The sequence below is a fragment of the Felis catus genome (genome assembly GCF_018350175.1).
Source record: "Felis catus isolate Fca126 chromosome X unlocalized genomic scaffold, F.catus_Fca126_mat1.0 chrX_random_Un_scaffold_80, whole genome shotgun sequence".
Lineage (NCBI taxonomy): Eukaryota > Metazoa > Chordata > Mammalia > Carnivora > Felidae > Felis > Felis catus.
The window spans coordinates 5,641-77,729 of NW_025408530.1; the positions used below are offsets into that span (position 1 = coordinate 5,641).

General features: G+C 40.2%; 2 protein-coding genes and 2 pseudogenes across 2 annotated transcripts in view; 2 read left to right on the plus strand and 2 right to left on the minus strand.

Moving 5' to 3' along the window:
• The first annotated feature begins 11,427 nt into the window (after nucleotides 1–11,427).
• On the plus strand, nucleotides 11,428–21,920 carry LOC105260238 (synaptonemal complex protein 3-like). The gene is made up of 9 exons (XM_023249731.2): nucleotides 11,428–11,582; nucleotides 14,069–14,237; nucleotides 14,723–14,792; nucleotides 14,946–14,980; nucleotides 16,633–16,750; nucleotides 17,653–17,752; nucleotides 19,251–19,349; nucleotides 21,214–21,318; nucleotides 21,452–21,920. Exons 2-9 carry the CDS (start codon nucleotides 14,108–14,110, stop codon nucleotides 21,503–21,505), a joined length of 711 nt encoding a protein of 236 aa, XP_023105499.1. The 5' UTR covers nucleotides 11,428–11,582; nucleotides 14,069–14,107; the 3' UTR covers nucleotides 21,506–21,920.
• A 16,026-nt stretch (nucleotides 21,921–37,946) lies between these two features.
• Nucleotides 37,947–38,313, minus strand: LOC123383685 (annotated as a pseudogene).
• A 16,494-nt stretch (nucleotides 38,314–54,807) lies between these two features.
• On the plus strand, nucleotides 54,808–55,174 carry LOC109497112 (annotated as a pseudogene).
• A 16,026-nt stretch (nucleotides 55,175–71,200) lies between these two features.
• LOC123383684 overlaps nucleotides 71,201–72,089 on the minus strand; it is a 9,231-nt gene continuing 8,342 nt past the window's right edge. Inside the window, exons 9-10 of the mRNA XM_045051678.1 lie at nucleotides 71,803–71,907; nucleotides 71,201–71,669 (exon numbers count right to left, since the gene is read on the minus strand). Coding sequence (XP_044907613.1) covers nucleotides 71,616–71,669; nucleotides 71,803–71,907 — 159 coding nt within the window. The 3' untranslated portion in view covers nucleotides 71,201–71,615. The remainder of the gene's footprint in view (nucleotides 71,670–71,802; nucleotides 71,908–72,089) is intronic.

Below are 72,089 nucleotides of genomic sequence, written 5' to 3' on the forward strand. Positions count from 1 at the left end.
ACACTTGGACAAATGTGTATTGACAGGGTTTTCAGGACACCAGTGGTTCCTGAGAAGAGAGACAACTTCCACAAATGTCCTTGATCTAGGACATTAGGGAGGTGGAGATGAACCTCTTACATTTGGAATCTGTGCTCAGCAGGTACTGCTGCAACCACACTGCCAAAGAATACTATGCTCAGAGATAGGGCTCCTGTCATCAGGGCACACAGCACATACTTCTTCTCTCATAGTCATTTATTTTAGGGGACAGAGCTGCCCTGTGGTGCAGCTTTTCCTCCTATTAATGAATTCTAGGTGATTCTTCTGTGGCCAGTCTTGGGCAGTGATGTGCTGGAAACAGGTCTTTGGGAAGGGAGACTGCAGTTCCGATTTCCAGGGTTTTCCTATTTCCATGATGCAAATACTCCCACTATGGCCGACTTTAAGCCACCAACATGATGTCACTGAATGCTGATTTGGCGAGTGATGCCCCAAATCAGCCCTCATGAGGTGATGGATCCAGACACAGACACAGATGGCCCAGCACAGCCCTGGACCCCAGATTCTGAAGCAAGACAAAGCCCTCCCATCCCGCATGCAATCCACAAGAGAAGGGCAAGCTGGACTTTTATATAACAGTGTGCCAACTAAATAAAGGCTTTCAACATGTTCTTAGTGTAGAGGAGTGGGAGAGAGATATCAAGACACCCCCCCCCAGTGTAGCCTATGTAGTTTTGGGGGAGGGAAAATAGTGGGGTGCATTCATGGTCGATCTTCTCAAATCAGAGATACTTTCTGAAAGACGGATGTGGGTTTGAGTCTCAGCTCTGCCTCTCCTCAGCTGTGTGACTTTCACATTGTGCCCTAAGGTCTCTGTTCCCTAGTGTCCATTTTTGTCAAATCAGCTCATAGTGTCTCTGCTCTCAAAGGGTTGGTTAAGCTTTATGAAAGAACACTGGACGTCAGCAGTGCCCGGTGGTCATTCTGGAACCCTGGTAGGGAGGGGGGTCCCTGAGAACCTGCTGGAGGGCCAGTGAGGTCTTCCTCTCCCTACTCAGTATCAGTGAATCTGGATTTCTTGGTTGCCTTCCACTGAAACAACAGACTGTAAGAGGTGAAGAGGCAGGTAAGAAAATCGAGGCCTTTCCTATTCAGGTAGGTATTGAATAGACTTGCAAAGATGTAAAACAATGCCATACTTTTAGTACTTTTGTTTGTTTGTTTTCAAAAATATAGTAATTTTTTCAAAAACCATATTTACATGTAAGCAATAATGAGCTGAATATTATTTTTAAATGAATGCATTAAAATAGACTGCTAAGGGGCGCCTGGGTGGCTCAGTCGGTTAAGCATCCAATTTCGGCTCAGGTCATGATCTCACAGTTGGTGAGTTTGAGCCCCATGTCGGGCTCTGTGCGGACAGCTCAGAGCCTGGAGCCTGCTTCAGATTCTGTGTCTCCCTCTCTCTCTGCCCTCCCCTGTGTCTCTCTCCCACTCAAAAATAAAGAAACGCTTAAAAAATTTTAAAGAAGGGAAAAAAAAAGACTGCTTAGTCTTTTTCAAAATACTTGAATATTTTATTAAAGTGGCCTCAAGAGCATTATTTTTGAAAAATTAAATCAAGTTAGTTAACATACACTGTAGCATTGGTTTTAAAAAGCATTATTTTTTCATTAAAAATTTAAAATATTTTATTGAATTGAAATTCATATATTTATTTATTTATTTATTATTTTTTAGTTTTATTTTTAGTTTAGTTTTTTTTATATATATTTTAGTTAGTTAATATACAGGGCAATGTTTGTTTCAGAAGTAGAATTCAGTGATTCATCACTTCCATACAACACCCGGTGCTCATCGTAACAAGTGCCCTCCCTAATATCCATCACCCATCCAGCCCATCTCCCACCCACCTCTCTCCATCAACCCTCAGTTTGTTCTCTATCGTTCAGAGTCTCTTGTGGTTTGTTTCCCTTTCTTCTCTTCTGCCTCCCTTCCCATATGTTCATCTGTTTTGTTTTGTAAATTCCACATATTAGTGGAAAAATCATATGGTATTTATCTTTCTCTAACTTATTTCGCTTAGCATAATACATTCTAACTCCAACCACGGCACTGCAAATGTCAAGGTGTCATCTTTTTTTTTTTTTTTAATTTTTTTTCAACGTTTATTTATTTTTGGGACAGAGAGAGACAGAGCATGAACGGGGGAGGGGCAGAGAGAGAGGGAGACACAGAATCGGAAACAGGCTCCAGGCTCTGAGCCATCAGCCCAGAGCCTGACGCGGGGCTCGAACTCACGGACCGCGAGATCGTGACCTGGCTGAAGTCGGACGCTTAACCGACTACGCCACCCAGGCGCCCCTTCATCTTTTTTTTGATGGCCAGTTAATATTCCATTGTCACATTTTAAAGTATACTATTCGATGGCATTAGGTAAATTTTCAATGTTGTGAAATCATGACCTCTATCTTCTTAACAAAACATTTTCAGAAGTTCTAAAGGAAATCTTATACCCACCTTATACCCAGCCACACCTCATTCCCACCTGCCCCTACCTCCTGGCAACCACAACTCTACTTTCTGTCTTTATGGGTTGTCTTATTTTGAATATTTCATATGAGTTGAACCACACATAGTGTGGTCTAGCTTACTTCATGTAGAATGATGATTTTAAGGCTCATCTACATTGCAACGTTCCTTTTAATGTCTGCATAATATTCTGCTTTATGGATATTCCACCTTATGTTTACCCATTCATCTGTTGATAGAGGATTGAGTTGCTTCCACTTTTGGCTGTTTTGAATAGTGCTACTATGAACATACATGTTCATGCGTTTTTGGAATGCCTGTTTTAAATGGAGGGTGGTATATACCTCTAGGAGCAGAATTGCTGAGTCATATGCTAATTATATGTTTAAGCTTTTGAGGAACCACCAAGCTGTTTTCAACAGTGGCTGTGCCACTTTAAATTCCCACCAGCAGTGTGTGTATAAGGCTTCCAATTTCTCCACATTCTCAACAGCAATTTTGTTATTTTTCCCTTTCCCCTGAACCTTAGTTTTAGACACCCTAGTGGGTGTTAACAGCTATTGTTAGGTTTTGATTTCCAATTCCTAATGACTAATTATGTTGAGCATATTATCATGTGACTGATGGCCATTTGTATATCTTCCTTGGAGAAATATGTATTCAGATCCCTTTCCCATTTTTGCTGTTTGTTTGGTCATTTGGTTGGAGTTGTAAGGGTTCTTTATATACTCTGGTTACTAGACTCCCACTAGACATATAATTTGCCAATGTTCCCTCCCATCTTGTAGGATATCATTTCTGTCGATAGTGTCTTTTAATGCAAAAACATTTTAATTTTGATGAAGGCCAGCCTACCTATTTTTTGTTTGTTTGTTGCTTTTGGTCTAATATTTAAGAAATCCAAGGTCATGAAGGTTTACTCCTCTGTTTTATTCTAAGAATTTAAAAATTTTAGCTGTTATATTTAGGCTTTTTGTGTATGGTGTGACTATAGTGTCCAACTTCATTCATTTGTACATGGATGCACCATTGTCCCAGAGGCACTTGTTAAAGAGACTATCCTTACCCCATTGAATGGTCATCATCAGTCATCCCTCACCCAACACACTGGTGTGCTTACAAGCGCCAGTGAAATGCTGAGCATTATAGGGAAGAGAATTGCAAGTAAAACATAAATCATTGGCTTAGCATTAACCTGTTACTTGAAGTAGGCAGTATGAAAGTGTGATCAGACTGAATAAAATATTGAAGCTTTGCTTCCAAATCTTAGATGAAAGAAGTAAAATGTGTGATTAAAAACAGAAAAAAAATACAGAGCTTGTAGAAAGTAAGGCAGGTACAAAAAAGCGAAATGTCAAATGGAAAGAGTATAGGGGAAGAGAGAGAGGGAGAGAGGGGAAGGGAGAAGGACAAAAGCAAAGAGTATCCCCCAATTTCGAATTGTACGGTATATCGGAGTGGTGGAATAAAGTATGAATTTCATTTCCTTCATAAATTTTATATTTTCTAAAAATTATTTTACCACGAATGTTTATTGCTTTTATAATTAGAAGAAAGACTTAACAGTAGAACTGAATTTAACTAAGAGTGCCCCATATTAAATTATTTTTGGAAAGTGGCATGTTCCTTATTAGCTAAGCTCTAGAAGGATAACTTGATAATTCATGAAATCCTCTTGGCATCACTGTATGAAACCAAAACGTGGTGTAGTGATCTATAGATAGCAGCCATCCAATACCTGTGTTTTCATGTAGTCGGATGACAATTGAAATGCATCAATTTGACTTCCCCTTAAAAGTTTAATACAGATAAGTTCAAGTTTGGTGTTGGAAAAGTCAAAAGATGTTATAACTCAATCTTGGTTATTCGTGGAGCAGATACTCCACTAATGTCCTTTGTTCCTATTTCTTTTCTGTTTTTCAGATTTTTAATAGTTTCCTAACATCCATGGACTGCATTTGCAAAACAATGACAGTGGTGTTAGGAAGCCACAAGATGGAGATGTTGAGCTGCCATTGTTAATGACAGTCAGGTCCTCCTTGACAAATAACAGTGGTTCCAACTTCAGTGGGGTTGAGAGCAACCTGGAGAATTTATTTAAAATGCAGATTCCCAGGGGCGCCTGGGTGGCTCAGTCAGTTTAAGCGTCTGACTTTGGCTCAGGTCATGATCTCACAGTTCGTGGGTTCGAGCCCCGCGTCAGGCTCTGTGCTGACAGCTCAGGGCCTGGAACCTGCCTCAGATTCTGTGTCTCCTTCTCTCTCTCTGCCTCTCCCCCACTCACTCTCTCTCTCTCTCAAAAGTAAATAAACATAAAAAAATAAAAATAAAATAAAATGCAGATTCCCAGTGCCCACCCACATATTTGATTGGGCAGGCCTTGGATAGACCCAAGGAATCTGGACTCTAACACTCTCCTTTCTGTGATTTTGACATAGGTGATCCCACGCACCACACTTTGAGAAACTATGATGTAAATGGTAATCAAAACCATGGACCTATATGGAAACATTTAGGGAAAGGGTATAAATTGAGAAAAGAACCGAGTAAAATCAAGTCTTGAGAAACGCCATCATGTGAGGGCTCATTTGAAAAGAAGGAACTTGCAATGGTAATAAGAAGTTGCGAGAGGGGCACCTGGGTGGCTCAGTCAGTTAAGCGTCGGACTCTTGATTTTGGCTCAGATGATGATCTCACAGTTCGTGAGTTTGAGCACAGCATCGGGCTCATGCTGACAGTGCAGAGCCTGCTTGGGTTTCCCTCCTTCAATCTCTCTCTCGCTCTCTCTGTCTCTCTGCCCCTCCCCTGCTCGTGCTCTGTCTCTCAAAATAAATAAATAAACTTTTATAAAAAGAATAAAAATGCCCTGTGACATTTGACACACCCTAAATAATTCATATACTTGAAATATATTATATTTCCCATCCCAAATTTTTTAATGTTATATTTAATCTTGATGATCAAAACATTCATTTTTTAGGCTCTGAAATATATAGCAGGCACTAGTTTGCAGTCAATGTTTGATGTTCAGGAAATTGTATACCAGTGGCTAAAAATGTGGCCATAATAATGACAATATAAAAATTATTATAATATAATCACAATTGTGGTATAACTAATTATAAACATTAATATTATTGTGCTGTTATCAATATTTGAGTGCTTGCTTTATATTATTGAGTGCCCATAAGATTTTTTATGCATTATTTCACTTAATTTCATCCAAAATACTATGAGAACAATACTGCTGTTATGCCTTTAAGATAGTAAGAAAGTCACTGAGGCTTAGGGAGGTCAAGAAATTGGTTCAAAGTCTCACAGTCTGTAAGTGGGAAGGCTTCGTTTAATTTCATGCTGGACTTTGTCTCACAGTCTGTAAGTGGGAAGGCCTCGTTTAATTTCATGCTGGACTTTCAGTTCATGCTTCTAGGATTTTTGTGAGTTTCCCTTTAAGAAAACCCAATGCAGTCAAGTTTTACATTAATTTTAGAAAGGCATAGATTGCGGGGGCTTCCAGCTCCCCACCTAAGTCCTGGCTCTCCTTGTCTTCCTGGGCCCCTGTGTAGGCATCATTTCCCAGCTTTCCTTGCTGTTAGATGTGACCGTGTGACTGAGATGTAGGCAATGAGGTGTCAGTGGAAATGGTGTGTGCCACTGCCAGGCCTAACTCATAAAAAAAAAAAAAAAATCCCCGTACCTGGCACACCTCCGTGCCCTTTTCCCCTTCTAGCAAACTGCAAAGGAGGCCACGTCCAGGGCACCCGTGGAAGTCACATGTTGGATGTGGCAGACTTTCTGACAGCCTGGGTCCCTGTAGAAGTGCATGGATAATGCCCACCATGAGGACATACTGACTTTCCCGGTAACGTTACAGGAGAAATAAACGAACTAGTTTGGAGTTATACATGTTTGGGTTTAAATGTCACAGTAATAGTGTACCACACCTGATGCAAGTTGGGTAAAAATAAATTTCAGGTATGCACTGTTCTATCATTATGAATTGCAATTGACTGCATTTCAAATGGTGGCTTAGACACATAGGAGGTTCACTTATTCCGGTTAACATGCAGTAGGAATACACTGTTCAGGGCTGGTGCTACACAAGGAGCCAGGATCTTCTCTTTTCTTGCCCCTCTGTCCTTAAATGTGGCTTTTGTCTCCAAGGTCACAAGCATTGTATCTATATCGCTGGCAGGACAAAGGGTAAAGATCAAAGGGGGAAGCCAGCTGCATCTTTCCAGTTCATGAAGCTTTCCTAGGAATGCCACCAGTGTCATCTGGGACACGTATCATGGCCAGCCCAGGGGCTGGACTGGGCCACGTGCTCACCTCTACACATAACGGGGTCAAGGTTCTGTTAGCAAGGATGAAAAGGATGAAGGGTAGAATGCTTAGGTAGATGCACGGCCTGCCATAGCACTTATGTTACACTGTATTTATTAATTATCCAAATCCCTTGTGGTAGCTTCTTACAAATCCAGATTCCTGTCCTCGTGCTAGCCATAAAGAATCAGAATGTCCCTGAAAATTTGGATGCACACTACTTTCAGGTTGCTGAACTGCTGATCTTTGCTCTATCGAGGATAGCCCCTTTGTCTTTTCACCTGGTCTGGTGTCCATGAACTCTTCAATGGGTTTATCATTTCATGACGTTTAGGTGCATTCCAAAACGTTAAAGACAGTACCTTCCTCAAGTAACTTGTTTTGAAATTTACATTGAAACCTACAACTTTTTAAAGGACTCCCACATCTGCCGTCACACTGTTCAAACACACAAACACTGCTAGAGATCATGATTTACAGCTGAAGATGAGGTTTATTTCCAGAGCAACAAAGTAACCCAAAACGGTCACAGGTGCGGGCCAGGGGAGAGCAGTGGGGCAAAATACCAAAGGTCTGGTCCTAGCTCTACTGTGAAGCTCTACAAACTTGGGTAAACATTTGTGCTCTTTGATCCTCATCCTCTTAAATTATAAACTGGCCTTACACTAATTCATCTTCCAGAGGGTTATTAAGATGATTAAATGAGCTATGGGTATGTATACTTTCGAAGGGCAGTAAAGCTTGCAGAAATGTTGTTTTTATTTGCGGGCAAACAGTAACCAATTTGAATTGTAAGTTTCAAATCTGCTCGGTCGAATCGTACAGGTTTCCAGCATGATCAAGGTGAGGCACAATAGTACAGTCTCATTAGCACACAGATGATTGGATTACAGTGTAGTGAGAGGAGAGAGGCAGCACAAATCACAGTATCAGGCAAAGGAAGGAGTGCCAACCAAGACTTGACAGAGAAGTCGACTGAGCTTGTTCAAAGGCCCAGTGGTGAAACAGCAATGGTGTGCTTGAGGAAACTGCAAGAAGCTCAGGATGGAGTGGATAAAAGGGAAGTTAAACGAGTCCAGATGCTAAGGGTTCTCATACATAGGGTAGACCCTCTTGTGGAGGCTCTGAGGAATTCACCGAAGGATCTTAGGCATCCTAGTATCAGCTAATATTTGAGGATTCAGAGTTAGACAGTTCTGGCTTAGAGTCTTCATTCTACTCCAAGCTGTGGTTTTTGGCACAGGATAAATGAAATGACTGGTGGACCAGGATAGGGAAGCGGAATCAGGGACAGAGTGAAACTTGGCATATGATAGACATGGCATAGCTGATAGTGGGGAAGTGTGTGCCATTCAATAAATGAGGGTGGTACAATTATTTTTTCATGGGAGGAAAAAAGAAATTAGATCACTACCTGAGAGCAAGCACAAAGATCAATTCAACATGATCAAAGACTAAAAAAATGCAAGATCACACCTTAAAACATCTATAAGAAAACATAGGAGAAAACTTTTATGACCTTAGGGTTCAGACAATTTTATCTGCAAAGGCCCAGGAGGCAAGGAAACAAATAGATGAATTGGACAACATCAAAATTTAAAACATTTGGGCATCAAAGGACATTCTCAACAAAGTGTTCAGGCAATCCATGGAATTGATAACAACGATTGCAAACAATCTCTCTGATAAGAGATTAAAATGCTGAACATATAAAGAGGTCCCGCAAATCAACCACAACCACCACCACAACTACAGCAAAGGTCATCTGATTAAAAAATTGTCAAAGGACTGGAATGGACATTTCTCCAAAGAAAGTATACAAATGGCGATAAGCGCATGAAAAGAGGCTCAACATAACTAATAATTACTGAAATGCAAATCAAAACCACAAGGAGACAGCACTTCACACTCATTTGGATGCCCATTATCAAGCAAACAAAATACAAAAACAAAACAAAGACCAAAAAACCCGGAATAACAAGTGTTGGCATGGATGTGGAGAAACAGGAACAATTCCCCATTGTTGGTAGGATTGGAAACTGGTACAGTTACTATGGAAAACAGTATGGAAGAACCTCAAAAACTAAGCAATAGAGCTACCACACAATCCATCAATTCCATGGCTAGGTATATACCCAAAAGACGTGAAAGAAGAGAATCAAACAGATACAGAGTGTCAGAAAGATATTTGTGTACCTGTGCTCATACAGCACTTTCACAATAGATAAACGTGGAAACAAAGTGTCCATCCACAGATGACTGGAACCCCCCCCCCCCAAAAAAAAAAGTGGACTACATGGGGAAATCATCTCAGAGGTCAGCCCAGCCGCCGCCACCGCATGCTGCCCTTGGGGGCCTCGATCTGTCCTGTCCTGTCCTGTCCTGTCCTGACGGAGCCCGGGAGGACTCTGGGCGGGACATCACCTCATAGGTCAGCCCAGCCGCCCCCATCCCATGAGCCCTCGGGGGCCTCGTCCTGTCCTGTCTTCTGTCCTGTTGGAGCCCCCAAGGACTCCGTGGGGCCATCACCTCAGATATCAGCTCAGTTGCCACAACCCCACACTGCCCACAGGGTCTTGTCCTGTCCTGTCCTGTCCTGCCGGAGCCCCGGCGGATGCCTCAGAGACGTCACCTCAGAAGTCAGCCCAGCCGCCGCCACCCCACATTGCCCTCGGGGGCCTCGTCCTCGTCCTGTCCTGTCACAGTCCTCAAGGACTCCATGGGATCACCTCAGAGGTCAGCCAAGCAACTGCCGCCCCACACCCTGGTCCCCTCGTGGCTGAGTAGACGCCCCCGCCCACCTCCCATGGCCAGACAGAGTCACCAGACCCGCCTCCCCACCCGCCTGGCCTCCCTAAGGGTCCCTATGCCCCACCCTCATCTTCTGTCTCTCTGTCCCTCCCTCCATCCCTCTACCTGCACGACGACCTCCACACCGAGTCCTCTGCGAAGCTCCTCTGAGAGCCTCGGGAGGGCAACGAACTGCCCAGCGGTTCCTGGGCAGGAGCGTCGCTGATTGGTTGGCTAGGTGCACGTGACGGGGGCGGGACCTTCGCCGAGACACGCCCCCTGAAGGGACTGCCCAGGACCTTGGCGTCTGGGCCAAGGGTGGAGGCCAGGGCTCGGGGTTTCCCGTTCTACCGCCGAGGACGTTTCGCAGGCCATCTTCCTGGGAAATCACAAAAGGACACGGGAGTGGGCGACAGGTGCACCTTTCCGATGTGGGGGAATTTAACAATTCCTACTCCGTCTCCTCCCGGGGCCCTTTCCACCCACTGCTTCCGCTTGCAGAGGAATGGCCATCCTCCTGAGTGTTCTGTGTAAACCACCCCCCTCCCTTTTCTACCGCTTTTGGTTTTGTTTGGTTTTGTGGAAGACCCGTGTGTGTATCCTTGAATATCCTTGCTTCCTGGTGCGTTGCCTGGGTATTACAATAAACTGTATCGCGTTGTGCGTAGTATTCCGCCACATTCTTTCTCACCCAACATGGTGTCCTAACAGTGACTATACTATTCTGTGGAGCCACAGTGCTTTCATTTTGCCTGTGGTAGCACACACCGTTGTGGAACCACTCCTCGGTTCGTTCATCCATTTTCCTGTCCATGGACACGTGGATACTTTCCACTTTAGAGCCCTAAAAAGCAGTGATACTAGAAATATTCCAATGCCTGGCATCCGTGCAATATGCTTTGCAGCGTCGGAAGGAGCCAAAGAGGTTAAAGCAGTTAGTGACCTATTCCTAGGTCATAGGCTAGCTGAGTATTCAGTAGAGCAAAATTATTTCCAACGTATGTGACTCCACCAGCAGGTTGGGTTCTGATTGTTCCATATACGCACCAATACTGGGTATAATCAGATTACAATTGGCTGGGGAAGGGTGGTGGGGGGGGGAGGATGGGGATGGTGTCCGTGCTGGTGGCGGTGGCGGTGGTGGTGGCGGTGGTAATCCTCTTCAGCATTTCTCCCACGCTAAGAAGAATGAGCTCTTTTTTATGCTCATTGGCCAATGCAATTTCCTTTCCCACCACATTTATCTATGTGGGTGTTATGACCTTTCTTCCACTGGGTAGGATGACTTGCTTACAGTTTTGTAGAGCTAGACATCAGTCTTTACAGCAGCGTTTCCCTCTGCCTTTTTATCGCAATAAAGTAGAAACAATGCAAATTGTACCTGTTCAGCCATTTGTAGGTGTACAGCTCAGTGGCATTAAGTACATTCCCATTGTACAACCATTACTGCCATCCATCTCTCAACCTTTCTCATCTTTGCGGACTGAAACTCTGAACCCATGAAACACCTATTGCCCATTCCCTCCTCCTCCCACCCCCTGGCAACCACCACTTTACTCCCTTTCTCTATGAATTTGGGTACCTCATACGTACACCGTTTGTCCTTCTGTGACTAGCATATTTCACTGAGCATAATGTCTTAATTCCCCCACATCGGGAAGGTGGAGGCTTGTGCACCTGTCGCCCACTCTGGTGTCCTTTTGTGATTTCCCAGGAAGATGGCCTGCGAAACGTCCTCGGCAGTAGAACGGGAAACCCCGAGCCCTGGCCTCCACCCTTGGCGCAGACGCCAAGGTCCTGGGCAGTCCCTTCAGGGGGCGTGTCTCGGCGAAGGTCCCGCCCCCGTCACGTGCACCTAGCCAACCAATCAGCGACGCTCCTGCCCAGGCGCCGCTGGGCCGTTCGTCGCCATCGCGAGGCCCTCAGAGGAGCTTCGCAGAGGACTCCGTGTGGAGGTCTCTGTGCCTGTGGAGGGGTGGAGGGAGGGACAGAGAGACAGAGGATGAGGGTGGGGCATAGGGAAGACCCTCAGGGAGGCCAGGCGGGTGGGGAGGCGGGCCCGGTAGTCCTGCCTTGCCATGGGAGGTGGCGGGGGGGTGCCTTCTCAGCCATGAGGGGACCAGGGTGTGGGGCGGCAGCGGCTTGGCTGACCTCTGTGGTGATGTCCCCATGGCGTCCACTGGAGCTGTGACAGGACAGGACAGGACAGTAGAAGACAGGACGAGGCCCCCAAGGGTCCTGCGGGGTGCCAGCAGCTGGGCTGACCTCTGGGGTGATGTCCCTACGGAGACCTCTGGGCTGTGACAGGCCACGACAGGACAGAACAGGTCGAGGCCACCGAGGGCAATGTGGGATGGTGGCGGCTGGACTGACCTCTGAGGTGATGTCTCCGTGGACTCCTCTGTGGCTCTGACAGGACAGGAGAGGACAGGACAGGAGAGGACAGGGTAGGATGAGACCCCAAGGAGAGTGGGGTGGTGGTAGCTGGGCTGACCTCTGAGGTGGTGTCCCCACGGAGTCCTCTGGGGCTCCACAGGACATGATAGGACAGGAGGGGAAGGCATGAGAACGAGGCCCCTGAGGTCAGTGTGGGGTGGCAGGGGCTGGGCTGACCTCTCAGGTGATGTCCCCACGGAGTCCTCTGGCATTCCAACAAGACAGGACAGGACAAGATGAGTACAAGGCCCCACAGGGCACTGTGGGATGGCTGTGTCTGGGCTGACCTCTGAGTTGGTTTCCCCACGGAGTCCTCCGGTCTCTGACAGGACATGACAGGACAGGAAGAGGACGAGGCCCCTGAGGGCAGGGTGGGGTGGCGGTGGCTGGGCTGACCTCTGAGGTGATGTCTCCAGGGAGTCCTCTGGTCTCTGACAGGACATGACAGGATAGGGGGAGGATGAGGCCCCCGAGGGCGGTGTGGCACGGTGGTGGTGCCTGGGCTGACCTCTGAGTTGGTGTCCCCACGGAGTCCTCGGGGCTCCAAGAGAACAGCACAGGGCAGGACGAGACCCTGAGGGCAGTGGGGTGGCAGTGGCTGGGCTGACCTCTGAAGTGATGTCCCCATGGAGTCCTCTGGGGTTCCCAGAGAACAGGACAGGGTAGGACAGGTTGAGACCCCGACGTCAGTGGGTGGTGATGGCTGGGCTGACCTCTGAGGTGATGTCCACGGAGTCCTCCAGGGGGCCAAGAGAACAGGGCAGGGCAGGGCGAGACCCCGAAGGCATGTGGCATGGTGGTGCCTGGGCTGAATTCTGAGGGGTGTCCCCATGGAGTCCTCCAGGGCTCCAAGAGAACAGGACAGGACAGGTTGAGAACCCGAGGGCAGTGGGGTGGCGGTGGCTGGGCCGACCTCTGAGGTGATGTCCCCACGGAGTCCTTCAGGGCTCCAATAGGACAGAACAGGACAGGTCAAGGTCCCTGAGAGCAGTGTATAGAGGTGGCAGCTCTATGGACCTCTGCATGATATCCCCACAGATATCCCACCGGGACTCCCACTGGACAGGACAGGACAGGACAGGACATGGCCCGCGAGGCAGTGAGTGGAGGCGGCAGCTGAGCTGACCTCTGCGGTGATGTTCCCATGGAGTCCTTCAGGTCTCCGATAGGACAGGACAGGACAAGACAAGGCCCCCGAGGGCAGTGCATGGTGGCAGCGGCTGTCCTGACCTCTATGTTGATGTCCCCACGGAGTCCTACGGGAATCCGACAGGACAATACAGGACGAGAACAGGTTAGGATAGGACGAGGACAAGGCCCCCAAGGACAGTGGGGGGTGGCGGCAGCTGAGCTGACCTCTGAAGTGATGTCCCCACGGATTCCTCCGGGGCTCCGACAGGACACGACAGGATAGGACAAGGACAGGACAGGATGAGGCTCTCGAGGGCAGGGCTGGCAGGGTCTGCAGGATGGGAAGCGAGCCCGACGTTCCCCTCTTCAGGACAGGGCCACACCTGGTGAGGAGGCAGCATCTGCGTCTGTCCCTCCTGCCCAGCTGGTTGCCCTGCAGGACTGCTTGGTTGTCCTGGGGTCCAGATGGCATGTCGAGGAGACCCCTGACCTGACTGTCCCCGGACAGGTGCAGAACGGTTTCTTCCCCACCCATTTGGAGGGGACACTTCTTTTGGTCACGGTCAAGTTTAGGCCTCCAGACCAGCACGTTGTCCCTTGGGGACCGAGAGCAGGGGACAGCCGCTGTGCCAACATAGGGGCAAGAATCTGGCAGAGGGTCCTGACACTCAGGTGTCCTGGGGCAGGTCGCAGCCAGGGAGAGGGGGTCACAGCCACGGGGGGCAGGGGTCTGCTGTCACCATTGTCTTTGTCCCCTCCTGGCCCAACGAGAGACAACGAGGGCGCTCATGCTCTGATCTGCGCAGAGGACCCTTGCCTGGCATCGCTCATTGACCATGTCCCCATTTCTTTCACGCGTGTTTGCACTCACAAGGTGCAGGAGAGCTGTCTGTACCTGGGAAGACACCTTGGGATGGCGCCACCTCGGAGGAAGCGCCTGAGGAGAGCTGCGAAGGCCCCGGTGGAGGCTCCGGCTATGGCAGCCAATGACTTTTGGGGACAAGAGAGAAGAGACCTGAGTGGGCCGGAGGCTGTTCCTGAAGGTACACTCTATCTGACACCTTTGCAGATGCAGCACCTGTAGATACCACCCGCGGGGCAGGTCGCTGCTTCTGAGTCCTTGGCATTGTAAGCAGTAAAACACGTGCGTGTGTGTAAAGCGGTTTCATGTACCGGACGTTGCCCACTCGATCCTCCCATCCCAGACCAGGATTACAGAAGCTTAGATAGCAGCACTTCTGCTCGCCCACAGTTGCTCTTTCCAGAATGTCTCACACGTGCCGGGTGGTGTAGTCTGACCTTAACCCTGAAAGGTTTGCAACACCGTCTCCAGAGCATGGTCCTCGTCCCCCATCCAGTTTCATCTGACCTTGTGCATACGTGGTTCCTTCCTTTCATATGTCTGCCGTAAAGACTTTTGCTTGCAAGAGGCCTAAAAAACTCCACACGGCGAGGCTACCGCCCCCTGAAAACTGATCAGAATACCATACTTCCTTTTAAAATGCTTTCCACTTTTATTTCAATGCAGGAAACAATCCAGTACCGGATAAGCCCGGGGAGAACAGTCCTTCTGCAGGAACATTTGAGGACGATGTGGGGTAATGTCTTCATAGTGTTATCACCTGCCAGCTCTAGGCAACATGGCTCATACAATTATTCTCCATAAAATCCTAGAATGACACATTTCCTCCAAAGCAAATATGATCTTTGCTTATCCTTACTCAATAATGTTCCATGTAACTTCTTCACAGGAATGAAGTACAGAAGATGCAGGAAAGGCTTGGAGGTATGCTTAAGTGATATTTGCAGTCAAAACAATTGTTTAATCCATACAACTTTTATAAATGGGAATGTTAGTGAGTGGATTCCAAGACTGGTTTTAATGCCTTGTTCTAGTATAGAGCACTTTATACCAGTATTTATAGTGTGATTCAACTTTGTAAGTTTCTTTACTGACCTTTTGAACTGTTGATGTGGAAAACTGAAAACGGTACTAACAGTCATGAGGTAAGAATGATGCCATTATTTTATGCACGTGTACACTTAATGTACTGTGTAAGACTGTGTGAGAAAAGTTTATACTGCCTTTTCTGTGCACAGCTTAGGTGGTGTATCAACGTGTATTGCCAATTTTAAATTTTCTTAATTTCGCTACCTTTCATAACTTTCCAGTGTGCTTTGGAGTAGCAGCACAAATCGAATCCTCTAATATAACTCTTTATTTTTATTTTTCATTAACAAACTGTGTAGTTGCAAAGTAAATAACTCTGCTAGCTAGTGAGAAGTGTCTAATCATATCCACACTCCTAAATTTTATGTTGTTCTGTCAGATGTCACTTACACCATCTGCGCTATAGGACAGTACACTTAGCAGAGTGTGAGTCAATATATGGCTCTCCATAGAGATCATCCTTACAAGCAAGTATCTTTTGAAGGCTTTGCTCTATTTGGTGGCGACAAAGTGCTTGCTTTGTGAGCTGTCTAATAAACTTCTTATTATAGATGGATTCTGGGTGTATAAAATATTTTTATTGTAGTGCAGATCCTTCATGACTACTGAAAAATAACTATGGACTGTAGATCCATAAAGTCAAATCATATGCTCTGCAAAGCGTTATTTGAAGTATTCAGATTCTGTGAAATGCGGCACTTATGGATGAAAGTGTTATATAAAAAGCTCCATGAAAATATTTTTTTAAATGTTTTTGAATTCATTTATTTAAACTAGAATTTTACACCCACGACCTTTGTCTCTGTTAGTAAAATGCAGTTAAAAGCATCACTCACTAGATTGCTTGAAAAATAATTTTTTAATGTGCGATATAATTATTTTTATCCTTTTTGAGGGTCATTTTTAAGAAAATACTTTTGTGCTTTTTATAAAATGCATTCTAATGGTAACCCATCTAAATGTATCCCTTGAGTTGGAGGACATTTACCCATGTAAACGTGTCCCTTGAGTTGGAGGATATTTTATAAGTTTAGAAAAATGTGCCTGTTAGCAAATTTTCAGAAGGAAATTAAAGTCTGTCTTTGAGATTCTTTATACACATTTTGATAATGAAAAATATATTGATTATTAAGCCCTTCTCATTATCTCTAAACTAAAAGGTGACCTGCAGTTAGAAAAATTAGAATTGGGATACTAGCACTGGAAAGATTTTACAGAAAATAGTGAGCAAATCTTGCTTTTTGAAATGATGCCTGAATTATAAATTTTATTTTACTTACTTTGCTTTTTGAAGTGTAATTGACATACGACATTATATTAGTTCCAGGTATACAACATAGTGATTGCACATTTATGATGTCTGTATTATAAATTGTAAATGTACTTTGCACATCGCCAAGGCAACATTTACCCGTACTGATTTGAATATATGAAAACGAAATAACTTTCAACATTTAAATTTCAGTGAATATCTATTTTCCATACAGTTGACATTAAACAGCCTCTTCTCACAAAGAGAAAAATGTTCGAAATGGGTACAAAAGCTTCTATCAAAACCACTAACGAAACAAGTGAGCATGTTTGGAAACTACAACAAGAACAAAGGTGAAGTTGTTGGAGTGTTTTTGTTTTTGAGTCACGATGACATTTGTATCATTTCTTTGTATTCATTGGCACAAATAACCTAAGACAAATTCTATTATATTGAATTTTCCAGCGAAAAACATATTTTGCTTGTTTTTTTTTTTCTAAGCAGATAAATTCCTTAGTTCTGTAACCTCACTCCTTAACAGATTCTGAGATGTATTTCCTAGAAGCCAATAGAGATGACCTTTCTTCCCTTTCAAATAACAATTGAGTTTTCTTCCTATAACATTAATTTATATTCATTCTAGACCTACACTAGCTGAACTTCAGGTAAATGTCTTAAACCATTATTCTTGTGATAGTTAACTGTATTCAGTTATGTAGAAAAGGTTAATCTTATATTGTAAGTAATTTGCATATTTTAGGTAAATTGTGTTCACCGTTCTTTAAAAAAAACAAAAAAACAAAAAAAACATTGTTCGGGGGATATATTTAAGTGAAATATTCCTGTTTGGAAATCTTCTATGATAAATGGATATAATATCCTCATTGAATGAATCTACTTATCATATCAGAACATATATGCTATTCAGTAAGAAGAAATGAAAAGTAAACTGCTTTTAGATAAAATGAATTTTTCTGGAAAACTGATAGTAGAGTAAATCCTCATTAGCTTTTAAGAGGTAAGGCATGTGAGATAGCTTTTATGTTGGTCAGTTAGGAACAATACTTTTGGAATAAGAGTAAATTGTTCATGTCACCTTTCTGCTTCCCATGAGACTGCTATTTCAGCTGCTGTTATGCTATTACTGCCTTCTCCTTTTGTAGCGTAAATTGTGTCAAATCAATTTTGTTTTGAATACGGTTAATTCTTTCATGTCTTTATGAATTATGACAGTGCTCATTATTATGTTTTACAGGCAGAATCTTCATCTCAAATATTCTCAGCAGTTTCTGACTTTGTTTTGGGAGTGGAATGTAGACATGCAGAAAGCCCAGAAACAACAAGAAAAACTAGCCGTTGGTATCAGCTTTGGCTTTAAAATTGATTTATTTATTGTATCAAAGTCTCAAGTAGCAATAGGTCATGCAAAAACACAGGAGAGAATGTAGGGACCATGAGCCCAGATGGGTAAAGGTGGGTAGAAGATGTAGCGGTGGGAGACTGAATGTCCTCTCTGAATTGCTTCTGTCTATTTAGGGATACAGGAAGGTCACCAGTTAAGAGTTAGAGTGGTGGAGGAGGTGTTGCCTCTCGGGAGCAGAGAAGAAGTCCTGGAATTGTTTCCTGAGAGCAGGCCAGTGAATGGACTAGGGAAATGCCATTGCCAAGCAGCATTGTGGGTCTAACTTAGGTTGGTGTCATAGTGACCATGAATTTAAAGTGAGACCACATTGCATGGTTGTGGCAGAGCAGCTGGAGAGTTGGATTTTCCAGGGTTGGGGTTTAGCCACGCAAATTGGCGGAGTGAAAAGGGGGTAAGGTACATGTGCGAGGGCATAGGTATAATGATTGACCATGGCATTTAGGCCAGGAAGGAGGAAAAGGGAGAATATGAGGGTGGGGATCAGGGGCAATGAAAAGTCATAGGATCCATGGGATGTTAATCCTGAAAGAGTGTTGGACTATAGTAAGAAAGGGAGAGAACTACAAACAGGGAGGTAGAGGTTGAATATTGGGGGAAAAAATGGAGAACCAGTATAGTACAGTGGTCCAGAGCCTGGACTCTGGAACCAGTTTTTGGGATCCAATCCTGGTTGACCGGTACTAGCTGTGAAATCAGCGGCAAATTGTTTATCCCTGTGCCTCACCCAGGTTCCTCACCTATTATGGAAGGAGACATAACAAAAGCACCTGCCTCGTAGAGTTGTTTTGAGGATTAAATGAGATCATATATAATGTTTATTTAAAATGGTTCGGAACAGTACCTGGCACACAGCTCCTATATAAGTTTTTGCTCTTATTAATATAATGTAGATGTTGCAGTTATTGGGAATGACAGAATCCAGGGTGTGACTATGTAAGTGAGTGACTGAAGTAGGGAAGAGGACAAAATTGTTGTTGGAGATCAGGTCAAGGAGCGGAAAGGCTGGGATCATCTGTGTACATACTGAAATGACCAAGAATTAATACATGTTTTGAACGTTGTGAAGAAAAGAATATCCCCTCTGTAACTACTGTTAGGAAGGATCAGTGTATAGATTTTTGACTACTTGTAGTAAACACATTCTTGGAAGGGTCATTTGTGGGTTTTGAAATCAAGAGCTAAAACCTGTTTTCCATATTGGCAAGAAAAAAAATTTCCTACTTAATGACTACTAGGTAGGATCATCGTATTGTTTTTGTGTATTAGTGGTGAACACAGTTATCTAAACTCGGTCATAAAGGTTGTTACAACAGGAAATGTTAACAAGTATTGATTTAAAGAATATTCCTTTTAGACATGATGTATAATTATGTTTCTCTAAATATTAAATGTCACCCACATTTTATCATCCTTTTCTTTTATATTTGTAGAGTATGTTTCAAGAGCAACGAAAGGTTCTTCAACAAGCTAGAGCTGTTCAGAATCAGAGACTGCAAAAAATTAAAAATTTATATGTGCAATTCTTAGAGGTATTTGGCAACATAATACATTCTTATAAAACATAACATGTGTACAAAAGTAGGAGATAGTTTGTTTCTTTCTGAATCTATGTGGGGGAAAAAACCCAGTTAGGTTGTACATCTGAACCGTTAACCATTTTCCATTTGGAGTTCATTGCTCTGTATTTAACATAATTGGTAAATGTGTTTTGATTTTGGGGATTAATTAATACTTTTGTGGGAGTCATTTAAAACAGGGAACTGTAAGCTGGGGATTTTACCTAGAAATACATGTATCGTGTAGAAAAGTGGTACTTTATCAACACTTTAATCATAATTTTTTGTGCAACAATCAGTTCGGAGGAGATCAGCAATAAATATATAGTGGAAACTAAGAAGTCTATAAAGCACTTCTACGTGCCTTTTACTTGTATTGACGGTTTCTGTTAAATATGAGTAGGCAGTGGTAATTGATGAATACTGCTTTTATTTCCAAATGCGCTACATGAGTGTTTTGTGGCATAGTTGCTTTTGGAATATTAATGACTAATAATGACTTTATATGCAAACTTAAAATCATAAGAGAAGGTCTAAATACAATATAACAGAATGAAAAAGCCAGAGGAGGACCAAACGTTTGTGAATTGAGAATGATCTGCTGTGATATTTGCACATTGACCAACTGTACTCAGTGACACAGACCTCTTCTTCATGCAGATATATACTTATTTAGGAGGCAGTAGAATCCTGCACATTCCTCCTCTTTTTTCTTGGTGTGTGTTGGGCGGAGGGGAGGTGTCCTTTACCTCTGCAACGGTACCTTAGTATCTTTCTTCGAATTCCAACTGCTGCTCCCTAGTTCAGGATCTCGTCATTCCTTGCTTATGCTACTAAACCCTCATCTGAGTTCTCTTCTCCAGTCCATCCCTCACCATTCTGCAATATGATCTTCCAAAGCATAGACCTTCCCTCCTGAGAACCTGTCGTTAGCTTCCCATTTTAGGCCCTCAGGTATTCAAAGTCTGTGCCCCGCTTCCCCCATAACAAGGCTCCCTTTGTAGTTTTACACTTAACGTTCGTTCTTTCCTCCCACCCCTCCAGGTTGGTTGCTTTCTCTGAACTAACGCACCATTACTTCCTTGTTTCTAGAATACTTTCAATTGCCTCTTCCGTTTACCTACCAAAATCTTACTCTTTTGCCAACTAAATCAGAATCAATCTTATTTTCCACTACATAGTCACGGCAAGTTGTGTTACCTTAATTGTTATAAAGTTTTTGTGTTGTTTTTGTTTACATGTTTTTTTGTTCTCACTGGAATAAGGAAGGAAGAGATCGTGTATTCATTTTTAAATTCCTCCACAGCACTTTTTATGTAGGCTGCAGTAGATCACCATTTGTTGGGTGAATAGTAAAGATTTAGAACATGTTTGTTTTTCATAACTTAAAGAGGTCGTGTCACAGATCGTTTTATTCCCTCCAGTGGAATCATGCTACATTGATTATGAGTCATTATAAATGCACTGTTACATGGTGTCTAGAAAGCTTATTAGAGAGTTTTAAAATGATGGCATCTCGTTCAGTGGGACTGTCAGTCTTTTTCTTTTTTTCCCTCCACCTTGACCTTAACTGTTTATTAACTGTTTATTAACCCATTGTTTTGAGCCTACTACTGTTGTGCCTCTATACTAATAATATTTGACTCAAACACAACATTTAAAAAATTTCTTAGGTGGGTATTTTGGTCTCCATGTATTAGGTATAATATCTTACTTGGAATAAATAACAGGCATCCTTTGCATATTAAGAGATGTTAGTTTTGAAATTTGCTTTTACATGTTTAGTGCGTGAGATGAAAAGTGGTGGTTTATAACTAAACTAGGCTTTTTGTTTTAGAGTATGCAGGACTTAGAGAAGGACCATGAACGTCTTCTTACTGATGAACAAAGTGCAGTTAGAGAAGAAATGACCAAGTTGCAAAACAAAATTATGATGGAAGTTGTAAGTACTTAGTGCATATTTAATATTAAGAACTAACGAGGGATGTGAGCATTGGGGTATTTTGTTTGCTGAAGTGTATATAACAATGACCTAAATAGCATGTAAATGTTTAATATTTCCTTCCTTGAAACAGCAACAGCAAGAGCTGGCAATTGTTGAAAAGTATCTTCAATCCCTGTTATTCTGATGACTTTGAAGAAAGAACTTGAACCTAAGTGCTATGATAGAAGCATAACATTAGCTACACTGAACCACATTGCGGTAGTTTAAAAATTGTAGTTGAAATCAGTACATCTTGTTTACCATAGCTTGCTTGTTTAGTGCAAGAATCTTTTCCTGCTAAAACCCCAAGCCCCAAACAGTTACGTGGGTAGCAGCAATTCCACAATTATATGTATTAAGCTTTCAGCCCTTCGTTAGTAATGATGACTTTGTGTACTTAACACTGTTAATTAACTTTTAGCAACAGGATGATTTAATTTGAGGCTTGGCCTCCGTGGATCTGTATCAGTCCCAAAAGGTTCAGAGCACATGTACAGAAAGAAGGTTACTTTGCTTTTCCTAAAGGAAAAATAAAATTAAAGGGTATAAAATCTCTCTTACCCGTGTGCCCGCTTGTGTTTTACTCATTAGTTTACAGAGCCAATTCTAATAAAAAAATATGATTTCAGAAAATCTACTCTACTGCCTTATAAAAATTATTAAAAGCAAACATAAGATTGTGGGGTTTTTTGGGAATAAATTAAACTGCCTAAAATCATTGGGGGCACAGAACTAGATACATAAGTGTCAGTGCTGAGACATGGGTTTGTGAAAATGTCGTTTCCACAAAGACACCAAAATGTCATTTAATTGGTGTTGGTTCACTATTAAATGACACTTGCCCTTAGCATTGATTGAAAGTATTTCATTAATATGTACATATACCTAATGACTTATGGTTTAAGTATTTCACATCTCTCTTTAAAGATAAATTACCTATAGTGCCTTGTTTTCAAGTTTAATGTTCATTGAGTGTGTGGAACGTTGATTTTATATTTGAGAACTAACAACTTGAATAATTAATTCTTAAACCTTTCTTTTTGTAATGGGCATTTTCTTTTTACATTTAATAACATAACACCATCTTCGTTTGGGCATGTTATTTAATAAACATGACATTGTTTCAGAATATATTTGGAATAAGTCAGTAAAATGTGTTTTTTTCTCAGTTCCTGAAGTTGCTTTCATGAATCATTCAAAATAAAGCATTTCCATTCGGAGGAGAGGATTTATTTTCTCCTGTCTTTCTGCATTTTTTTAACGCTAATCCTGACCCCTGTATACCACCCTTCTGTTTGTTTTAAGGCTTTCCAAGTTTTTAAAAAATAAGCCCATATGGAATCTCTTTTTCTAACTGCAACAACGTATACAGGAATGAATGAGTCCTCCACCATTATCCAGTATTTGACATTATGGGGAGAATTTAATTGCTCAGCTTCACATGTTTGTAAAGAACTTTCCTGTTAAGCCAAAGCATGTGTTGGTATATGCGTCTGAAGTTCTGTTCCAAACTTCTAAGAAGGTCCTTATTTGGGAAGTTTTCCAGTAGCTACAGAGGCACAAGTAAGTACTCCAAAGGTCCTCGTGAAAGTTCTAATATTCATACTAAGCCATCTAATTTTATGTGAGAGTGCAGACACGATAATCAGTACATAATGTACTTAGTGATCAAAGAGTTGACATTTATTTCCATCCCCTGGCAACCTCAAATGAGTAAATATGTACTTGAAGCAACTTTGGCTGATATTCTAAGGGGAAGAAATATTTTGCCGTTATAACTATTTATGTATTTATACATAATTTGCCATTATATATCATCTGTGTGCATATTACAATTATATATATGTTCTAAACAGTTTTAGGTTTACAGCAAAATGGAGCAGAAGGTACAGAGATTTCTCATATACTCCCTGCCCCCACACACCCACAGCGACAAACTTAATCATTGACACATCGATATTACCCATAGTCCATGGGTTACATTTAGGTTCACTCTTGTGTTACTTTTTTCTTTCTCTTGGTGAACAGTTTTCTTACATGTCACCTGTGCTTTAGCCATTGTTTTATTTTTCATAAAAGGGAACATTTAATGTCCACTTTTTTGTGGCAGTGAAATTTTAACTCAGAATATCAGGAAAGTCACCCTAAAGCAAATGTAAAAATTCATTTTTTTCTCCCCAAAAACGGTAGGACAGGTTTCTTTTACTAAATACAAATTTCAGGAAATTGCAGCCAGTGTTTTTATTAAAAAAACAAAAAAAAAAGCTTTATTATTTTTATTTGAGGATAGTTGACACGCAATGTTACATTAGTTTGGGGTGTAGAATATAGTGATTCAACATCTCTATATGTTATGCTATGCTCACCACAAGTGTAGCTACCACCTGTCACCATACAATGCTATTGTAGTATCATTGACTGTATTCCCTATGCTGTATCTTTTATCCCCTTCACTTATTCATTCCGTAAATGGAAGCCATATCTCCCACTCTCCCTCACCCATTTTGTCCACCCACCACCCCAGTTTATTCTCTGTATTTATAGGTCTGATTCTGCTTTTTGTTTGTTCATTTATTCATTTGTTTTGTACTTTAGATTCCAGATGTAAGTTAAATCCTAGGGAATTTGTCTTTCTCAATCGGACTTATTTCACTTAGCTTAATACCCTCTAGGTCCATTCACGTTATTGCAAGTGGCAAGATCTCATTCTTTTTTATGGTTGTGTAATATTCCATTGCCTGTATATACCACATCTTCTTTATTCATTCATTCATTTACCAATGGACACGGGTTGCTTCCGTATCTTGGCCATTGTAAATAACGCTGCAATAAACGTAGGGGTGCATATATGTTTTCAAATTAGCATTTTCTTTTTCTTTGGGTAAATACCCAGTAGAATTCTAGTTGGCAGACGAATGCACATATTCTCTTTTCTTCCATAGTAACTAGAGACCTTCTTTGAAAAGTAGCTGATATCAAGAAGTCACTTCCTCTAATACTGTTTGGCTCAACAATTGCACTATTACAAGCATGCACTTATGCAGTATCATGATTTAACATTTCAATTTATAGCAATCAAAGTATGCATCACCCTTTGTAGCAATCAGAGTAAGTATGGCTAAAATTATTCATGTCCAGGATTTTTTTTCTAATCCTTCAAAATGGGATATTTCAGAGACAGAGAGATTACTCTTTTGACTACAGTGGTTCACTTATCTTCAAGATTGAAATGTGTTTTGTTTTGGTGCGGGGGAGTGTTTCTGATTAATGTACAGATTGCTACCTGTGAACCTAAATGTTGACAATTAGGGTGGGGATGTCTTCTCTTCTCCTACAGCTTCTAATCAGTCACTCAGTTTGTGAACCTGATGAGGTGTTTGATGATACGATGTCTTGAAGACATTAAAATGAAAGTGTCTTGAAATTTGCACGCAGGAAGCACCAAACATGTCATGGAGGAAACGATGCAGTAACCATTAGAAGGATGGTTGCTGCATCGTTTGAGATTATATATATATATATATATATATATATATATATATATATATTCTTATTTGTCTTTCCTGGAGCAGGAGCTGTTTGCCTACTTATCTCAAAAATCAAATGGTACCCTAAAATTTTTGGCTGAAAATATTATTTTAATTTTTTTTAAATTTGAGAGAGAGAAAGAGAGGGAGAGAGAGATCAAGAGGGGCAGAGAGAGAGAGAGAGAGAGACAGAAGATCCGAAGTGGCCTCTACACTGACAGCAGCGAGCCCGATGTGGGGCTCGAACCCACGAACCATGAGATCATGACCCGAGCCAAAGTCAGATGCTCAACCAACTGAGCCACCCAGGTGCCCCCAAAATATTACATTTTAGAGTACTTCCTGTACATCATATTTGAACCTCGTTGGAGTTGTATGAAATAGGCAGCACATTTCACAATTACAGAAACTGAGTCACAAGAGGTAAAAGGCTAGGATGAAATGTTAAAGCTTGAAAGTCTCGGAACCCAGGTGGAAGTTCTGTGGCTTCGTTTTACAGCTGAAGAAACTGAGGAAAATGAGGGTAAGTGACTTACTGAAGGTCACTTAACAGTTATGTGTAGCCAGATTTCAATTCTACCAAACCATGTGATTCCAGAGCCTGTGTGTTTAACTATTAATCTGTAAGCAGAATCAATACTAATAAATGACGGTAAAGGTATTTGAAAGTTGGAGAATTATTAAGTAGCAAATATGTAATAATAGAAGTAAAATCTTAAGTGTTTGGGCCCAGTGAAGTTCTAGCTCCAGATTTAAAAAAAAAAAAATTCTCTTAACAAACACTAGAATATCCTTGTCGTTAAATTCTATTATTTAGTGTCCCAAGGAAAGGAACTTTAACTATAATACTCCAGCTAGATTTATTGCCAAGTGGTCTTCTAGTAAATATGATGTGAATATGATGGCATTGCTTAGCATATGCCCTTTATACCTGTCCTCCAACTTGTTTTCTTTCATATAGGTATTCTAATCAGTGGAAGTTGGTATTGAACAGCCTACACCTGTAGAACAGCCACTTTTTTTTGTTGTTCAGAATTGCGTTTTGCCAGTGTTGTGTTTAGGGACTGCTCGCAAATAATAGAGCTGGATAAACTACCTTAACTAATGAAATATACAAATCTTAGCCCAAAAGCCAGTAACTTGCTTAATGGGGAAACATTAACTAGAGACTCTACCACTAAAGTCAGAAACAAAAAGAGATGCCTAATATCTCATTACTATTTAACATTGTGGTGGAGCTATGTGCTGATGTAATTACACAAGAGACAGGAAATGCCCACACAAAATTAGAAAGAAATAATTAATGGAAAAAGTGCTATAAACAGTGGAAGATATTAGTAAAGTAACAGGCAATAAAACTAACATACAGAAACCAAAAGTTTTCGTATATAGAAGGATAACCAGCTAGAAAATAAGAAGGAAGATTCCATTAATAATGGCAAAAATGAAATGCCTAGGCATACATTTGACAAGAAATAACCAAAATATAAATAAGGAAAACTACAAAATCATTCTGAAAGACACAAGAATAGACTTGGGCAGATGGAAAGATATGCCAAGCTCTTGGATCAGAAGACTCGACATCATAAAGAGTCAGCTCTTCTGCAGTAAATTTGTAAGTTTAATACAATCACAATAAAAATTCCATGAGATTTTTTTTCTGAGGCTAGACAAGTTGGTGTGAATATAGATTTTGGGGAAACAAATGTGCACGCATAGACAGAAAAACTTTGAAAATGAAGAAAGACCAATGGGGGGAGCCACCTCTACAGATACTAAAACCTATTACAAATCTATATAACAGAATAGCATAGTATTCATGCCTGAATAGAACAATTAAGCAAAAGAGAACATGTATGAATAGACTCAAATGCACATGGAAATTTGCCATACGATAAATATGGCATATCAAATCAGTGGGGGATAATGGACTTTTAAAAATGTGTCATGGCGGGGAGGGGTGTTGTAACTGAATAGCGATATGGAAACAGACAAAATTGGATCTGTTCCTTACACTGTGTATCAGAATAAATTCTAAATGGGTCAGAGGTCCAGTTGTAGAAAATGAAACCATGCAAATATTACTTTACAACCTAGGATTCTCTTATGATTTAGAAGAGCTACTAACAATTGAGAAGAGGTCAAAAACATAATAGAAGAACACATTAAAATTGTGAATAAATAATTCACAGAAATGAGTATGAACTGGTTTTTAAATATATGAAAATGTTACTTACTCCTAGTAAGAAAAACATGTTCAGACCTTCCAATATCATAAAGGTTTTTTTTTTTTTTCCTGGAACTAGACCAGTTGGTTTTGCAGTCCATTTAAGGGGGGAAGATTAGTACAGATGGACAGGGAAATCTTAAAAAAAAAAAGAAAGTTTACCTATTTATTTTGAGAGGGGGTTCAGAGAGAGAAGGAGAGTGAGAATCCCAAGCAGGCTCCATGCCCAGCTCAGAGCCCAACTCCGGACTCGATCTCAGCACCGTGAGATCATGACCCAAGCCAAAATCAAGAGTCGGTCGCTCAACTGACTGAACCACTCAGGTGCCCTGACAGGAAAATCTTGAAAAGGAATAAATAGAAACAAGGGGAGCCATTCCTACAGAGATTATTCCTCATTTATCAGACTGGAAAAATAATTGTCAACATTGATCATTAGCTTTATAGCCTGCCAAGGCCTAGAAGCAATGATTCAGTTGCAGTGAGTAACTTAGAGTCTATTTTATGATCTTGAACACAAACAAGAGCTCCTTGGAGAAATAGCTGGTGCCAGATACGGGGTGGAATATAAATAATATAAGCCTGTAAAATCTTGGGAGGAAAAAATATATATATAAGCCTGGAACATCTTATAATATCCGAAAGTCAGGATGTGTGTTGAGGTTATGTCAAAAGGACACAGGAGGTGGGACACAGGGGTTCCTAATGGGCAAATGCAGAAATATGTGAGCATCAAAGGAATAATAAATGCAATGGTTTGAATCACAAATATATTGACACTCATGAGTTCATTATAATACTAAAAAAAAAAATCCACAAATGACCCTTGCTCACTCTAAGTGATTGGAGCTAGCTCAGTCACCATCCCATCACTCTGAAAGGGATAGAACAAAGCATTAATTCTAGCTTTCTTATATGAACCATAATTTTAGGAAAATCAAATATTTACAAAGTTATGCCTTATGGTATAATTCCAGACAGTAAATGCAACCAAAAAACCCATGAAGAGTGTGTGTGTGTGTGTGTGTGTGTGTGTGTGTGTGTGTTTGTGTGTGTGTGTGCATGTGTGTGTGGAGGGGGGAATCACCATTTTGCAACACCTAATGAATTAATGGATCTAGGCAATAACCCTCACTGGCTGCTAAATCCATGATGTGGAGGTTGCTATGTCTGATGAACATACACCATGATTTTCCTGGGACAAGTCCTGGTTTACATTGGTTGTTCTATCATCATTACTAATACTACACCTTACTTTACCCCCTCTACAAAATAGTCTCCATTTGGATGACATATGATCAACCTACTGATAGGGAACTTTGTAATGAACAAGGAGGGCTCAAAACACCTGGACCCGCTGGTCAATCTTAACATCACAATGAAAAAGAGACACAGAGACATTAAGTATCTCCTATTGGGCTGCAGATGCAATAGGAAGTACAAAGCACCATCTCTGACATATTTTTGCCATGGAGCCAAACCTGAATCTGATGATGAAGCCTCAAGTTCTGTCAGTTCAGGGTACATGCTAGTGACAGAAGAATATGTTGAGAAACACAGCAGGGGTGTGATCTGCCAGATCCAGGATTTCCAAAATTCAATGACACAATGACCTAGTCTCTTCCACAAAAAAAAAAAAAAAAAAAAAGATAAGATAAGATAAAGGAAAAGCAAGAGATGATATGTATTAAAGGAAATTTATAAAACATATTAAAGAAATGCAGTCTGGACATCCTGTTTGAATTCTGATGTAAACGAGCCCATGGTAAAAGGAAATTAATTGGAGAAATATGTTGACTAGGTATCAGATAACATTAATGAATTTGTTATTGTGTATATTGATAGTATTTTTATTTTGTAGTGTGGGTTATGAATAAAAACATACCTAGGATTTGCTTTAAAATAATTGAGTGGAGACAGGAGCAGTAGCAGAGTTGGAGAGCGTAATATATGTGAAACAGAATGAACTGTATTTTGATAATTGTTGAAACCGGGTGACGAACATGTGAAGACTGTTATACTGTTGTATCACTTAGGTGCATGTTTGACACGTTCTAGAAACACTCCTAGGGGCGCCTGGGTGACTCAGCTGGTTAAGCGTCTGACTTCAGCTCAGGTCACGATCTCACCGTTTGTGAGTGTGAGCTCCGTATTGGGTTCTGTGCTGACAGCTCAGAGCCTGGAGCCTGCTTCAGATTGTGTGTCTCCCTCTCTCTCTGCCCCTCCCCCTCCCCCTCTCTCTCTCTCTCTCTCTCTCTCTCTCTCTCTCAAAAATAATAAACATTAAAAAAAATTTAAAAACACTCCCAATACCCTTATTCGATATACTCAAAACCTCAGAAAACCTCTCAGGCCTTCCCTGATCTTTTTGGCCATATGATGTACTGGGGACCATATGGGCTTTGGAGCCAGACAAACTTAGACTCAAATACTGGGTGATCTGGAACATACTACTCAACACCAACTTTGGTGATCCTCAGTGCCTGGTTTTGTAAGATAAGGATGACTTACTCCATCCCTGTTGCATAATTTTTTATTTTAGTTGATACACAATGTTATATTAGTTTCAGATACACAACACAATGATTCAACTTCTCAATATGTTATGCTATACTCACTAGAAGTGCAGCCACCATCTGTCACCATACAGTGCTATTACAATATCATTGCTATATTGCCTATGCTGTGCCTTTTATTCCTGTGACTTATTGGTTCCATAACTAGAAGTCTGTATCTCCCATTCCTCTTCATCCATTTTGTCCATCTCTTCACCCCTTCCCCTCTGGCAACCATTAGTTTGTTTTCTGTATTTATGTGTCTGATTATGCTTTTTTAAAATTGTTTATTCATTTGTTTTGTTTTTTAGATTCTACATATGAGCAAAATCATATGATATTTGTCTTTCTCAGTCTCAGGTCACGTAGCATAATACCCTCCACATAGATCCATGTTGTTGCAAATGGCACAAACTCACCCTTTTTTATGGCTGTGTAATACTCTACTGTGTGTGTGTCTGTGTGTGTGTGTGTGTTCAAGCCCACGCATACATTCCACATCTTTCTTATCTATTTGTCTATCAATGGACACTTAGGTTCTTCCATATCTTGGCTATTGTAAATAATGTTTCAATGAACATAAGGGTGTACATATCTTTTCAAATTAGTGTTTTCATTGTCTTAAGGTAAATACACAGAAGTATAACTCCTGGATCATTCACTGGTTCTCCATGTAATTTTTTGAGGGACCTCTATACTGTTTTCCACAGTGGCTTCACCAGTTTGCATTCCCATCAACAGTACATGATGCCACTTGTCTCTTCACATCCTCACCAACAATTGTTACTTCTTGTATTTTTAATTTAATTTTTATTTTTTAAATGTTTATTTATTTTGCAAGAGAAAGTATGAGTGGAGGAGGGGCAGAAGAGAGGGAGAGAGAGAATCCCAAGCAGGCTCTGTGCTATCTGTGCAGAGCCTGACACAGGGCTTGATCTCATGAACCACGAGATCATGACCTGAGCTGAGCCAGACGTTTAACTGACTGAGCCACCCAGGAGCCCCATCTTGTATTTTTTATTTTAGCCATTCTGACAGGTGTAAGGTTGTATCTCATTGTGGGTTTGATTTGCATTTCATTGATGATTAGTGATGTTGGCCATCTTTTCATGTGTCTGTTGGCCACCTGCATATTATTAAATGATTTATTTTAATGAATTTGCTCCCATGATTCTGGGAGATGGTAAGTTGAAATCTGTAGGGCAAGCTGGCTAGTGAGAAATTCAGGGAAAAATTGACCATGCAGTCTTTTTTTTTTTTTAATTTTTTTTTCAACGTTTATTTATTTTTGGGACAGAGAGAGACAGAGCATGAACGGGCGAGGGGCAGAGAGAGAGGGAGACACAGAATCGGAAACAGGCTCCAGGCTCTGAGCCATCAGCCCAGAGCCCGACGCGGGGCTCGAACTCACGGACCGCGAGATCGTGACCTGGCTGAAGTCGGACGCTTAACCGACTGCGCCACCCAGGCGCCCCGACCATGCAGTCTTGAATCTTAAATATATATGGTAGCCTGGCCATCTAGAAACTGAAATGGGCGTTGATGTTGTAGTCATGAGGAAGAAACATATAGCACATGCTGGCAGTATGGAAACGCAGAGAAACTCCATGTTAAAGTCAGGCAGTATTCCTTCCTTCCTCAGAAACCTTACTTTTTGGCCTTACACATTCTTGAGGGTAATCTCCTTTAATTAAAGCCATACACAATCCATCACAGCAACATCTATATGAGTGTTTCACTTAACATCCAAGCACTATAGCAATCCTGTGTGGAATACAAAGATAGAAGATAAGGCATTCCTTACATCCTCAGATGGTAGTTTTTGAAGAAGCACTGGGGGCAAAGAAGATATAACTGTATCCAGAGTAAGTGTCCATTACAGTAAAAACAACACTGCCCCTTCCAATCTGAAAGTGTCCCAATGTAATCAACCTGCCACTAGGTTGATCACCTGGAAGATGGTGCCATATTAATGACTCAGTTTTGACCTCTGATGCTGGCAGATTGAACATCCAACAGTGCCCATAGCCAGGGGAGCCTTATGTTACTGTGTCCATGCATATCTTCCATCCCGTGACAATGACCACTATTTTGATGACCCCATTGAACAATGAAAAGGTTGGCAGGATAAAGAGGCTGACTGAGATCCACAGAATGGATCATCTTATCCACTTGATTCTTTTTTTTATTAAATATAATTTATTGTCAAGTTGGTTTCCATACAACACCCAGTGCTCATCCCAACAAGTGCCCTCCTCCCTGACCATCACCCACTTTCCCCTCTCCCCCACCACCCATCTATCCTTAGTTTGTTCTCAGTCCTTAAGAGTCTCTTATGGTTTGCCTCCCTCCCTCTCTGTAACTTTTTTCCCCCTTTCCCTCCCCCATGGTCCTCTGCTAAGTTTCTCAGGATCCACATATGAGTGAAAACATATGGTATCTGTCTTTTTCTGCCTGGCTTATTTCACTTAGCATAATACCCTCCAGTTCCATCCACATTGCTGCAAATGGCCAGATTTCATTCTTTTTCCCACTTGATTCTTAAAATCTTCCCTGATTCATGTCAGCCTTTAATGAGCATTCATATGGGACACAAATAATTTCATGGTTTTTGTCCATTGAGAGAGGTCTGTTGTTGGGGAAGTAGCCATTGTGTTACCTGCCACCTCTCTTTGGGATTGTCCAATTCTCTTGTGTGTGTGTGTGTGTGTGTGTGTGTGTGTGTGTGTGTATTCTATAGCTATTTTCTTTGTGGTTACCATGAGGATCACTTTGTTGTATTCCATCTAATGTGGGTAACATCAAAATGAAAACCATGTATCATTTTGCTGTATCTTCTTTTTAAACCTATCAGAAAGAAAAGAATAAAAAATGTGCTTTATTTTATGCATACACCAAAGATTTGTGCTTAGCAGCCACAGCACATATAAGATGGGGAAATTCTGTTGGAAATGTATAGCTATAAATGCTTACACTAAAAAAGGAGAATTATCTCAAATCGACAACCTAACTTTTCAACTTAAGGAACAAGAGAAAGAAGAAAAACTACACCCAGAGTCAGCAGAAGGAAAAGAGGAATAAAGAATTGAGTGTAAATTAAAAAAAAAATAAATTAAATAATAAAAAACAGAATAGAACAGAGAAAATAAAAATTAGAATAGAAAACTAGAGAAAATCAGTGAACCCAAAAGTTTGTTGTTTTTTTGAATAAAAAGGACAAAAGTTAGGACACCTGGGTGACTCAGTCGGTTAAGCGTCTGACTTTGGCTCAGGACGTGATCTCACGGTTCATGAGTTTGAGCCTCATATCAGGCTCTGTGCTGACAGCGCAGAGCCTGCTTGTGATTCTCTTTCTCTCCCTCTCTCTCATTTATTCTGCCCATAAGAATAATTTTTTAAAAAATAGAAAACAAGCGTTAATTGTTTGAATAAAGAATAAAAATGTATAGAGAAAATTAATGAAACCAAAAGTTGGTTATTTGGAAATATCAACAAAATTGACAAAGCTTTTTGCTAGTTGAACGAAGAAAGAGAGAAGACTCAAATTACTAAAATCGGATATGAAACTGGGGACATTACTTACTATCAATCCTACAGAAATAAAAATAATTATAAGAGAGTGCTATAAATAATAGTACACCAACACACTGGATAGCCTTGATAAAATGGACAAATTCTTAGAAACACAAAGCTTACCAAGACTAAATCATGAAGAAACATAAAATCAGAATAGACCTCTAAGGGGATTGAGTAAATAATGAAAAACCTCCCAACAGAGAAAAACCCTGGACCTGATATGGCTTCACTCATAAATTCTACCAAACATTTAAAGAACTAACCACTACTCTTTCTCAAACTCTTCCAAACACTGAAGAGGATAGAGTATTTCCTAACTCATTCCATGAGGTCAGTATGCCCTGAAACCAAATCCAGACTAGAAAATACAGGAGAAATATAGACCTTATGAACACGGAAGCAAAAATTCTCAATAAAATACTAGCTAACTGAATTCAACATGTTGAAAAAGGTTGTAAACCATGACCAAGTAGAATTTATTCTTGGAAAGCAAAGATGGTTCAACATATGAAAATATTGATCAATGTAATACACCACATCAAGAAAATGAAGAGGAAACACCCTCCCCCAACACACACATAGACATTCACCTCAATTGATGCAAAAAAAAAAAAAAAAGCATTTGACTAAATTCAACACCCTTTCACAATAAAGACATGCAATAAACTGGGAATAGAATGAAATTACCTCAGCATAATAAAAAAAAAGCATATTTGAAAAATTCACAGTGCAGTCAGTGGCAAAAGACTGAAAGTTTTTCATTTAATGCCAGGAGCAAGGAAAGGATTTCTGTTCTTGTCATTTCTATTGAACAGAATATTGGAAGATCTAGTTAGAGCAATTAGACAAGAAACAGAAATTAAAGACATCCTAAATGGCAAGGAAAAAGTAAAATTATCTCTATTTGCAGATGATATGATCTTAGAAGTACAAAATCCAAAATATTCCACACCAAAAAACCCCTGTTAGAAGTAATAAATGAATTCAGCAAAGTAGCATGATATAAAATCAACATGCAAAGAAAATAAATTGCATGCTTACGCACTAACAAAGAACAATCTAAAGAGGAAATTAAGGGAAAAAATAATTTACAATAGCATCAAAGAGAATAAAATACTTAGGCAGTAAGTTAACCAAGGAAGTGAAAGACCTGTATAATGAAAGCTACAGAATATTGCTAAAAGAAATTAAAGAAGATATAAATAAATGGAAAGACATTCCATGTTCATGGATTGGAATGCTTAATATTATTAGGATGGCAATACCACCCAAAGCAATCTACACATTTGATACAATCCTGATCAAAATCCCAATGATGATATTGCAGAAACAGAAATATCCATCCTAAAATTCTGATGGAATGTCAAGGGACCCTGGATGGCTAAAACAATCTTAAAAAAGAAGACAAAGCTTGAGGACTCATACTACCTGATTTCAAAACTTAGTACAAAGCTACAGTAATCAAAACAGTTTGGTACTGGCATAGACACATGTATGAAACAATGGATTAGAACAAAGAGCTCAGAAACAAACCCTCTCATGCATGATCAAATGATTTTTGAAAAGGGTTCCAAGACCATTCAATGCAGAAAGGTCAGTCTTTTTAAAAATGTTGTGGATAAAACTGGATATCCACGTGCAAAAGAATGAAGTTTGACTCTTGCCTAACACTACATACAAAAATTAACTCAAAATGGATTAAAAAAAAAAAAACCTAAACATAATATACAAATCATGAAAGTCCTAGAAGAAAAATAGGGCAAAGCTTCATGAAATTAGATTTTGCAGTGATTTTTTTTAGTGTGACACCAAAATCACAGGCAACAGAACTAAAAAATAGACAAATTTGACTTCATGAAAGTTAAAAACTTTTGTGCATCAAAGGACAGTATCAACAGTCAGAGTAGGGGCTTAGTGAGGTCAGGCGATCAATGGAGCTTTAGTGTAGGTCCATCTTGCAGTGGTCACAGTGGTTCCTCAAACTCATCCTGTGGTTATTTCCACAGTCCTGGAATGCATAATTTGAGTAGACATACAAAGCAACTGGTGGAACCCCCACATTCGCTCCCTGACCTGTGGAGTGAGAGGTACTACAGTGGGAAAGGCCAAGGGGAAGCCACCAGAATTGCCTCTACCTAGGAATATTGCTAAAAGAAACACTACTTCCGTGGAGGGATTGTAGAGATTAATGCCACTACCAAGGACTTGAAAGATGAAGGGGTGGTGATTCCCACCACAGCCCCTTTCAACTCAACTATTTGGCCCGTGCAGGAAACAATGGATCTTGGAGGATGACAGTGGATTATTGTAAAGTTTACTAATTACAGCTACTGTTGCGGATGTGGTTACATAGCTCCAACATATCCCCTGGTTCTTTGTATGCGGATATTGATCCATTATATTAATTTCTTGGGACTGCTATAACACTGTACCACAAACTGGGTGGTTTCAGTAAGATAAATTTATTGTCACATAGTTCTGGAGTCCAGAAATCTAAGATCAAGGTGTTGGTAGGATTGGTTCTTTCTGAAGACTGTGAGGGAAAATCTGTTCCATGACTCTCTCCTAGCTTCTGGTAGCTTCAGGCATTCCTTGGCTTCCAGATGGCCATCTTCCCGCTGTGTTTTCATATTGCTAGCCCTCTTTACTTGTCTGGATCTGCATCCAAATTGGGATATGGGATTAGAGCCCACCCTAAGGACCTTAACTTAATCATCTGCAAAAGTCCCTTTTGCCAAGTAGAGTCACATTCACAGGTACTGGAGGTTAAGACATCAACACCTTTTTAGAAGTCACAATTAGACCCAAAACATCTGGAAAATGCTTTTTCTTTGATACTATTAGTAAATACCACTAGAAACCATTTGCCAACATTACTCCTTCATTGTCCTACCCCAGGAGTATATCAGTTCTCCAGGCCTAAATCATAATTTAACCCACGGGAACCTTGACCACTTTTTCTTTACACAAGGCATCACATTGGTTCATTACATTGATGACATTATCCTGATTGGACCTGGTAAGCAAGAAGCAGCAACTACTCTAGACTGACTGGTAAGACAGTTGCGTGTCAGAGGGTAGGAAATAAATCTGACAAAAATTCAGGATCCTTCCACCTAAGTGCAATTCCAATAGGTCTAGTGGTATCAGGCATGTTGAGATATCCCTTCTAAGGTGAAGGATAAGTTGTTGCATCTGTCCCTTCCTACGGCCAGGAAAAGAGGCACAACACCTAGTGAGTCTTTTTGGATTTTGGAGGCAATGTATTCCTCCTTGGGGTGTATTATTTCAACCCATTTACCAAGTGTTCTAAAAACCTGCTAATTTTGAGTGGGACCCAGATTAAGAGAAGGCTCTGCAGCAGACCTAAGATGATGTGCACGCTTTGTCACTTGGGCCACATGATTCAGCAGCCCCAATGGATGTTTGAAGTGTCAGTGGCAGATAGGGATGGTGTTTGGAGTTGGAACCTTTGGCAGGCTCCTTTAGGTGAATCACAGCACAGGACCTTAGATTTCGGAGCAAAGCCCTGCTATCCTCTGCAGATAACTACTCTGCTTTTGCAAAACAGCTTTTGATTTCCTTCTGGGCTTTAGGAGAGACTGGATGCTTGAACATGGGCCACTATATTATCATGTGACCTCAGCCGCCCATCATAAATTGGGTGTTATCTGACTCACCAAGCCATAAAGTTGGGCATGGACATCATCAAATGGAAGTGGTATATATGTAACCACGCTTGAGCAGGCCCTGAAGGCACAAAGAAGTGAAAAGTGAAAAAGTGGCCATAATGCCCCTGGACCCCACTCCTGCTACACCGCTCCTCTCTCCAAGCCTGCACCTATGGCCTTATGAGTTCCCTATGATCAGTTGACAGAGGAAGAGAAGACTTGGGCCTGGTTTGCTGATGGTTCTGCACGATATGCAGGCACTACCCAGATGTGGACATCTACAACACTGCAGCACCTCTCTGGGACATTCCTGAAGGAAGATGGTGAAGATAAATCCTTCCAGTGGGCACAACTTAGGGGCAGCACACCTGGTTGTTCACATTTCTTGGAAGGAGAAATGGCTAGATGTGCGATTATACAACAATTCATGGGCTGTTGCCAATGGTTTGGCTGGATGGTCAAAGACTTGGAAGGAGCATGATTGGAAAATTGGTGGCAGGGAGGTCTGGGTACAAGGTATTGTGAATAGATATCTCTGAATGGGCAAAAGGCATAAAGACATTTATGTCCCATGTGAATGTTCACCAAAGTGTAACTTCAGCAGGGGAGGACTTTAATAATCAAATGGATAGGATGACCTGTTCTGTGGATACTAGTCAGCCTTTTCCTCAGCCACCCCATGTCATCGCCCAGTAGATGATGACCACAAAGTGGCCATGGTGGAAGGCATGGAAGTGATGCATGGGCTCACCAACATGGACTTCTATTCAGCAAGAATAACCTGGCTACAACCACTGCTAAGTGACCAATCTGCCAGCAACTGAGACCAACAACACTTAGCCCCCAGTATGATACCATTTCCAAGACTGGTCAGCATGGCAGCAGGATGATTATGTTGGGCTGCCTCCATCTTGGAAGGGGCAACGTTTTTTCTTGCTGGAATAGACACTCTGGATACACATTTTTCCTTCCCTGCATGCAATTATTCTCCCCCTCCCCCAGTTTTATACCTTTATTTGACAATAAGTGATTAATTCCCATCCACATCAACTGTCTGTAGATTTTTGAGAGTGGTGACAGGTACAAAGGTAACCAGTGTATAGAGCTTGTCTGGTGAATCTTCATCTTTGTTACGTTTCCTGGACAACCACACATGGATATGGTATGGAACATTCCTTATTCCTTTAGCCCAGACAGCTTTGTTCCCATCTCCTTCATGGCAAATTTCTGGGTCTCTTTGAGTGCCCAGTGGCACGCTTCTTGAAACCTACTCCACGGATGCACTTGTGAATGTTGATGGTGTGTTCTCTGGTCACTATCTCAATAATGGCAGAATGGACCTTATTCTTCTCACCATCCTCCTTTGCAGGAGCCGTTCTGCTGGGCCCAGGTTGGAAAGGAAGTGTATACAATTATTCTGACCAGACTACTATCCATGGACTTACAGGTGCCTTATCCACGATCATGGTATTCCACACAGCATTACTTCTGATCAAAGAACTCCCTTCATAGCAAAAGAAGCACAGCAATGGGCCCATGCTCATGGAATTCATTGGCATCACCATGTTTTCCACCTTCTTGAAGCAACTGACTTGATAGAATGGTAGAATGGCCTTTTTTTAAAAACGCTTATTTATTTTTGAGACAGAGAGAGACAGAGCATGAACGGGGGAGGGTCAGAGAGAGAGGGAGGCACAGAATCCAAAACAGGCTCCAGACTCTGATCTGTCAGCACAGAGCCCGACGTGGGGCTCAAACTCACGGACTGCGAGATCATGACCTGAGCTGAAGTCAGACGCTTAACCAACTGAGCCACGCAGGTGTCCCAAGATGGCAATACCTTCTAAGACTGGGTCAAGGCTCTGCAGAAGGCTGTATATACTCTGAATCAGTATCCAACATATGACCCTGTTCCTCCCATAGGCAGGGTCCAAGAATCAAAGGGACCCACTAGAAAAATGTTTGCTTCCTGCTCCCATAACATTGTGTTCTGCTGACCTAGAGGCCTTAGTCTCATAGGGATGAAGGTTTCCAGCAGAGGACACATTGAATTGGGAGTTAGGACTGCCACCCAGCCACATTGGGCTCCTCATGTCTCTGGGTCACCAGTCAAGGAAGGCAGTTACTGTACTGGCTGGAGTGACTGATCCTGATTATCAAAGACTGTTACTCAACAATGTAGGTAAGGAAGAGTGTGTCTGGATGTCTGGAATACAAGAGATCCCTCACAGTATCTCTTAGTACTACCACGGCCTGTGGTTTAGGTCAATGGAAAACCACAGCAACCCAATTCAGGCAGGACTATTAGCGGCCCAGACCTTCCGGTATGAGTTAGTCAAAGAACAATGACCAAATGTTTTTTGGTTTTTTTTTTTTTTTTTTTTTTTTTGGCACAGAGGAAAGGGAAATGAAAGATGGTAGATATAAATACCGACAACCATTTGACCAGTTGCAGAAATGAGAACTGTAATTGTTATGAGTATTTCTTCTTTGTTATGAACATGTTTCTATGTAGGGGTGTGTGTGCATGTGTGTGTGTGTGTGTGTGTGTGTGTGTGTGCGTGTGCGTCCATATGTGTGTGTGTATACATTCATCAATAGATAGATAGAACAAATATAGTTTTCCTTTCCTCTGTTATCCCCATATCATGTTTCATAAGATGAATTGATTTTATTTCACAGTATTTACATTAAAAGATATCAAGTAGAAGAAGGAACATCACCCAAGGGCTTGCATCTCTACTGGTAAAAGGGTTAGTGTGTTTTGAGTTGTTTCACGTTATGTTGAAGTACGACTTTGTTATTGTCTTTACTTTGAGATTAGTAATAGTTTAAGGAGATTGTACAGATGTCAATATAAGAAGAGCAGGGCTGTGATGGTCAATTTCACACATCAACTTAGCTAGGCTATGGTGCTCAGTTGTGTAGTCAAACACTGGTCTAGGTATTTTGTAGCTATGATTAACATCTACAATTAGTTGACTTTAAGTAAGGAGATTATACTCCATAGCTTCCTTAATAATGAAAACTAAGGTTTCTTGGGAAGGAAAGAATTCTGACTCAAGACTGTAATATATCAAGTCCTGTGTGAGTTCCAGCCTGCTACACTGCTCTATACATTCCTTTATTTATTTATTTTTATTTTTTTATTTTTTAAATATAATTTATTGTCAAATTGGTTTCCATACAACACCCAGTGCTCATCCCAACAGGCGCCCTCCTCAATGCCCATCACCCACTTTCCCCTCTCCCCCACCCCCCATCAACCCTCAGTTTGTTCTCAGTATTTAAGAGTCTCTTATGGTTTGCCTCCTTCCCTCTCTGTAACTATTCTTCCCCCTCCCCCTCCCCCCTGGTCTTCTGTTAAGTTTCTGAGGATCCACATAGGAGTGAAGACATATGGTATCTGTCTTTCTCTTCCTGACTTATTTCACTTAGCATAACACTCTCCAGTTCCATCCACGTTGCTACAAATGGCCAGATTTCATTCTTTCTCATTGCCAAGTAGTATTCCATTGTATATATAAACCACATCTCCTTTATCCATTCGTCAGTTGATGGACATTTAGGCTCTTTCCATAATTTGGCTATTGTTGAGAGTGCTGCTATAAACATTGGGGTACAAGTGCCCCTGTGCGTCAGAGCTCCTGTATCCCTTGGGTAAGTTCCTAGCAGTGCTATTGCTGGGTCATAGGGTAGATCTATTTTTAATTTGGGGGGGAACCTCCACACTGTTGTCCAGAAAGGCTGCACCAGTTGGCATTCCCACCAACAGTGCAAGAGGGTTCCCATTTCTCCACATCCTCTCCAACATCCATAGTCTCCTGATTTGTTCATTTTAGCCACTCTGACCGGCGTGAGGTGGTATCTCAGTGTGGTTTTGATTTTTATTTCCCTGATGAGGAGTAACGTTGAGCATCTTTTCATGTGCCTGTTGGCCATCTGGATGTCTTCTTTAGAGAAGTGTCTATTGATGTCTTCTGCCCATTTCGTCACTGGATTATTTGTTTTTCGAGTGTGGAGTTTGGGGAGCTCTTTATAGATTTTGGATACTAGCCCTTTGTCCGATATGTCATTTGCAAATATCTTTTCACATTCCGTCAGTTGCCTTTTAGTTTTGTTGATTATTTCCTTTGCAGTGCAGAAGCTTTTTATCTTCATGAGGTCCCAATAGTTCATTTTGGCTTTTAATTCCCTTACCTTTGGAAATGTGTCAAGTAAGAAACTGCTGTGGCTGAGGTCAGAGAAGTTTTCTCCTGCTTTCTCCTCTAGGGTTTTGATGGTTTCCTGTCTCACATTCAGGTTCTTCATCCATTTTGAGTTTATTTTTGTGATTGGTGTAACAAAGTGGTTTAGTTTCATTCTTTTGCATGTTTCTGTCCAGTTGTCCCAGCACCATTTGTTAAAGAGACTGTCTTTTTTCCATTGGATATTCTTTCCTGCTTTGTCAAAGATTAGTTGGCCATACATTTGTGGGTCCAATTCTGGAGTCTCTATTCTATTTCTTTGGTCTACGTGTCTGTTTTGGTGCCAATACCGTACTGTCTTGATGATTACAGCTTTGTAGTGGAGGCTAAAGTCTGGGATTGTGATGCCTTCCGCTTTGGTTTTCTTATTCAATATTACTTTGGCTATTCGGGGTCTTTTGTGGTTCCATACAAATTTTAGGATTGCTTGTCCTAGCTTTGAGAAGAATGCTGGTGCAATTTTGATTGGGATTTCATTGAATGTGTAGATAGCTTTGGGTAGTATTGACATTTTAACAATATTTATTCTTCCCATACATGAGCATGGAATGTTTTTCCATTTCTTTGTGTCTTCTTCAATTTCCTTCATAAGCGTTCTATAATTTTCAGCATACAGATGTTTTACATCTTTGGTTAGATTTATTCCTAGGTATTTTACGATTCTTGGTGCAATTGTGAATGGGATTAGTTTCTTCATTTGTCTTTCTGTTGCTTCATTATTGGTGTATAAAGATGCAACTCATTTCTGTACATTGATTTTGTATCTTGCGACTTTGCTGAATTCATGTATTAGCTCTAGCAGACTTTTGGTGGAGTCTGTCGGGTTTTCCATGTATAGTATCATGTCATCTGCAAGAAGTGAAAGCTTGACTTCTTCTTTGCCAATTTTGATGCCTTTGATTTCCTTTTCTTGTCTGATTGCTGATGCTAGAACTTCCAACACTATGTTAAACAACAGCGGTGAGAGTGGACATTCCCGTCGTGTTCCTGATCTCAGGGGGAGACAGCTCTGCTTTTCCCCATTGACCATGATACTAGCTGTGGGCTTTTCATAAATGGCTTTTATGATGTTTGAGTATGTTTCTTCTATCCCGACGTTCTTGAAGATTTTTATTAAGAAAATTTGCTGAATTTTGTCAAATGCTTTTTCTGCATTGATTGACAAGATCATATGGTTTTTATCTTTTCTTTTGTTAATGTGACGTATCACGTTCATTGATTTGTGAATGTTGAACCAGCCCTGCATCCCAGGAATGAATCCCACTTGATCATGGTGAATAATTCTCTTTATATGCTGTTGAATTCGATTTGCTACTATCTTATTGAGAATTTTTGCATCCATATTCATCGGGGACATTGGCCTTTAGTTCTCTTTTTTTTACTGGGTATCTGTCTGGTTTAAGAATCAAAGTAATACTGGCTTCATAGAATGAGTCTGGAAGTTTTCCTTCCCTTTCTATTTTTTGGAATAGCTTGAGAAGGATAGGTATTATCTCTGCTTTAAACGTCTGGTAGAACTCCCCTGGGAAGCCATCTGGTCCTGGACTCTTATTTGTTGGGAGATTTTTGATGATTGATTCAATTTCTTTGCTGGTTATGGGTCTGTTCAAGCTTTCTATTTCCTCCTGATTGAGTTTTGGAAGCGTGTGGGTGTTTAGGAATGTGTCCATTTCTTCCAGGTTGTCCAGTTTGTTGGCATGTAATTTTTCATAGCATTCCCTGATAATTGCTTGTATTTCTGAGGGATTGGTTGTAATAATTCCATTTTCACTCATGATTTTATCTATTTGGGTCCTCTCCCCTTTCTTTCTGAGAAGCCTGGCTAGAGGTTTATCAATTTTGTTTATTTTTTCAAAACACCAACTCTTGGTTTCGTTGATCTGCTCTACAGTTTTTTTTAGATTCTATATTGTTTATTTCTGCTCTGATCTTTATTATTTCTCTTCTTCTTCTGGGTTTGGGGTGTCTTTGCTGTTCTGCTTCTATTTCCTTTAGGTGTGCTGGTTGATTTTTTATTGGGGATTTTTCTTGTTTCTTGAGCTAGGCCTGGATTGCAATGTATTTTCCTCTTAGGACTGCCCTCGCTGCATCCCAAAGCGTTTGGATTGTTTTATTTTCATTTTCGTTTGTTTCCATATTTTTAAAATTTCTTCTCTAATTGTCTGGTTTACCCACTCATTCTTTAGTAGTGTGTTCTTTAACCTCCATGCTTTTGGAGGTTTTCCAGACTTTTTCCTGTGGTTGATTCCAAGTTTCATAGCAATGTGATCTGAAAGTGTGCATGGTATGATCTCAATTCTTTTGTACTTATGAAGGGCTGTCTTGTGACGCAGTATGTGATCTATCTTGGAGAATGTTCCATGTGCACTCGAGAAGAAAGTATATTCTGTTGCTTTGGAATGCAGAATTCTAAATATATCTGTCAAATCCATCTGAGCCAATGTATCATTCAGGGCCCTTGTTTCTTTATTGACCATGTGTCTAGATGATCTATTCATTTCTGTAAGTGGAGTGTTAAAGTCCCCTGCAATTACCACATTCTTATCAATAAGGTTGTTTATGTTTGTGATTAATTTTTTATATATTTGGGGGCTCCCATAGTCGGCGCATAGACATTTATAATTGCTAGCTCTTCCTGATGGATAGACCCTGTAATTATTATATAATGCCCTTCTTCATCTCTTGTTCCAGCCATTAATTTTAAGTCTAGTTTGTCTGATATAAGTATGGCTACTCCAGCTTTCTTTTGCCTTCCAGTAGCATGGTAGATAGTTCTCTCTCCCTTCACTTTCAATCTGAAGGTGTCCTCAGGTCTACATTGAGTCTCTTGTAGACAGCAAATAGATGGGTCTTGTTTTTTTAATCCATTCTGATACGCTATGTCTTTTGGTTGGAGCATTTAGTCCATTTACATTCAGTGTTATAGAAATATATGGGTTTAGAGTCATTGTGATGTCTGTAGTTTTCATGCTTGTAGCGATGTCTCTGGTACTTTGTCTCACAGATCCCCCTTAGCGTCTATTGTAGGGCTGGTTTAGTGTTGACGAATTCCTTCAGTTTTTGTTTTTTGGGAAGACCTTTATCTCTCCTTCTATTCTAAATGACAGACTTGCTGGATAAAGGATTCTCGGCTGCATATTTTTTCTGTTCCTCACATTGAAGATCTCCTGCCATTCCTTTCTGGCCTGCCAAGTTTCAGTAGAGAGATCGGTCACGAGTCTTATATTCTCCCTTTATATGTTAGAGCACGTTTATCTCTAGCTGCTTCAGAATTTTCTCTTTATCCTTGTATTTTGCCATTTTCCCCATGATATTTCGTGCAGAAGATCGATTCAAGGTATGTCTGAAGGGAGTTCTCTGTGCCTCTTGGATTTCAATGCCTTTTTCCTTCCCCAGATCAGGGAAGTTCTCAGCTATGATTTCTTCAAGTGCACCTTCAGCACCTTTCCCTCTCTCTTCCTCCTCTGGAATACGAATTATGCGTAGATTATTTCTCTTTAGTGCATCACTTAGTTGTCTAATTTTCCCCTCATACTTCTGGATTTTTTTATCTCTCTTTTTCTCAGTTTCTTCTTTTTCCATAATTTTATGTTCTAGTTCACCTATTCTCTTCTCTGCCTCTTCAGTCCAAGCCATGGTTGTCTCCATTTTATTTTGGAGCTCATTAATAGCATTTTTTAGCTCCTCCTGACTGTTTCTTAATCCCTTGATCTCTGTAGCAATAGATTCTCTGCTGTCCTTTATACTGTTTTCAAGCCTAGCGATTAATTTTATGACTACTATTCTAAATTCACTTTCTGTTATATTGTTTGAATCGTTTTTGATCAGTTCGTCAGCTGCCATTATTTCCTGGAGGTTTTTTGAGGGGAATACTTCTGTTTCGGAGGGGCAGGCTCAGCTCACTTTTCCTTCGGAGATCTGCTTCTGGAGGGGCCCTGTGGCACCGGGAAGGAGTCAGACTCGTCGGAGGGATGGATCCGCAGAAGCACAGCCTCGGGTGTTTGCACGGTGCAAGCAAGTTCCCTGGCAGGAACTGCTTCCCTTTGGGATTTTGGCTGGGGGATGGGCGAGGGAGATGGCGCTGGCGAGTGCCTTTATTCCCCGCCAAGCTGAGCTCTGTTGTCCGGGACTCAACAACTCTCCCTTCCGTTGTCTTCCAGCCCTCCGGTTCTCCAAGCAGAGCTGTTAGCTTATAACGTTCCAGATGTTAAGTCCCGCTTGCTGTCAGAACACTCTCCGTCCAGCCCCTCTGCTTTTGCAAGCCAGACTCGGGGGCTCTGCTTGGCTGGCAGGCCACCCCTCTGCCTGGCTCCCTCCCGCCAGTCTGTGTAGCGTGCACCGCCTCCCCGCCCTTCCTACCCTCTTCTGTGGGCCTCTCGTCTGCACTTGGCTCTGGAAACTCTGTTTTGCTAGTCTTCTAGCGGTTTTCTGGGTTATTTAGGCAGGTGTAGGTGGAATCTAAGTGATCAGCAGGATGCGGTGAGCCTAGAGTCCTCCTATGCCGCCATCTTCCAAGCTCGGAATGAAAAATACTTTTAATAAAAATTGAAAATAAAAATGAATTTTTTCTTTCTGTATTCAAGAGAAGGAAAAGAAATGAAAAAAAGAATAAAGAAAAAGAAAAAAGGAAATTGTTTGAAAATTTGAAAAAGTGAATACACTAGACTAAAATAAAAGGATGGAAGTAAAATAGAATTTGAAAAAATTTACACAAAAGTAAAAAATACAGTAAAAAATTAAAGAAAAATATTTTTAATAAAAATTGAAAATAAAAATGATTTTTTTCTCTTTCTGTATTAAAGAAAAAGAAAAGAAGTGAAAAAGAGGAAAAAAAAGAAAGAAAATTGAATAGATGTACCTGCGAATGGATTGAAATACGACTGAAATTATTTCATTTTCCTCTAGAAGTCAGACTATGAAGCACTTTATCGTCCATAAACTAAGCAGGTGGTGAGACTTGTGTTCCTGAAGAGCGAGGTTGGCCCACTTGGGTGGGACTTAGTGTAATGGCTCCTTTCTTCACTAGATGGCGCTGCTAGCTTACTGGGGTGGATTGTTGTGGCGCTCGTAGGTGCATATGCACATGCACGAGATCAGTGAAAATGGTGTCACCCAGCTACCCAGTCTCTAGTATCGGAGCTCTGTTCTCCCAATCAGCAATCGCACACCCATCCTCTGTCTTCAGCTTTTGTCCACTCCCCGCTTCTTCACTGTCCATGACCAAGCCCCAGGCAGTACCTCTCTCCCGAGTTTTGTCTCAGATGTGGCTGTTTTCCCTGTTCCCTTACTTCTGAGGGACTGTGGCTTTGACCCTCTCTGCTCAACTCTGGAGGGTCTAATTGAGCAATGGCCAAATGCTGGCTGCACCCAGGAACGCTTGCGGGACCATGCTGCTGCTGATGCCCAGAGACTGCGGCTGGGTGCCAGCCCACCTGAGAAAAGTTCACGAGATAGTGTAGCAGCAGCGTTTCAGGGATTATGGAAAATCACAACACACATCTGGCACCAGCCTTCAACCTTAATGACCTTGTTCCAGCACCAGCGAATGTGGTCATTTTCTGGGGTCTTCTGGGACCAGGTGGCTTCAACAATCTCCACCAAATGTCCTTCCAGAAGTGGAACTGCTTTTTTCCGTGTGGCCCGAGAACCTCCCAGACCCCACTCTGTTCCTGGGGATCCGCCCTTCGCACCAGAGCACCACCAGGTATCAAGCTGCGGAGTTGCAGCCTTTGTGCTCCCCTTGTTTACAGTCTTAATGGAACTTAAACCCTCTCCTTTCTCCCTTTTTAGGTTAGTCTCTGCGGTTATTTCCAAGTTTCCACTTTCTCTCCATCTGCTTTTGGGGAGGGGTGCTTTTCCTGTATTCTCCCCCCCCCCATCTCCATCCTCTCTCCGCCCGCAAAACACCTCCCTTGCCATGGCTTCTTTCTCCCCAAGTTCACCTCTCTGTGCCACGTACCTTCTGAATTCTGTGGTTCAGGTTATGCAGACTGTTGTGTTAATCCTCAGATCAGTTTTCTAGGCATGCAGGATGGTTAAGTGTTGGTCTGGCTCTATTTCATGTACTGGAAACACAAAAAAACCTTCCATGCTGTTCCACCATCTTGATTCCCTCCCACCTTGTAGTCTTTCTTTATGGAAGCTGGTAACACTTAAAACAAGTACCAAGAACTGAACTCCACCTAGTTTTGCTGTATTCTTCTGGTTAAATAAGCCAGTAAAAGATTAATTTCCATCATCTTTCCTTTGAGAGCTCTTCCTGAAAGCTACTATAGTAAAAGGTAGTGGAAAAATTAAATTTAAGTAAAACTCACGTACTTGGGCAAATAAAACTTCTTGTTACAACTGAGAAAAAAGGTAGAACATTTCATATCCCTATATATTAGAAACACAGAAGTGTTTTCTACAATGTATATAATCATTTATTTAATAAGGTGTTTATCATTGTTGAATCACAGCATACAAGCAAAAGGAGAAAGAAAATTATGATTTTAACAGGAACAAAATAGAATATCATTGTAATTCAATTTACAGTTGTTCTAACCTGAAAATTAAAGTCTTTTAATTTTATTTTTTAAAGTTTTTATTTATATTCCAGATAGTTAACATACAATGTAATATTAGTTTCAAGTGTACAATATAGTGATTCAACACTTCCATACAACACATGGTGTGCATCAAAAATGCACTTCTTATTCTCCATTTCCTATTTCACCCATCTCCCCCCCACATCCCCTCTGATAAACATCAGTATGTTCTCCATAGTTAACAGTCTGTGTCTTGGTTTGCCTCACTCTTTTTCCCTGCTATGATTGTTTGTTTTGTTTCTTAAATTCCAAATATGAGTGAAATCATATGATTTTTTTCTTTCTCTGATTTATTTCACTTAGCATAATACACTTTAGTTCCATCCATGTTGTTGCAAATTACAGCATTTCATTCTGTTTTACCGCTGAATAATATTCCATTGTATATATGTACCACATCTTCTTTATCCATTCATCAGTCAACAGACATTTGGGCTCACTCCATAGTTTGACTATTGTAGATAGTGCTGCTATAAACATTGGGGTGAGTTGTCCCTTCACATCAACATTTTTGTATCTTTTGTATAAATACCTAGTAGTGCAATTTCTGGGTCATAAGGTAGTTCTATTTTTAATTTTTTGAGGATCCTCCATACTGTTTTCCAAAGTGGCTGCACCAGTTTGCATTCCCACCAATAGTGCAAGAGATATTCTTTCTCCAAATCCTTGCCAATATCTGTTGTTTCCTGAGTTGTTAACTTTAGTCATTCTGATAGGTGTGAGGTGGTATCTCAAACACTTTGGGATGCAGGAAAAGCAGTCCTAAGAAGAAAGTATATTGCAATTCAGGCCAAGATCAAGAATCAAGAAAGGTCCCCACATACAATCTAAACTTACACCTGAAGGAGCTAGAAAAGGAACAGCAAACAAAGCTTAAAGCTATCAGAAGGGAAACAAGGATTAGAGAAAAAAAAACAATGTAGAAGAAAAAAAAACAAACACCAGTAGAACAGATCAATGAAACTAAGATCTATCTACTGAAACTTGGCAGGCCAGAAAAGAATGAAAGAATGGCGGGAAATCTTCAATGTGATGAACAGAAAAAATATGCAGCCAGGAATCCTTCACTCAGTAAGCCTGTCATTCAGAATAGAAGGAGAGATAAAGGTTTTCCAAAACAAACAAACACTGAAGGAATTCATCACCACTAAACCAGCCCGACAAGAGATCCTAAGGGGGACTCTGTGAGTGAAATGTTGCAAGGACCACAAAGTACCAGAGACACAACTACAAGCATGAAACCTACATATATCACAATGACTCTAAACCCATATCTTTCAATAATAACACTGAATATAAATGGACTAAATGCTCCAACCAAAAGACATAGCGTATCAGAATGGATTAAAAAAACAAGACCCATCTATTTGCTGTCTACAAGAGACTCAATGTAGACCTGAGGACACCTTCAGATTGAAAGTGAAGGGAGAGAGAACTATCTACCATGCTACTGGAAGGCAAAAGAAAGCTGGAGTAGCCATACTTATATCAGACAAACTAGACTTAAAATTAATGGCTGGAACAAGAGATGAAGAAGGGCATTATATAATAATTACAGGGTCTATCCATCAGGAAGAGCTAGCAATTATAAATGTCTATGCGCCGACTATGGGAGCCCCCAAATATATAAAAAATTAATCACAAACATAAACAACCTTATTGATAAGAATGTGGTAATTGCAGGGGACTTTAACACTCCACTTACAGAAATGAATAGATCATCTAGACACATGGTCAATAAAGAAACAAGGGCCCTGAATGATACATTGGCTCAGATGGATTTGACAGATATATTTAGAATTCTGCATTCCAAAGCAACAGAATATACTTTCTTCTCGAGTGCACATGGAACATTCTCCAAGATAGATCACATACTGCGTCACAAGACAGCCCTTCATAAGTACAAAAGAATTGAGATCATACCATGCACACTTTCAGATCACATTGCTATGAAACTTGGAATCAACCACAGGAAAAAGTCTGGAAAACCTCCAAAAGCATGGAGGTTAAAGAACACACTACTAAAGAATGAGTGGGTAAACCAGACAATTAGAGAAGAAATTTTAAAAATATGGAAACAAACGAAAATGAAAATAAAACAATCCAAACGCTTTGGGATGCAGCGAGGGCAGTCCTAAGAGGAAAATACATTGCAATCCAGGCCTAGCTCAAGAAACAAGAAAAATCCCCAATAAAAAATCAACCAGCACACCTAAAGGAAATAGAAGCAGAACAGCAAAGACACCCCAAACCCAGAAGAAGAAGAGAAATAATAAAGATCAGAGCAGAAATAAACAATATAGAATCTAAAAAAAACTGTAGAGCAGATCAACGAAACCAAGAGTTGGTGTTTTGAAAAAATAAACAAAATTGATAAACCTCTAGCCAGGCTTCTCAGAAAGAAAGGGGAGAGGACCCAAATAGATAAAATCATGAGTGAAAATGGAATTATTACAACCAATCCCTCAGAAATACAAGCAATTATCAGGGAATGCTATGAAAAATTACATGCCAACAAACTGGACAACCTGGAAGAAATGGACACATTCCTAAACACCCACACGCTTCCAAAACTCAATCAGGAGGAAATAGAAAGCTTGAACAGACCCATAACCAGCAAAGAAATTGAATCAATCATCAAAAATCTCCCAACAAATAAGAGTCCAGGACCAGATGGCTTCCCAGGGGAGTTCTACCAGACGTTTAAAGCAGAGATAATACCTATCCTTCTCAAGCTATTCCAAAAAATAGAAAGGGAAGGAAAACTTCCAGACTCATTCTATGAAGCCAGTATTACTTTGATTCTTAAACCAGACAGATACCCAGTAAAAAAAAGAGAACTAAAGGCCAATGTCCCCGATGAATATGGATGCAAAAATTCTCAATAAGATAGTAGCAAATCGAATTCAACAGCATATAAAGAGAATTATTCACCATGATCAAGTGGGATTCATTCCTGGGATGCAGGGCTGGTTCAACATTCACAAATCAATGAACGTGATACGTCACATTAACAAAAGAAAAGATAAAAACCATATGATCTTGTCAATCAATGCAGAAAAAGCATTTGACAAAATTCAGCAAATTTTCTTAATAAAAATCTTCAAGAACGTCGGGATAGAAGAAACATACTCAAACATCATAAAAGCCATTTATGAAAAGCCCACAGCTAGTATCATGGTCAATGGGGAAAAGCAGAGCTGTCTCCCCCTGAGATCAGGAACACGACGGGAATGTCCACTCTCACCGCTGTTGTTTAACATAGTGTTGGAAGTTCTAGCATCAGCAATCAGACAAGAAAAGGAAATCAAAGGCATCAAAATTGGCAAAGAAGAAGTCAAGCTTTCACTTCTTGCAGATGACATGATACTATACATGGAAAACCCGACAGACTCCACCAAAAGTCTGCTAGAGCTAATACATGAATTCAGCAAAGTCGCAAGATACAAAATCAATGTACAGAAATGAGTTGCATCTTTATACACCAATAATGAAGCAACAGAAAGACAAATGAAGAAACTAATCCCATTCACAATTGCACCAAGAATCGTAAAATACCTAGGAATAAATCTAACCAAAGATGTAAAACATCTGTATGCTGAAAATTATAGAACGCTTATGAAGGAAATTGAAGAAGACACAAAGAAATGGAAAAACATTCCATGCTCATGTATGGGAAGAATAAATATTGTTAAAATGTCAATACTACCCAAAGCTATCTACACATTCAATGAAATCCCAATCAAAATTGCACCAGCATTCTTCTCAAAGCTAGGACAAGCAATCCTAAAATTTGTATGGAACCACAAAAGACCCCGAATAGCCAAAGTAATATTGAATAAGAAAACCAAAGCGGAAGGCATCACAATCCCAGACTTTAGCCTCCACTACAAAGCTGTAATCATCAAGACAGTACGGTATTGGCACCAAAACAGACACGTAGACCAAAGAAATAGAATAGAGACTCCAGAATTGGACCCACAAATGTATGGCCAACTAATCTTTGACAAAGCAGGAAAGAATATCCAATGGAAAAAAGACAGTCTCTTTAACAAATGGTGCTGGGACAACTGGACAGAAACATGCAAAAGAATGAAACTAAACCACTTTGTTACACCAATCACAAAAATAAACTCAAAATGGATGAAGAACCTGAATGTGAGACAGGAAACCATCAAAACCCTAGAGGAGAAAGCAGGAGAAAACTTCTCTGACCTCAGCCACAGCAGTTTCTTACTTGACACATTTCCAAAGGTAAGGGAATTAAAAGCCAAAATGAACTATTGGGACCTCATGAAGATAAAAAGCTTCTGCACTGCAAAGGAAATAATCAACAAAACTAAAAGGCAACTGACGGAATGTGAAAAGATATTTGCAAATGACATATCGGACAAAGGGCTAGTATCCAAAATCTATAAAGAGCTCCCCAAACTCCACACTCGAAAAACAAATAATCCAGTGACGAAATGGGCAGAAGACATCAATAGACACTTCTCTAAAGAAGACATCCAGATGGCCAACAGGCACATGAAAAGATGCTCAACGTTACTCCTCATCAGGGAAATAAAAATCAAAACCACACTGAGATACCACCTCACGCCGGTCAGAGTGGCTAAAATGAACAAATCAGGAGACTATGGATGTTGGAGAGGATGTGGAGAAATGGGAACCCTCTTGCACTGTTGGTGGGAATGCCAACTGGTGCAGCCTTTCTGGACAACAGTGTGGAGGTTCCCCCCCAAATTAAAAATAGATCTACCCTATGACCCAGCAATAGCACTGCTAGGAACTTACCCAAGGGATACAGGAGCTCTGACGCACAGGGGCACTTGTACCCCAATGTTTATAGCAGCACTCTCAACAATAGCCAAATTATGGAAAGAGCCTAAATGTCCATCAACTGACGAATGGATAAAGGAGATGTGGTTTATATATACAATGGAATACTACTTGGCAATGAGAAAGAATGAAATCTGGCCATTTGTAGCAACGTGGATGGAACTGGAGAGTGTTATGCTAAGTGAAATAAGTCAGGAAGAGAAAGACAGATACCATATGTCTTCACTCCTATGTGGATCCTCAGAAACTTAACAGAAGACCAGGGGGGAGGGGGAGGGGGAAGAATAGTTACAGAGAGGGAAGGAGGCAAACCATAAGAGACTCTTAAATACTGAGAACAAACTGAGGGTTGATGGGGGGTGGGGGAGAGGGGAAAGTGGGTGATGGGCATTGAGGAGGGCGCCTGTTGGGATGAGCACTGGGTGTTGTATGGAAACCAATTTGACAATAAATTATATTTAAAAAATAAAAAAATAAAAATAAATAAATAAAGGAATGTATAGAGCAGTGTAGCAGGCTGGAACTCACACAGGACTTGATATATTACAGTCTTGAGTCAGAATTCTTTCCTTCCCAAGAAACCTTAGTTTTCATTATTAAGGAAGCTATGGAGTATAATCTCCTTACTTAAAGTCAACTAATTGTAGATGTTAATCATAGCTACAAAATACCTAGACCAGTGTTTGACTACACAACTGAGCACCATAGCCTAGCTAAGTTGATGTGTGAAATTGACCATCACAGCCCTGCTCTTCTTATATTGACATCTGTACAATCTCCTTAAACTATTACTAATCTCAAAGTAAAGACAATAACAAAGTCGTACTTCAACATAACGTGAAACAACTCAAAACACACTAACCCTTTTACCAGTAGAGATGCAAGCCCTTGGGTGATGTTCCTTCTTCTACTTGATATCTTTTAATGTAAATACTGTGAAATAAAATCAATTCATCTTATGAAACATGATATGGGGATAACAGAGGAAAGGAAAACTATATTTGTTCTATCTATCTATTGATGAATGTATACACACACACATATGGACGCACACGCACACACACACACACACACACACACACACACATGCACACACACCCCTACATAGAAACATGTTCATAACAAAGAAGAAATACTCATAACAATTACAGTTCTCATTTCTGCAACTGGTCAAATGGTTGTCGGTATTTATATCTACCATCTTTCATTTCCCTTTCCTCTGTGCCAAAAAAAAAAAAAAAAAAAAAAAAACCAAAAAACATTTGGTCATTGTTCTTTGACTAACTCATACCGGAAGGTCTGGGCCGCTAATAGTCCTGCCTGAATTGGGTTGCTGTGGTTTTCCATTGACCTAAACCACAGGCCGTGGTAGTACTAAGAGATACTGTGAGGGATCTCTTGTATTCCAGACATCCAGACACACTCTTCCTTACCTACATTGTTGAGTAACAGTCTTTGATAATCAGGATCAGTCACTCCAGCCAGTACAGTAACTGCCTTCCTTGACTGGTGACCCAGAGACATGAGGAGCCCAATGTGGCTGGGTGGCAGTCCTAACTCCCAATTCAATGTGTCCTCTGCTGGAAACCTTCATCCCTATGAGACTAAGGCCTCTAGGTCAGCAGAACACAATGTTATGGGAGCAGGAAGCAAACATTTTTCTAGTGGGTCCCTTTGATTCTTGGACCCTGCCTATGGGAGGAACAGGGTCATATGTTGGATACTGATTCAGAGTATATACAGCCTTCTGCAGAGCCTTGACCCAGTCTTAGAAGGTATTGCCATCTTGGGACACCTGCGTGGCTCAGTTGGTTAAGCGTCTGACTTCAGCTCAGGTCATGATCTCGCAGTCCGTGAGTTTGAGCCCCACGTCGGGCTCTGTGCTGACAGATCAGAGTCTGGAGCCTGTTTTGGATTCTGTGCCTCCCTCTCTCTCTGACCCTCCCCCGTTCATGCTCTGTCTCTCTCTGTCTCAAAAATAAATAAGCGTTTTTAAAAAAAGGCCATTCTACCATTCTATCAAGTCAGTTGCTTCAAGAAGGTGGAAAACATGGTGATGCCAATGAATTCCATGAGCATGGGCCCATTGCTGTGCTTCTTTTGCTATGAAGGGAGTTCTTTGATCAGAAGTAATGCTGTGTGGAATACCATGATCGTGGATAAGGCACCTGTAAGTCCATGGATAGTAGTCTGGTCAGAATAATTGTATACACTTCCTTTCCAACCTGGGCCCAGCAGAACGGCTCCTGCAAAGGAGGATGGTGAGAAGAATAAGGTCCATTCTGCCATTATTGAGATAGTGACCAGAGAACACACCATCAACATTCACAAGTGCATCCGTGGAGTAGGTTTCAAGAAGCGTGCCACTGGGCACTCAAAGAGACCCAGAAATTTGCCATGAAGGAGATGGGAACAAAGCTGTCTGGGCTAAAGGAATAAGGAATGTTCCATACCATATCCATGTGTGGTTGTCCAGGAAACGTAACAAAGATGAAGATTCACCAGACAAGCTCTATACACTGGTTACCTTTGTACCTGTCACCACTCTCAAAAATCTACAGACAGTTGATGTGGATGGGAATTAATCACTTATTGTCAAATAAAGGTATAAAACTGGGGGAGGGGGAGAATAATTGCATGCAGGGAAGGAAAAATGTGTATCCAGAGTGTCTATTCCAGCAAGAAAAAACGTTGCCCCTTCCAAGATGGAGGCAGCCCAACATAATCATCCTGCTGCCATGCTGACCAGTCTTGGAAATGGTATCATACTGGGGGCTAAGTGTTGTTGGTCTCAGTTGCTGGCAGATTGGTCACTTAGCAGTGGTTGTAGCCAGGTTATTCTTGCTGAATAGAAGTCCATGTTGGTGAGCCCATGCATCACTTCCATGCCTTCCACCATGGCCACTTTGTGGTCATCATCTACTGGGCGATGACATGGGGTGGCTGAGGAAAAGGCTGACTAGTATCCACAGAACAGGTCATCCTATCCATTTGATTATTAAAGTCCTCCCCTGCTGAAGTTACACTTTGGTGAACATTCACATGGGACATAAATGTCTTTATGCCTTTTGCCCATTCAGAGATATCTATTCACAATACCTTGTACCCAGACCTCCCTGCCACCAATTTTCCAATCATGCTCCTTCCAAGTCTTTGACCATCCAGCCAAACCATTGGCAACAGCCCATGAATTGTTGTATAATCGCACATCTAGCCATTTCTCCTTCCAAGAAATGTGAACAACCAGGTGTGCTGCCCCTAAGTTGTGCCCACTGGAAGGATTTATCTTCACCATCTTCCTTCAGGAATGTCCCAGAGAGGTGCTGCAGTGTTGTAGATGTCCACATCTGGGTAGTGCCTGCATATCGTGCAGAACCATCAGCAAACCAGGCCCAAGTCTTCTCTTCCTCTGTCAACTGATCATAGGGAACTCATAAGGCCATAGGTGCAGGCTTGGAGAGAGGAGCGGTGTAGCAGGAGTGGGGTCCAGGGGCATTATGGCCACTTTTTCACTTTTCACTTCTTTGTGCCTTCAGGGCCTGCTCAAGCGTGGTTACATATATACCACTTCCATTTGATGATGTCCATGCCCAACTTTATGGCTTGGTGAGTCAGATAACACCCAATTTATGATGGGCGGCTGAGGTCACATGATAATATAGTGGCCCATGTTCAAGCATCCAGTCTCTCCTAAAGCCCAGAAGGAAATCAAAAGCTGTTTTGCAAAAGCAGAGTAGTTATCTGCAGAGGATAGCAGGGCTTTGCTCCGAAATCTAAGGTCCTGTGCTGTGATTCACCTAAAGGAGCCTGCCAAAGGTTCCAACTCCAAACACCATCCCTATCTGCCACTGACACTTCAAACATCCATTGGGGCTGCTGAATCATGTGGCCCAAGTGACAAAGCGTGCACATCATCTTAGGTCTGCTGCAGAGCCTTCTCTTAATCTGGGTCCCACTCAAAATTAGCAGGTTTTTAGAACACTTGGTAAATGGGTTGAAATAATACACCCCAAGGAGGAATACATTGCCTCCAAAATCCAAAAAGACTCACTAGGTGTTGTGCCTCTTTTCCTGGCCGTAGGAAGGGACAGATGCAACAACTTATCCTTCACCTTAGAAGGGATATCTCAACATGCCTGATACCACTAGACCTATTGGAATTGCACTTAGGTGGAAGGATCCTGAATTTTTGTCAGATTTATTTCCTACCCTCTGACACGCAACTGTCTTACCAGTCAGTCTAGAGTAGTTGCTGCTTCTTGCTTACCAGGTCCAATCAGGATAATGTCATCAATGTAATGAACCAATGTGATGCCTTGTGTAAAGAAAAAGTGGTCAAGGTTCCCGTGGGTTAAATTATGATTTAGGCCTGGAGAACTGATATACTCCTGGGGTAGGACAATGAAGGAGTAATGTTGGCAAATGGTTTCTAGTGGTATTTACTAATAGTATCAAAGAAAAAGCATTTTCCAGATGTTTTGGGTCTAATTGTGACTTCTAAAAAGGTGTTGATGTCTTAACCTCCAGTACCTGTGAATGTGACTCTACTTGGCAAAAGGGACTTTTGCAGATGATTAAGTTAAGGTCCTTAGGGTGGGCTCTAATCCCATATCCCAATTTGGATGCAGATCCAGACAAGTAAAGAGGGCTAGCAATATGAAAACACAGCGGGAAGATGGCCATCTGGAAGCCAAGGAATGCCTGAAGCTACCAGAAGCTAGGAGAGAGTCATGGAACAGATTTTCCCTCACAGTCTTCAGAAAGAACCAATCCTACCAACACCTTGATCTTAGATTTCTGGACTCCAGAACTATGTGACAATAAATTTATCTTACTGAAACCACCCAGTTTGTGGTACAGTGTTATAGCAGTCCCAAGAAATTAATATAATGGATCAATATCCGCATACAAAGAACCAGGGGATATGTTGGAGCTATGTAACCACATCCGCAACAGTAGCTGTAATTAGTAAACTTTACAATAATCCACTGTCATCCTCCAAGATCCATTGTTTCCTGCACGGGCCAAATAGTTGAGTTGAAAGGGGCTGTGGTGGGAATCACCACCCCTTCATCTTTCAAGTCCTTGGTAGTGGCATTAATCTCTACAATCCCTCCACGGAAGTAGTGTTTCTTTTAGCAATATTCCTAGGTAGAGGCAATTCTGGTGGCTTCCCCTTGGCCTTTCCCACTGTAGTACCTCTCACTCCACAGGTCAGGGAGCGAATGTGGGGGTTCCACCAGTTGCTTTGTATGTCTACTCAAATTATGCATTCCAGGACTGTGGAAATAACCACAGGATGAGTTTGAGGAACCACTGTGACCACTGCAAGATGGACCTACACTAAAGCTCCATTGATCGCCTGACCTCACTAAGCCCCTACTCTGACTGTTGATACTGTCCTTTGATGCACAAAAGTTTTTAACTTTCATGAAGTCAAATTTGTCTATTTTTTAGTTCTGTTGCCTGTGATTTTGGTGTCACACTAAAAAAAATCACTGCAAAATCTAATTTCATGAAGCTTTGCCCTATTTTTCTTCTAGGACTTTCATGATTTGTATATTATGTTTAGGTTTTTTTTTTTTTAATCCATTTTGAGTTAATTTTTGTATGTAGTGTTAGGCAAGAGTCAAACTTCATTCTTTTGCACGTGGATATCCAGTTTTATCCACAACATTTTTAAAAAGACTGACCTTTCTGCATTGAATGGTCTTGGAACCCTTTTCAAAAATCATTTGATCATGCATGAGAGGGTTTGTTTCTGAGCTCTTTGTTCTAATCCATTGTTTCATACATGTGTCTATGCCAGTACCAAACTGTTTTGATTACTGTAGCTTTGTACTAAGTTTTGAAATCAGGTAGTATGAGTCCTCAAGCTTTGTCTTCTTTTTTAAGATTGTTTTAGCCATCCAGGGTCCCTTGACATTCCATCAGAATTTTAGGATGGATATTTCTGTTTCTGCAATATCATCATTGGGATTTTGATCAGGATTGTATCAAATGTGTAGATTGCTTTGGGTGGTATTGCCATCCTAATAATATTAAGCATTCCAATCCATGAACATGGAATGTCTTTCCATTTATTTATATCTTCTTTAATTTCTTTTAGCAATATTCTGTAGCTTTCATTATACAGGTCTTTCACTTCCTTGGTTAACTTACTGCCTAAGTATTTTATTCTCTTTGATGCTATTGTAAATTATTTTTTCCCTTAATTTCCTCTTTAGATTGTTCTTTGTTAGTGCGTAAGCATGCAATTTATTTTCTTTGCATGTTGATTTTATATCATGCTACTTTGCTGAATTCATTTATTACTTCTAACAGGGGTTTTTTGGTGTGGAATATTTTGGATTTTGTACTTCTAAGATCATATCATCTGCAAATAGAGATAATTTTACTTTTTCCTTGCCATTTAGGATGTCTTTAATTTCTGTTTCTTGTCTAATTGCTCTAACTAGATCTTCCAATATTCTGTTCAATAGAAATGACAAGAACAGAAATCCTTTCCTTGCTCCTGGCATTAAATGAAAAACTTTCAGTCTTTTGCCACTGACTGCACTGTGAATTTTTCAAATATGCTTTTTTTTTATTATGCTGAGGTAATTTCATTCTATTCCCAGTTTATTGCATGTCTTTATTGTGAAAGGGTGTTGAATTTAGTCAAATGCTTTTTTTTTTTTTTTTGCATCAATTGAGGTGAATGTCTATGTGTGTGTTGGGGGAGGGTGTTTCCTCTTCATTTTCTTGATGTGGTGTATTACATTGATCAATATTTTCATATGTTGAACCATCTTTGCTTTCCAAGAATAAATTCTACTTGGTCATGGTTTACAACCTTTTTCAACATGTTGAATTCAGTTAGCTAGTATTTTATTGAGAATTTTTGCTTCCGTGTTCATAAGGTCTATATTTCTCCTGTATTTTCTAGTCTGGATTTGGTTTCAGGGCATACTGACCTCATGGAATGAGTTAGGAAATACTCTATCCTCTTCAGTGTTTGGAAGAGTTTGAGAAAGAGTAGTGGTTAGTTCTTTAAATGTTTGGTAGAATTTATGAGTGAAGCCATATCAGGTCCAGGGTTTTTCTCTGTTGGGAGGTTTTTCATTATTTACTCAATCCCCTTAGAGGTCTATTCTGATTTTATGTTTCTTCATGATTTAGTCTTGGTAAGCTTTGTGTTTCTAAGAATTTGTCCATTTTATCAAGGCTATCCAGTGTGTTGGTGTACTATTATTTATAGCACTCTCTTATAATTATTTTTATTTCTGTAGGATTGATAGTAAGTAATGTCCCCAGTTTCATATCCGATTTTAGTAATTTGAGTCTTCTCTCTTTCTTCGTTCAACTAGCAAAAAGCTTTGTCAATTTTGTTGATATTTCCAAATAACCAACTTTTGGTTTCATTAATTTTCTCTATACATTTTTATTCTTTATTCAAACAATTAACGCTTGTTTTCTATTTTTTAAAAAATTATTCTTATGGGCAGAATAAATGAGAGAGAGGGAGAGAAAGAGAATCACAAGCAGGCTCTGCGCTGTCAGCACAGAGCCTGATATGAGGCTCAAACTCATGAACCGTGAGATCACGTCCTGAGCCAAAGTCAGACGCTTAACCGACTGAGTCACCCAGGTGTCCTAACTTTTGTCCTTTTTATTCAAAAAAACAACAAACTTTTGGGTTCACTGATTTTCTCTAGTTTTCTATTCTAATTTTTATTTTCTCTGTTCTATTCTGTTTTTTATTATTTAATTTATTTTTTTTTTAATTTACACTCAATTCTTTATTCCTCTTTTCCTTCTGCTGACTCTGGGTGTAGTTTTTCTTCTTTCTCTTGTTCCTTAAGTTGAAAAGTTAGGTTGTCGATTTGAGATAATTCTCCTTTTTTAGTGTAAGCATTTATAGCTATACATTTCCAACAGAATTTCCCCATCTTATATGTGCTGTGGCTGCTAAGCACAAATCTTTGGTGTATGCATAAAATAAAGCACATTTTTTATTCTTTTCTTTCTGATAGGTTTAAAAAGAAGATACAGCAAAATGATACATGGTTTTCATTTTGATGTTACCCACATTAGATGGAATACAACAAAGTGATCCTCATGGTAACCACAAAGAAAATAGCTATAGAATACACACACACACACACACACACACACACACACACACACAAGAGAATTGGACAATCCCAAAGAGAGGTGGCAGGTAACACAATGGCTACTTCCCCAACAACAGACCTCTCTCAATGGACAAAAACCATGAAATTATTTGTGTCCCATATGAATGCTCATTAAAGGCTGACATGAATCAGGGAAGATTTTAAGAATCAAGTGGGAAAAAGAATGAAATCTGGCCATTTGCAGCAATGTGGATGGAACTGGAGGGTATTATGCTAAGTGAAATAAGCCAGGCAGAAAAAGACAGATACCATATGTTTTCACTCATATGTGGATCCTGAGAAACTTAGCAGAGGACCATGGGGGAGGGAAAGGGGGAAAAAAGTTACAGAGAGGGAGGGAGGCAAACCATAAGAGACTCTTAAGGACTGAGAACAAACTAAGGATAGATGGGTGGTGGGGGAGAGGGGAAAGTGGGTGATGGTCAGGGAGGAGGGCACTTGTTGGGATGAGCACTGGGTGTTGTATGGAAACCAACTTGACAATAAATTATATTTAATAAAAAAAAGAATCAAGTGGATAAGATGATCCATTCTGTGGATCTCAGTCAGCCTCTTTATCCTGCCAACCTTTTCATTGTTCAATGGGGTCATCAAAATAGTGGTCATTGTCACGGGATGGAAGATATGCATGGACACAGTAACATAAGGCTCCCCTGGCTATGGGCACTGTTGGATGTTCAATCTGCCAGCATCAGAGGTCAAAACTGAGTCATTAATATGGCACCATCTTCCAGGTGATCAACCTAGTGGCAGGTTGATTACATTGGGACACTTTCAGATTGGAAGGGGCAGTGTTGTTTTTACTGTAATGGACACTTACTCTGGATACAGTTATATCTTCTTTGCCCCCAGTGCTTCTTCAAAAACTACCATCTGAGGATGTAAGGAATGCCTTATCTTCTATCTTTGTATTCCACACAGGATTGCTATAGTGCTTGGATGTTAAGTGAAACACTCATATAGATGTTGCTGTGATGGATTGTGTATGGCTTTAATTAAAGGAGATTACCCTCAAGAATGTGTAAGGCCAAAAAGTAAGGTTTCTGAGGAAGGAAGGAATACTGCCTGACTTTAACATGGAGTTTCTCTGCGTTTCCATACTGCCAGCATGTGCTATATGTTTCTTCCTCATGACTACAACATCAACGCCCATTTCAGTTTCTAGATGGCCAGGCTACCATATATATTTAAGATTCAAGACTGCATGGTCGGGGCGCCTGGGTGGCGCAGTCGGTTAAGCGTCCGACTTCAGCCAGGTCACGATCTCGCGGTCCGTGAGTTCGAGCCCCGCGTCGGGCTCTGGGCTGATGGCTCAGAGCCTGGAGCCTGTTTCCGATTCTGTGTCTCCCTCTCTCTCTGCCCCTCGCCCGTTCATGCTCTGTCTCTCTCTGTCCCAAAAATAAATAAACGTTGAAAAAAAAATTAAAAAAAAAAAAAGACTGCATGGTCAATTTTTCCCTGAATTTCTCACTAGCCAGCTTGCCCTACAGATTTCAACTTACCATCTCCCAGAATCATGGGAGCAAATTCATTAAAATAAATCATTTAATAATATGCAGGTGGCCAACAGACACATGAAAAGATGGCCAACATCACTAATCATCAATGAAATGCAAATCAAACCCACAATGAGATACAACCTTACACCTGTCAGAATGGCTAAAATAAAAAATACAAGATGGGGCTCCTGGGTGGCTCAGTCAGTTAAACGTCTGGCTCAGCTCAGGTCATGATCTCGTGGTTCATGAGATCAAGCCCTGTGTCAGGCTCTGCACAGATAGCACAGAGCCTGCTTGGGATTCTCTCTCTCCCTCTCTTCTGCCCCTCCTCCACTCATACTTTCTCTTGCAAAATAAATAAACATTTAAAAAATAAAAATTAAATTAAAAATACAAGAAGTAACAATTGTTGGTGAGGATGTGAAGAGACAAGTGGCATCATGTACTGTTGATGGGAATGCAAACTGGTGAAGCCACTGTGGAAAACAGTATAGAGGTCCCTCAAAAAATTACATGGAGAACCAGTGAATGATCCAGGAGTTATACTTCTGTGTATTTACCTTAAGACAATGAAAACACTAATTTGAAAAGATATGTACACCCTTATGTTCATTGAAACATTATTTACAATAGCCAAGATATGGAAGAACCTAAGTGTCCATTGATAGACAAATAGATAAGAAAGATGTGGAATGTATGCGTGGGCTTGAACACACACACACACAGACACACACACAGTAGAGTATTACACAGCCATAAAAAAGGGTGAGTTTGTGCCATTTGCAACAACATGGATCTATGTGGAGGGTATTATGCTACGTGACCTGAGACTGAGAAAGACAAATATCATATGATTTTGCTCATATGTAGAATCTAAAAAACAAAACAAATGAATAAACAATTTTAAAAAAGCATAATCAGACACATAAATACAGAAAACAAACTAATGGTTGCCAGAGGGGAAGGGGTGAAGAGATGGACAAAATGGATGAAGAGGAATGGGAGATACAGACTTCTAGTTATGGAACCAATAAGTCACAGGAATAAAAGGCACAGCATAGGCAATATAGCAATGATATTGTAATAGCACTGTATGGTGACAGATGGTGGCTGCACTTCTAGTGAGTATAGCATAACATATTGAGAAGTTGAATCATTGTGTTGTGTATCTGAAACTAATATAACATTGTGTATCAACTAAAATAAAAAATTATGCAACAGGGATGGAGTAAGTCATCCTTATCTTACAAAACCAGGCACTGAGGATCACCAAAGTTGGTGTTGAGTAGTATGTTCCAGATCACCCAGTATTTGAGTCTAAGTTTGTCTGGCTCCAAAGCCCATATGGTCCCCAGTACATCATATGGCCAAAAAGATCAGGGAAGGCCTGAGAGGTTTTCTGAGGTTTTGAGTATATCGAATAAGGGTATTGGGAGTGTTTTTAAATTTTTTTTAATGTTTATTATTTTTGAGAGAGAGAGAGAGAGAGAGAGAGAGAGAGAGAGAGGGGGAGGGGGAGGGGCAGAGAGAGAGGGAGACACACAATCTGAAGCAGGCTCCAGGCTCTGAGCTGTCAGCACAGAACCCAATACGGAGCTCACACTCACAAACGGTGAGATCGTGACCTGAGCTGAAGTCAGACGCTTAACCAGCTGAGTCACCCAGGCGCCCCTAGGAGTGTTTCTAGAACGTGTCAAACATGCACCTAAGTGATACAACAGTATAACAGTCTTCACATGTTCGTCACCCGGTTTCAACAATTATCAAAATACAGTTCATTCTGTTTCACATATATTACGCTCTCCAACTCTGCTACTGCTCCTGTCTCCACTCAATTATTTTAAAGCAAATCCTAGGTATGTTTTTATTCATAACCCACACTACAAAATAAAAATACTATCAATATACACAATAACAAATTCATTAATGTTATCTGATACCTAGTCAACATATTTCTCCAATTAATTTCCTTTTACCATGGGCTCGTTTACATCAGAATTCAAACAGGATGTCCAGACTGCATTTCTTTAATATGTTTTATAAATTTCCTTTAATACATATCATCTCTTGCTTTTCCTTTATCTTATCTTATCTTTTTTTTTTTTTTTTTTTTGTGGAAGAGACTAGGTCATTGTGTCATTGAATTTTGGAAATCCTGGATCTGGCAGATCACACCCCTGCTGTGTTTCTCAACATATTCTTCTGTCACTAGCATGTACCCTGAACTGACAGAACTTGAGGCTTCATCATCAGATTCAGGTTTGGCTCCATGGCAAAAATATGTCAGAGATGGTGCTTTGTACTTCCTATTGCATCTGCAGCCCAATAGGAGATACTTAATGTCTCTGTGTCTCTTTTTCATTGTGATGTTAAGATTGACCAGCGGGTCCAGGTGTTTTGAGCCCTCCTTGTTCATTACAAAGTTCCCTATCAGTAGGTTGATCATATGTCATCCAAATGGAGACTATTTTGTAGAGGGGGTAAAGTAAGGTGTAGTATTAGTAATGATGATAGAACAACCAATGTAAACCAGGACTTGTCCCAGGAAAATCATGGTGTATGTTCATCAGACATAGCAACCTCCACATCATGGATTTAGCAGCCAGTGAGGGTTATTGCCTAGATCCATTAATTCATTAGGTGTTGCAAAATGGTGATTCCCCCCTCCACACACACATGCACACACACACACAAACACACACACACACACACACACACACACACACACACACTCTTCATGGGTTTTTTGGTTGCATTTACTGTCTGGAATTATACCATAAGGCATAACTTTGTAAATATTTGATTTTCCTAAAATTATGGTTCATATAAGAAAGCTAGAATTAATGCTTTGTTCTATCCCTTTCAGAGTGATGGGATGGTGACTGAGCTAGCTCCAATCACTTAGAGTGAGCAAGGGTCATTTGTGGATTTTTTTTTTTAGTATTATAATGAACTCATGAGTGTCAATATATTTGTGATTCAAACCATTGCATTTATTATTCCTTTGATGCTCACATATTTCTGCATTTGCCCATTAGGAACCCCTGTGTCCCACCTCCTGTGTCCTTTTGACATAACCTCAACACACATCCTGACTTTCGGATATTATAAGATGTTCCAGGCTTATATATATATTTTTTCCTCCCAAGATTTTACAGGCTTATATTATTTATATTCCACCCCGTATCTGGCACCAGCTATTTCTCCAAGGAGCTCTTGTTTGTGTTCAAGATCATAAAATAGACTCTAAGTTACTCACTGCAACTGAATCATTGCTTCTAGGCCTTGGCAGGCTATAAAGCTAATGATCAATGTTGACAATTATTTTTCCAGTCTGATAAATGAGGAATAATCTCTGTAGGAATGGCTCCCCTTGTTTCTATTTATTCCTTTTCAAGATTTTCCTGTCAGGGCACCTGAGTGGTTCAGTCAGTTGAGCGACCGACTCTTGATTTTGGCTTGGGTCATGATCTCACGGTGCTGAGATCGAGTCCGGAGTTGGGCTCTGAGCTGGGCATGGAGCCTGCTTGGGATTCTCACTCTCCTTCTCTCTCTGAACCCCCTCTCAAAATAAATAGGTAAACTTTCTTTTTTTTTTTAAGATTTCCCTGTCCATCTGTACTAATCTTCCCCCCTTAAATGGACTGCAAAACCAACTGGTCTAGTTCCAGGAAAAAAAAAAAAAACCTTTATGATATTGGAAGGTCTGAACATGTTTTTCTTACTAGGAGTAAGTAACATTTTCATATATTTAAAAACCAGTTCATACTCATTTCTGTGAATTATTTATTCACAATTTTAATGTGTTCTTCTATTATGTTTTTGACCTCTTCTCAATTGTTAGTAGCTCTTCTAAATCATAAGAGAATCCTAGGTTGTAAAGTAATATTTGCATGGTTTCATTTTCTACAACTGGACCTCTGACCCATTTAGAATTTATTCTGATACACAGTGTAAGGAACAGATCCAATTTTGTCTGTTTCCATATCGCTATTCAGTTACAACACCCCTCCCCGCCATGACACATTTTTAAAAGTCCATTATCCCCCACTGATTTGATATGCCATATTTATCGTATGGCAAATTTCCATGTGCATTTGAGTCTATTCATACATGTTCTCTTTTGCTTAATTGTTCTATTCAGGCATGAATACTATGCTATTCTGTTATATAGATTTGTAATAGGTTTTAGTATCTGTAGAGGTGGCTCCCCCCATTGGTCTTTCTTCATTTTCAAAGTTTTTCTGTCTATGCGTGCACATTTGTTTCCCCAAAATCTATATTCACACCAACTTGTCTAGCCTCAGAAAAAAAATCTCATGGAATTTTTATTGTGATTGTATTAAACTTACAAATTTACTGCAGAAGAGCTGACTCTTTATGATGTCGAGTCTTCTGATCCAAGAGCTTGGCATATCTTTCCATCTGCCCAAGTCTATTCTTGTGTCTTTCAGAATGATTTTGTAGTTTTCCTTATTTATATTTTGGTTATTTCTTGTCAAATGTATGCCTAGGCATTTCATTTTTGCCATTATTAATGGAATCTTCCTTCTTATTTTCTAGCTGGTTATCCTTCTATATACGAAAACTTTTGGTTTCTGTATGTTAGTTTTATTGCCTGTTACTTTACTAATATCTTCCACTGTTTATAGCACTTTTTCCATTAATTATTTCTTTCTAATTTTGTGTGGGCATTTCCTGTCTCTTGTGTAATTACATCAGCACATAGCTCCACCACAATGTTAAATAGTAATGAGATATTAGGCATCTCTTTTTGTTTCTGACTTTAGTGGTAGAGTCTCTAGTTAATGTTTCCCCATTAAGCAAGTTACTGGCTTTTGGGCTAAGATTTGTATATTTCATTAGTTAAGGTAGTTTATCCAGCTCTATTATTTGCGAGCAGTCCCTAAACACAACACTGGCAAAACGCAATTCTGAACAACAAAAAAAAGTGGCTGTTCTACAGGTGTAGGCTGTTCAATACCAACTTCCACTGATTAGAATACCTATATGAAAGAAAACAAGTTGGAGGACAGGTATAAAGGGCATATGCTAAGCAATGCCATCATATTCACATCATATTTACTAGAAGACCACTTGGCAATAAATCTAGCTGGAGTATTATAGTTAAAGTTCCTTTCCTTGGGACACTAAATAATAGAATTTAACGACAAGGATATTCTAGTGTTTGTTAAGAGAATTTTTTTTTTTTAAATCTGGAGCTAGAACTTCACTGGGCCCAAACACTTAAGATTTTACTTCTATTATTACATATTTGCTACTTAATAATTCTCCAACTTTCAAATACCTTTACCGTCATTTATTAGTATTGATTCTGCTTACAGATTAATAGTTAAACACACAGGCTCTGGAATCACATGGTTTGGTAGAATTGAAATCTGGCTACACATAACTGTTAAGTGACCTTCAGTAAGTCACTTACCCTCATTTTCCTCAGTTTCTTCAGCTGTAAAACGAAGCCACAGAACTTCCACCTGGGTTCCGAGACTTTCAAGCTTTAACATTTCATCCTAGCCTTTTACCTCTTGTGACTCAGTTTCTGTAATTGTGAAATGTGCTGCCTATTTCATACAACTCCAACGAGGTTCAAATATGATGTACAGGAAGTACTCTAAAATGTAATATTTTGGGGGCACCTGGGTGGCTCAGTTGGTTGAGCATCTGACTTTGGCTCGGGTCATGATCTCATGGTTCGTGGGTTCGAGCCCCACATCGGGCTCGCTGCTGTCAGTGTAGAGGCCACTTCGGATCTTCTGTCTCTCTCTCTCTCTCTCTCTGCCCCTCTTGATCTCTCTCTCCCTCTCTTTCTCTCTCTCAAATTTAAAAAAAATTAAAATAATATTTTCAGCCAAAAATTTTAGGGTACCATTTGATTTTTGAGATAAGTAGGCAAACAGCTCCTGCTCCAGGAAAGACAAATAAGAATATATATATATATATATATATATATATATATATATATATATAATCTCAAACGATGCAGCAACCATCCTTCTAATGGTTACTGCATCGTTTCCTCCATGACATGTTTGGTGCTTCCTGCGTGCAAATTTCAAGACACTTTCATTTTAATGTCTTCAAGACATCGTATCATCAAACACCTCATCAGGTTCACAAACTGAGTGACTGATTAGAAGCTGTAGGAGAAGAGAAGACATCCCCACCCTAATTGTCAACATTTAGGTTCACAGGTAGCAATCTGTACATTAATCAGAAACACTCCCCCGCACCAAAACAAAACACATTTCAATCTTGAAGATAAGTGAACCACTGTAGTCAAAAGAGTAATCTCTCTGTCTCTGAAATATCCCATTTTGAAGGATTAGAAAAAAAATCCTGGACATGAATAATTTTAGCCATACTTACTCTGATTGCTACAAAGGGTGATGCATACTTTGATTGCTATAAATTGAAATGTTAAATCATGATACTGCATAAGTGCATGCTTGTAATAGTGCAATTGTTGAGCCAAACAGTATTAGAGGAAGTGACTTCTTGATATCAGCTACTTTTCAAAGAAGGTCTCTAGTTACTATGGAAGAAAAGAGAATATGTGCATTCGTCTGCCAACTAGAATTCTACTGGGTATTTACCCAAAGAAAAAGAAAATGCTAATTTGAAAACATATATGCACCCCTACGTTTATTGCAGCGTTATTTACAATGGCCAAGATACGGAAGCAACCCGTGTCCATTGGTAAATGAATGAATGAATAAAGAAGATGTGGTATATACAGGCAATGGAATATTACACAACCATAAAAAAGAATGAGATCTTGCCACTTGCAATAACGTGAATGGACCTAGAGGGTATTAAGCTAAGTGAAATAAGTCCGATTGAGAAAGACAAATTCCCTAGGATTTAACTTACATCTGGAATCTAAAGTACAAAACAAATGAATAAATGAACAAACAAAAAGCAGAATCAGACCTATAAATACAGAGAATAAACTGGGGTGGTGGGTGGACAAAATGGGTGAGGGAGAGTGGGAGATATGGCTTCCATTTACGGAATGAATAAGTGAAGGGGATAAAAGATACAGCATAGGGAATACAGTCAATGATACTACAATAGCATTGTATGGTGACAGGTGGTAGCTACACTTGTGGTGAGCATAGCATAACATATAGAGATGTTGAATCACTATATTCTACACCCCAAACTAATGTAACATTGCGTGTCAACTATCCTCAAATAAAAATAATAAAGCTTTTTTTTTTGTTTTTTTAATAAAAACACTGGCTGCAATTTCCTGAAATTTGTATTTAGTAAAAGAAACCTGTCCTACCGTTTTTGGGGAGAAAAAAATGAATTTTTACATTTGCTTTAGGGTGACTTTCCTGATATTCTGAGTTAAAATTTCACTGCCACAAAAAAGTGGACATTAAATGTTCCCTTTTATGAAAAATAAAACAATGGCTAAAGCACAGGTGACATGTAAGAAAACTGTTCACCAAGAGAAAGAAAAAAGTAACACAAGAGTGAACCTAAATGTAACCCATGGACTATGGGTAATATCGATGTGTCAATGATTAAGTTTGTCGCTGTGGGTGTGTGGGGGCAGGGAGTATATGAGAAATCTCTGTACCTTCTGCTCCATTTTGCTGTAAACCTAAAACTGTTTAGAACATATATATAATTGTAATATGCACACAGATGATATATAATGGCAAATTATGTATAAATACATAAATAGTTATAACGGCAAAATATTTCTTCCCCTTAGAATATCAGCCAAAGTTGCTTCAAGTACATATTTACTCATTTGAGGTTGCCAGGGGATGGAAATAAATGTCAACTCTTTGATCACTAAGTACATTATGTACTGATTATCGTGTCTGCACTCTCACATAAAATTAGATGGCTTAGTATGAATATTAGAACTTTCACGAGGACCTTTGGAGTACTTACTTGTGCCTCTGTAGCTACTGGAAAACTTCCCAAATAAGGACCTTCTTAGAAGTTTGGAACAGAACTTCAGACGCATATACCAACACATGCTTTGGCTTAACAGGAAAGTTCTTTACAAACATGTGAAGCTGAGCAATTAAATTCTCCCCATAATGTCAAATACTGGATAATGGTGGAGGACTCATTCATTCCTGTATACGTTGTTGCAGTTAGAAAAAGAGATTCCATATGGGCTTATTTTTTAAAAACTTGGAAAGCCTTAAAACAAACAGAAGGGTGGTATACAGGGGTCAGGATTAGCGTTAAAAAAATGCAGAAAGACAGGAGAAAATAAATCCTCTCCTCCGAATGGAAATGCTTTATTTTGAATGATTCATGAAAGCAACTTCAGGAACTGAGAAAAAAACACATTTTACTGACTTATTCCAAATATATTCTGAAACAATGTCATGTTTATTAAATAACATGCCCAAACGAAGATGGTGTTATGTTATTAAATGTAAAAAGAAAATGCCCATTACAAAAAGAAAGGTTTAAGAATTAATTATTCAAGTTGTTAGTTCTCAAATATAAAATCAACGTTCCACACACTCAATGAACATTAAACTTGAAAACAAGGCACTATAGGTAATTTATCTTTAAAGAGAGATGTGAAATACTTAAACCATAAGTCATTAGGTATATGTACATATTAATGAAATACTTTCAATCAATGCTAAGGGCAAGTGTCATTTAATAGTGAACCAACACCAATTAAATGACATTTTGGTGTCTTTGTGGAAACGACATTTTCACAAACCCATGTCTCAGCACTGACACTTATGTATCTAGTTCTGTGCCCCCAATGATTTTAGGCAGTTTAATTTATTCCCAAAAAACCCCACAATCTTATGTTTGCTTTTAATAATTTTTATAAGGCAGTAGAGTAGATTTTCTGAAATCATATTTTTTTATTAGAATTGGCTCTGTAAACTAATGAGTAAAACACAAGCGGGCACACGGGTAAGAGAGATTTTATACCCTTTAATTTTATTTTTCCTTTAGGAAAAGCAAAGTAACCTTCTTTCTGTACATGTGCTCTGAACCTTTTGGGACTGATACAGATCCACGGAGGCCAAGCCTCAAATTAAATCATCCTGTTGCTAAAAGTTAATTAACAGTGTTAAGTACACAAAGTCATCATTACTAACGAAGGGCTGAAAGCTTAATACATATAATTGTGGAATTGCTGCTACCCACGTAACTGTTTGGGGCTTGGGGTTTTAGCAGGAAAAGATTCTTGCACTAAACAAGCAAGCTATGGTAAACAAGATGTACTGATTTCAACTACAATTTTTAAACTACCGCAATGTGGTTCAGTGTAGCTAATGTTATGCTTCTATCATAGCACTTAGGTTCAAGTTCTTTCTTCAAAGTCATCAGAATAACAGGGATTGAAGATACTTTTCAACAATTGCCAGCTCTTGCTGTTGCTGTTTCAAGGAAGGAAATATTAAACATTTACATGCTATTTAGGTCATTGTTATATACACTTCAGCAAACAAAATACCCCAATGCTCACATCCCTCGTTAGTTCTTAATATTAAATATGCACTAAGTACTTACAACTTCCATCATAATTTTGTTTTGCAACTTGGTCATTTCTTCTCTAACTGCACTTTGTTCATCAGTAAGAAGACGTTCATGGTCCTTCTCTAAGTCCTGCATACTCTAAAACAAAAAGCCTAGTTTAGTTATAAACCACCACTTTTCATCTCACGCACTAAACATGTAAAAGCAAATTTCAAAACTAACATCTCTTAATATGCAAAGGATGCCTGTTATTTATTCCAAGTAAGATATTATACCTAATACATGGAGACCAAAATACCCACCTAAGAAATTTTTTAAAT

What these genes read in the sequence shown, in the direction of transcription:
- LOC105260238 (XM_023249731.2), top strand. Translation starts at nt 14,108, where the DNA reads ATGGCGCCACCTCGGAGGAAGCGCCTGAGGAGAGCTGCGAAGGCCCCG. An exon ending in ACATTTGAGGACGATGTGGG is followed by an intron (nt 14,793 to 14,945) that starts GTAATGTCTTCA and finishes ACTTCTTCACAG; the next exon opens with GAATGAAGTACAGAAGATGC. An exon ending in TATATGTGCAATTCTTAGAG is followed by an intron (nt 19,350 to 21,213) that starts GTATTTGGCAAC and finishes TTTTTGTTTTAG; the next exon opens with AGTATGCAGGACTTAGAGAA.